Source organism: Odocoileus virginianus, chromosome 4 (assembly GCF_023699985.2).
Source record: "Odocoileus virginianus isolate 20LAN1187 ecotype Illinois chromosome 4, Ovbor_1.2, whole genome shotgun sequence".
Taxonomy (NCBI): domain Eukaryota; kingdom Metazoa; phylum Chordata; class Mammalia; order Artiodactyla; family Cervidae; genus Odocoileus; species Odocoileus virginianus.
In genome coordinates this window covers 4,995,905-5,067,993 of record NC_069677.1, presented here as the reverse complement: position 1 = coordinate 5,067,993, position 72,089 = coordinate 4,995,905, and positions in this window count along the sequence as shown.

Below are 72,089 nucleotides of genomic sequence, written 5' to 3'. Positions count from 1 at the left end.
GAGATGCAGCTTTGATCCCTGGGTTGGGAAGATGCCCTGGAGAAGGAAATGGCAACCCACTCCAGTATTTACGCTTGGAGAATCCCAAGGAGAGAGGAGCCTGGCTGACTACAGTCCATAGTTTCGCAGAGTCAGACACAACTGAGTGATGGAGCACAATGTGCAGGGGGAAGAAAATGGTTTGTTTGAACTTCTGGTATACAGTCATCACAGGGGTGTTTTCTGCTATAGTCAGAGTCTTTTCATTACTTATATAGCTATTACTGTACCTAGAGGTGCTATTGCTGGAGTTTTGGGACAGGCTCAGTTTAATCTGAGGCATTAATCTGGTACTGGGGCAATCGTCTTAGATTCATGTGTAGTATAAGAATGGCAGGAGTTTCAGAATTATCATTTTCCACTATACACTTGATTTTCTTCAAATTACTCCTATGCTACCATGTACCACTTTACATAATTACACCTCCTACTTTCATTTTCTCATTATCATCATTATCAACAGTATCAATAGCCTTTCTATATGCTTTAAACTTCTATTATCCCTAATTGTTCTTTATATTAGATCTCTTAAGATGTCTTGAAAATCTAAAATTAAATAATATATATGCTTTAAATGAAAGATTTAAATTTCTGATTTAATTGATTATGGGGATACTTTGGTGGTAAGAAAGTTAGGGATTGCTATTTAAAGAGATATTAATTCATGCATTTAGTATTTCTTGAGCATTTCCTGTGATCCAAGTAATATACTAGTTATTATAGATATGGAACCAAAGAGAGACTCTTTTCACAGAACTCACAGAGAATAAACTGAAGAGAGACCAGTAAACAGAAAATATATGTGACATGATAAATGCTATCACAGAGCAAAGCAGCAGAAAATTTTCTAGATACTAGGACCTGAATTCAAAATGGTGTCTTAGGTTAATTTTTTAATATTTTAACCATGTAGAGAAAAGCCAACTCATATTTGTCCTTTTGGTATGTTCTCATGATTTTCTTTCTACAAAGGACAGAGCACAGAGTGCTTATGAGCTACCTATAACCAAGTTTGGGCTTCCCTTGTGGCTCAGCTGATAAAGAATTCACCTACAATGCAGGAGTCCTGTGTTCAGTCCCTGTGTTGGGAAGATCCTCTGGAGAAGGGAAAAGCTACCCACTCCAGTATTCTGGCCTGGAGAATTCCATGGACTATATAGTCCATGGGGTTGCAAAGAGTCAGACAGGAATGAGTGACTTTCAGTTTCATAACCAAGTTTAAGGCCTGTCTGAGCAGAGGAACTTCTGTATTCCTCTCAGAACTCCAGAGGACTTAACAATACTTGTTTTCAGTTGTTGAAAAGCTGAATCCTGGGAGAGAGGAGTGCGATAGTATGGTTACTGCTAAGTCACTTCAGTTGTGTCCGACTCTGTGCGACCCCATAGACGGCAGCCCACCAGGCTTCCCTCTGTCCCTGGGATTCTCCAGGCAAGAACACTGGAGTGGGTTGCCATTTCCTTCTCCAATGCATGCATGCATGTTAAGTCGCTTCAGTCATGTTCAACTCTGTGCGACCCTATGGACTGCAGCCCACCAGGCTTCTCTGTAACAAAAGTATTAGCAGAGAAGAGTGCAGAGAGTGAGATCCCCACATGGTCTGGCAGTGCCACAGTTCATGCAAGGGCAAACGCTGTGTGGCATCAGTGTCTCCTTCCATGTTTTTTCCTTTTTCTGCAGAAAGGGGTGGATAGACCATTGACTTTAGCAATCTATGAGTTGAGAACCTTTCTCTTCCATAGGTGTGACACTAGGGCAGATATTCATTTGGTTTTTGCTAGATGATATTTGCTTCTTGCCTGTAAATTAATACTTGAAATCACCTTTGCCTGTGGAGTAGACCTATGTACCACATGGATCGAGAGCCTGGGACTATTAAGACGGCTGCCATGACTGCTGTCCTAAGCACTTTTCTATTGCTGACGGTATTATTTTTTCTTTCAAATTCTATCTCATCAGCAGGACTGGTCCTGGGATTGTTTATGACAGAGATAACTTGTGTAACATCATTTCTACTCCCATTTTGCCCCTTTTTGCTCAAAAACCAGCAAAGAGCACATTGTTGTAGCCATTATAATTCTATTTAATTTAATATATCTAAATATGCCTTTTTATACCCTGAATACCCCAAAGTTGTGTGTGTGTGTGTGTGTGTGTGTGTGTGTGTGTTTAATAATGCATTGTCTGCATTATCTGCTTTAAAAAAAAAGAAAAAAGAAAAAAAAAATCCTTTGGTACCTAGCTCATATCTTTTCCAGACTTTATGAGCACTTTATCCTTCTGTTTCTGTACCACTAATACAATAAAATACATGAGAAAAATGAGATCTCAACCTGGTCCTTGATGCCAAACATAATCAATTTCTAAAATGACCCAGATGTTCTAATGATGTTCTTCTGTCCATTTCTACTTGGATTATAAGCATCAATCAGATTTTATGCTTTGGACCTATATTTTGTTACTTTAACTTAAATTTCTTGACATTTCATTATATGAAGTATTCTTTTTTTGTCACCACAGTTCCATTTCACATTATTGAAATTCTAAACAGCTAGCAGAAAAGAGATATATAACCACAAAAGTAGGCCATAAATAGGTTTGTGTTCTTGGTGGACTATTATAAAAAGCAACTGTGTAGACATATGGCCAATATTGCTATAGTCATAGTATAGCCAGCCTCCTAATCTTCAATTTGAAATGATTTTTGTTCTTTTCCTAATTTCAAGTTTTGCTTGAAATCAGTCTCAAAGAGTATCTTCTTCCCTAATATTGAACATCGATTATCTTGAAATTTTAATTGAAGGCTGAGTCATTTCATAGCAGGTGATAGGTATGCAGCAAAAGATATTTGCATGCTATGTATCTGATGGATAGTACTGCTTTGGCCATGTAGTTGTTATAGAGATACAGTCATGCATAGGTTATCATTAGAGGATGCCCTGTGAATAACCGAAGGATAATAGAGTAAGAAACCACACAGTGACTCCAGAAATACATGTCACTTCAGAGCATGATATGAATATATTACAAAGTGATATGAATTTCCTTTTTTCATTTTTCAGTCACTACTGAATATTGATTTCTTCCCTCTGCAGCTCTTACCTATATCCTCTAATTTCCCCACCGCTTTTAACAACCTCCGATGTTTAAGGGGGAAGAAAAGTACATTTGTATTTATAGGGGTGGATGAATGTGCCTACATCCATTATATAGAAATATATATAGTTTTAATATGCATAGTTGTTCATACAGAAACATTTGCATATTTCTTGCAGCAGCTTCTGCTAAACACTCTAACTTACCTCTAAATCCAGCCGATGTGCTTCAGTGTTGCTTATGTGCCAGACTCTCAGCAGGTTGTTGGGAAATATTTGCTTAAAATGTTTTCCTTCTGCAGGGGCTGATGTACTATCCTTTGGACCATTCCCCGTGATGCCATTCTCTCAAATTATCCCAGTGGCACCCTTTGGGTCAGTGTTGGCACATAGAAGAGTGCTGGAAAATAATTGTAATTTCACCATCTTCTAACAGAGTACACCCTCAGGCCAAGTGGTAAAATACCACCTCCGCCAGCCCCGACATCCATCACTGTAATGAGCTACAAAATCAATCTGTAATTGACAAAAGCATTTTTAATCAAAGTATGAGGCATTTAGAGTCTCCAGATACTGCTTTTTTGTCTTACGTCAGTATTTACTTTATAGCAGGATGGAAGACGTTTGATTTTGTTTAAGAGCATAACTTATTTCTGCCAAGTAACAAAGATCTGCTTTTCAGAAACTCCGCTCACACCCACCACCTCCAAAAGTAAGATGACATAATTGCCTGAGATCTGTCCTACAGCATCAAGTCAGGAACCTCATGCTCTATTAGTTTAGAGGGAAGAAAGGATTTGTTTTTGTGAGTGATTGCTGATGCTTTCTACCAGAGTGCCTCTCTGTGTGAAATGGCTACTCTTTGTCTCAAACTACTACCATTTATGCAGAAACTAATCCCAGAGGTCATTATTTTGTACTCACCTCCCAGTTGCTTGGATCTGTTCTTTAAAATTTACAGATATCACTGAACATTCCTCTTATTAGTGCTGTTCTTTCTTAAACTCCCCCAAATTTAAGGGTATATGGACATTTCAGGTGAATACACATTAAACATTTTAGTATGTTTCCATGTAGTGGGAATTACAGCCAAAAGCAAAATATTTATAGGTACATGCAATGACTTTCTGGACCTGAGTTCTTACGTTTTTTATAAGTTGTGCTCCAGATTTTTGGTATCATCTCTTTCATTTGGAGGAATGATCATCTCTTTCATTTTCATCTATTGGAAAGTAAGGTTCTTATATTCTGAGCCTTGGCCAACACCTCTTGGGTACTTTGGCCTTGGTGTTTATGTGTTTGAGAGAAGCTACAGAACTATGTTGCATAGGGTATAGAGTATTTTCAAAGGAAGTTATTCAGAGGTTGCAAGAATAACTGAACACAGTCTACCTAGTCTGATGTTCTTATTTGTGGGTTTTAAGATCAATTTTTCTACACATGTATGTGTGTCTGTGTGTGTTTGATAAGTCTTAGTGGGCTTTGCATATATCAAATTAAAACCTTGCAACTCATCTAAATGACCTTAACATTTCTGGAACTTTATTAACTATTTTGTGTATTTCTCCGCTGCTCGTTTCTTTAGAATATGTGACCTCTGTGTAAATGCACGGTTATTTCTAATAATGTCATATTTGAGTGCTTACTTACGGCTAAGCTGTGCTAAGTATTTTGTGTGTTTTATCACATATAATTTTTTCGATAATTCTTTGAACTAGACCCTATGATCACACCTACTTTATAGGTGTAGAAAATGAGAATTGGAGAAGTGATGTAATTTTTCCAAGGTCACATAGCTTATAAATAGTGGAAATATGATTGAATACAAACCATCTGACTCCCAGACCCAAATTCTTAATCCTTTACATTAATGGAGCACTAGTACATGTATCAACTCATGTTATTCATCATGTTATATTTTATGACTGGTTTCAGGCAAGCTCATTCTCAATTATAAATTTTCTTGACTTTTGTCCAAAGAAGCACTACCCATTTTACTTAAACTTGTTTATTAAAATATCAATAAAGAAACCATTTTACCTCCTTGATTTTAGTGGGGTTTTACAATCTAGCTGAGTAGATATCAATTATTAAAACTGAAACTATGTTGCCAGTTCAAGTGTACTAATGACACTGCTTTGATTCTCTTGATGCTTTTGCCAAGAAGAGAAATCACATTAAGAAACACTGCATTAGACCAAGAATGCTAAACTTTCTTTGGAAAGAAGCAGCAAGGGTGGGTAGAAGAATAGAGTTCAAGTTAACACTTTGGCTTCCCTAGTGGCTCAGTGATGAAGAATCCACCTGTCATTGTAGGAGACATGGGTTTGACCCCAGGGTCAAGAAGATCTCCTGGAGGAGGAGATGGCAACACTCCAGTATTCTTGCCTGGAAAATCCCATCGACAGAGGAGCCTAGTGGTCTACCGTCTGTGCAGTCACAAAGAGTCAAATACAACTTAGCAACTGAGCACGCATGCACATAATACTTTGACTCTGATTGCTAGCCCTTAACTTGTTTCAGGGCAGTTTGGAAAGTTTTACATGAAAATCAACACTCCAGATTTCCTTTGGTGTACGAGATGAGCTCAGTGTCAAGGTGATCAGCTTTTTCTTAGAACTTATGTTATAAAACACTTTGTTCTCACTTATATGGGCATTGCTTCTTAGTTGGTACTTATTTTTCAAAATAGGCTATTTTAACTAATATATCTCATAGGTGCAGCATGGAAAGTCACACACAGTTATACACACTTAAAAACTCCTAACTCCTGGACATGGACCACAATACCAGATAAAACATTCTCACATTGGTGAAAATTTGTATATTGAGGCATTTTATTTAAGCACACAAAAGTGCCCCTATTGTATTGGTTGTGCATCTGGAATTGTATTGCAATTTGAATACATGTAACTTGCTAATTTGCTCTTTTAAAGACTGGGTTTTTAAAGAAAAAATTAAAATTTACATTGCTTATCTTTCTTATGAGCTTATAAATAAAAAATTTATGTTTGTAGTTGATGACATCAAACTGTAGATTCTTACCTTTTTGACATATTTTAAAGGTCAGCAGTCCATCTTTCTATAGAAAATATGCCTTGTGCTTCTCTTAAAAATATATAATTTAGAGGCATATTCTTGTTTTCCATTCCTAGTTATGTCATATTAAAATATATCTGAACTCTTTAATACTTTTTATTTTGTAAAGACTTCTTGTTTATATTAATTCCCTGGTGGCTCATCTGGTAAAGAATCTGCCTGCAATGGGGGAGACCTGTGTTCAATCCCTGGATTGGGATCCCTGGGAGAAGGGAACGGCTACCCACTCCAGTATTCTAGCCTGGAGAGTTCCATAGACTCTATAGTCCATGGAGTTGCAAAGAGTTGGACATGACTCAACGACTTTCACTTTCAAAGATAATCGAAACAAGCTTACCTTCTAACACTTAGTATTATCCAATTCCATAGCTGCCTAGTCAATTTTCAAACACAAAAATGCTTATCAGTGTGACCATATCTGGAAGTAAAAACAATCATTAGTAGCAGTGAATATGATTTCTATAACCACTGTGATAATCCAGATCTAAAATTTCCTCAGCCTTTCCTAACAGGCATGCATAGCTGTTGCACAAATGAATATGTAAGATGATGCAGAAAGATTAAAGAAAGGCTTTCAAATGCCTAGAAAATAAGAAGTGAAAATCCAGATTTTTATTCCAGGAGAGATAAGTGGTATAGTCCCTGTCTAAAACCGTTATTGGAATTGACAGGAGTTAGAATTCACAGATCCCCATTGACCTGAACTAGACTGTCTCTGATGGCATTCAGCTCAGAACAGCAGTAAGAGAAAAGGACACAGGCCTTCACTGCTAGTTTCAAAGGAGCCGGCACTAATGCAATAAACACCACCCTTCTCTCTTAACACTCATCAGAATTCATATGGCATGTTATGGTTCCCAACACCTTGGCTGCTAATGAATTGATCACAGCTCCTCTGGAAGTTAGTGATTTACAGGCAGTTCCCAATTATTCAAATTCATGGAGGGAAGATATCAAAGCAAAAAAACAACATGTAAGAAATCCTTACATAACTTTAACTTTCTCTCATGTCTCCCCTTTCTCTTCCTCCACCTGCTCCTGTCACTTCCAAAAACAACTTGCAGTCAAATTGGTGAAATTGATTTCCAAGAATTGATAATATAGATTGGGAAGGAATTTAGGAGCCCTGTGTCACAGTTGCAATGTCACCACTGGTTCAGCTTTTGGAAAAACACACATTTTCTTGGACATCAGCTTTAACATTTACAAAATGGGTAAAATCACTTTCCATGGGAGTTTCAGTGGTATGTTGTAACAGTAAATAGTACATTAGCAAAGATATTATAAGTGCATAAACCAAACTCTTCAGACATGTCAGGCACTTTGAAGACTGTTTGAGGGTAATAATAAATATATTATCTCATGTCTTTTATTATCATGCATTTTTGATGAGTGGAGTTCTCTACAAACTCAAAAGAATTAGCTGAGATCATCTTATCTTTTATAATCTATGGTCTCTGAACTCAGTCTTCCCTGTCTTCTACTCTGGAATCTTCTTGGACAGTCCACCTGGCAGGGTGCTATTCCAGAAAGAACAGTGATTCGGCATTTACAAAATCTGGGTTCTGATGCCACCTTAGTCATTAATTAATTCTCTGATCTTTGCAAGTGTCTCTATTCCTTTGACTTAGTTTCTCCATTTATATAACTTGGCAACTGGAATAAATGTAGCTCTGGTATGTTCAACACAATAAGTTATTATGTATTCACATATACTTTATTTGGAAATACTTGGTTTATCAAATTGCTGTAGATAATTTACTTTTCCTTATTTCTTCCATCAAGGATTTTAAAAATTGAGCATGTAACAGAGAAAAACAACAGGAAATACCACAAAATGTGTTATGCAATAAGATGATTGCTCTTCTGTGATTCTGTAGAACGTAAGTGCTTAATTTCCACTAGTTTTTCAAAGTAATAGTCAAATATAGATTCCTGATCCTCTTTATTGCCTTAGTATGCCTTTATTGCCATCTGAAGAGACAAGAGGCAGTGAAATCTATGAACCACTGTGCTGGCCTGCCTTTAAGGTCCCTTCTGCTTCAAATAACCCATGATTCCCTATATCAGACTTGAGCCACTGGCCATGTGTTTTTGGTGCTGTGTGTTTGGTTCTAGAAGACTCTCTCTTGCCCTTTGAGTGATCAAAGGTTGACTTTTGGATGTTTGGGCCAGGTTAAGGTCAACAACCTTCCCATTTGGTAGCTAACTGCTCCTGTGTATTCTAGAATCACAGACTGACTCATCCTGTTCATAATAATAAGAGATACTGAGGCAGATGGTGAAATTAGTTAAATGATCTGGGTACAAATAAATGCAAACCAAGCCCTAAGATACTATCTATAACCACTTTTCCCATCTTTATAAAATGTTCCTGAAAAATACAATTTTAAGAGTAAGTGTTAAAACTGGTGAAGTCTTCCTAATAAGACAGTAGAGGAAACCAAGAGTTCAGAGATTGCCACTCGCTATTATGTGAACTGCCTTAGCTTTGGCTGCCTAAGTTAGAGAGTGGAGGTCCTAGGTCCTCCTAGGACCTAGGTCAGTCATAGGTCTAAGAAATGCTATAATCTCACCCCAACAGACGTCACCTCTTATTTGCCTGTATTCCTCCTTACGCACTGCATTCTCAGGCCAAACTTAATAGCCTATTACTCTTCAAAAGTACTAAAGGCTTTCATGCCTTAATGCCTTTGCTTACATTATTCCCTACATCTAGATACAAAGGTGTGTCCAAATTCAATCCACTCTTTAAAGCCCTGCTCAAGAAATTAGTTCCCCCATGAAGCCTTACTTACCCCTTACAACATAATGTACTGTACTATACCATGTTCTGAATTCATAGTCCTTTCCTGAAATTCTCTCTCATTCTTCCCAGTTAATATTTCCTATATATTCTCTGTATATGTGTTACCTCTCTCTCTCTCTCTCTCTCTCTCTCTCTCTCTCTCTCTCTCTCTCTCCCCCCTTCCTGGCTCCTGTCTCCTCTAACATAAAAGCTACATCATATTCGTCTTCCTAGTTTATAATACCTTGTGCTTGTGAGTCACACAATTAATATTTGTTGAGTGACTAAATGAATGCCATTCAACTAGAAGGCTGGATTAACTGATTACGGTTAGAATGATTTAGAAAGGAATCACTCCAGAGCTGTGTATCTACTTACTCATCCTGATGATAGTTAAGGAAGACCCATCAATTCACCTTTCCTTTAATCCTATTCCCTACTTTGGTAGTTTTGTTAACAAGAATTTGCCAATGAAGCCATAGAGAAAATTTGTGAGATTAAGGAAAAAACACATCAGACTTAACACCAATCCAGAAAAAAGATGTTATCACTTATTCTCCTGTCAGTCACTTGTCCTCCTTGCCAATTTGATATAAGAAGAAGTCTCTTCTCTCCACCCTATACTAACTCACCACATTATTTTCTTTGTAAGTGAAAGTGGAAGGAAGGGAAAGAGATAGTTCATATTGAAGATAGTTTTAGAAATTGAGTGATATATTCATAGCTGTAATATTGTCCATAAAGATAAAGCTGAGCACACAGGCTGCAGAAAGTCTGTGCCGGGTGAGTAGTCTGTCCTGATGTTTTTTCCCTATCTGAACAATTTACACAATTTACAGTTTTTCTTTTTTATGATTAGAAAATGTGATTGAAAAACATACAAGCACAATTTTAAAATCATATTAATGAACTAATTGAAGGCAACCCAGATATAATATCTCATTTAAAAAGTAATAAAATTAATCCATCCATTTTTTGAGTCACTGAGGTGTGTGGAAAAAAGGGACAATAAAATTTTTATTACATTATCTGTCTGGGGATGGTTCCTGCATGACTTATTAGCAGATTATTATTTTTCTCACGGTGCTTTTCTGTCAGTCATTTGAAATTGGCCTTGTGCTCAAAGAAATATGCAACAGTGATCAGAAATCCAGAGAAAACAGTACTAACCCTTTGTGATGCTGTTTCTGCTGCTCAAATTGTGCCATCCCTTCCTTATAGCTCTCTTTATTTTGACTCAGCTTCACTTGCATGATCACCACTATAGCATCAGTTCAGTCAGTCAGTTCAGTCACTCAGTCGTGTCCGACTCCTTGCAACCCCATGAATTGCAGCATGCCAGGCCTCCCTGTCCATCACCAACTCCCAGAGTTGACTCAAACTCATGCCCATCGAGTCAGTGATGCCATCCAGCCATCTCATCCTCTGTCGTCCCCTTCTCCTCCTGCCCCCAATCCCTCCCAGCATCAGGGGCTTTTCCAATGAGTCAACTCTTCGCATGAGGTAGCCAAAGTACTGGAGTTTCAGCTTCAGCGTCAGTCCTTCCAATGAACACTCAGGACTGATCTCCTTTAGGATGGACTGGGTGGATCTCCTTGGTGTAGCATAGTAATAGCTAAAAATATGGACTCATAGGACTTCCCTGGTTGTCCAGTAGCTAAGACTCTGCTCTCCCAAAATGGGAGTCTGGATTCATTCCCTGGTAGGGAACTAGATCCCGCATGCCGCAACTGAGACCTGACACAGCCAAATAAATGAATAAAAGTATGGGCTCTGGAAAGGTCAGTTTTCATTCCAATCCCAAAGAAAGGCAATGCCAAAGAATGCTCAGACTACCGCACAATTACATTCCTCTCACGTGCTAATAAAGTAATGCTTAAAATTCTCTGAGCTGGGCTTCAGCAGTATGTGAACCGTGAACTTCCAGATGTTCAAGCTGGTTTTAGAAAAGGCAGAGGAACCAGAGATCAAATTGCCAACATCTGATGAATCATCTAAAAAGCAAGAGAGTTCTAGAAAAACATCTTTTTCTCTTTTACTGACTATGCTGAAGCCTTTGACTGTGTGGATCACAATAAACTGTGGAAAATTCTTCAAGAGATAGGAATACCAGACCACCTGGCCTGCCTCTTGAGAAACCTGTATGCAGGACAGGAAGCTACACTTAGAACTGGACATGGAACAACAGACTGGTTCCAAATAGGAAAAGGAGTATGTCAAGGCTGTATATTGTCACCCTGCTTATTTAACTTATATGCAGTGTACACCATGAGAAACGCTGGGCTGGAGGAAGCAAATGCTGGAATAAAGATTGCTGGGAGAAATATCAATAACTTCAGATATGCAGATGACACCACCCTTATGGCAGAAAATGAAGAAGAACTAAAGAGCCTCTTGGTGAAAGTGAAAGAGAAGAGTGAAAAAGTTGGTTTAAAGCTCAACATTCAGAAAACTAAAATCATGGCATCTGGTCCCATCACTTCATGGCAAATAGATGGGGAAACAGTGGAAACAGTGGCTGACTTTATTTTTTGGGGCTCCAAAATCACTGCAGATGGTGATTGCAGCCATAAAATTAAGACGCTTACTCCTTAGAAGGGAAGTTATGACCAACCTAGAGAGCATATTGAAAAGCGGAGATATTACTTTGTCAACAAAGGTCCATCTAGTCAAGGCTATGGTTTTTCCAGTGGTCATGTATGGATGTGAGAGTTGGACTATAAAGAAAACTGGGTGCCGAAGAATTGATGCTTTTGAACTGTGGTGTTGGAGAAGACTCTTGAGAGTCCCTTGGACTGCAAGGAGATCCAACCAGTCCATCCTAAAGGAGATCAGTCCTGAGTGTTTATTGGAAGGACTGATGTTGAAGCTGAAACTCCAATACTTTGGCCACCTGATGCGAATAGCTGACTCATTTGAAAAGACCCTGATGCTGGGAAAGACTGAAGGCAGGAGGAGAAGGAGATGACAGAAGATGAGATGGATAGATGGCATCACTGACTCAATGGACATGAGTTTGGGTAAACTGTGGGAGTTGGTAATGGATAGGGAGGCCTGGTGTGCTGCAGTCCATGGGGTCTCTAGAGTCAGATGTGACTGAGCGACTGAACTGACTTCCCTTCTATCCATTGCCACTTTCTTCCTCATGTGTACACAGCTTCACCCACTCTCACTCCCAGCAAGCAGTATACACCTGTCTGAATGCAAATTTTCTGAAGATGACTTCTGCCTTAATGCAGAGCCAGTTGATCAGACTGGCTCCAGCATTGAAGGTGGCAGCCAAATTAAGTGTTTCTCCAAACAAGGAGTGATAACAATTGACACTGATTTGGGTAGAAGTAAGGACTTAAAAAGGTAGTGAAGATGCAATATAGAAACTACTTGCTGAGTATGAGGACAATCTCCAATAAATGACAGAAAAGTATGATTAGAAAAATAATATTCCTCTAATAAATGATAGAGGATTCATCTCCAGACAGATAATATAATAAAATATTGATGAGAAGAGAGGCATCAGAAGAGGAGAAGTAGACTAGACAGAGGGTGAGCACATGAGAACCTGCCGTGCTTGTGGTAGCTGAAGATTCAGATCAGAAAGAAAGGCAGCTCAAGTCCTTATCACATTTGCCTGGGACACTAACAAGTATAGAATCAAGCAGTACAAAATGAGTGATAGGGAAGACTGGTCTCAGTAATTGCAGTTTACTTAGGTGATCACTTACCAACTACTGGGGAGACAACATCTCATTTGATCCTCAAAGCATCCAAACAAGGCAGATGTTCTTATTCTCCACCTTTTATAGGGGGTAACCCTAAGGTTTAAAGAGTTTAAATAACTTGTGAGCACTGTGTAATTGGTGGAAATGGGACTTGAACCCAGAATGTCTGCCTCCAGAGCCCATCAGTTCAGTTCAGTTAAGTCAGTCACTCAGTTGTGTCTGACTCTTTGCGACCCCATGAACCACAGTGCACCAAGCCTCCCTTTCCATCACCAACTCCCGGAGATCACACAAACCCATGTCCATTGAGTCAGTGATGCCATCCGCCCATCTCATCCTCTGTCATCCCCTTCTCCTTCCTGCCCTCAATCTTTTTCCACTCCTCTGGCCACTGCTGAATTTTCCAAATTTGCTGGCATATTGAGTGCAGCACTTTCACAGCATCATCTTTCAGGATTTGTAAAAGCTCAACTGGAATTCCATCACCTCCACTAGCTTTGTTCGTAGTGATGCTTCCTAAGGCCCACTTGACTTCACATTCCAAGATATCTGGCTCTAGGTGAGTGTGAGTGATTACAGCATCATGATTATCTGGGTCGTGAAGATCTTTTTTGTACGGTTCTTCTGTGTATTCTTGCCACCTGTTCTTAATATCTTCTGCTTCTGTTAGGTCCCTACCATTTCTGTCCTTTATTGAGCCCATCTTTGCATGAAATGTTCCCTTGGTATCTCTAATTTTCTTGAAGAGATCTCTAGTCTTTCCCATTCTATTGTTTTCCTCTATTTCTTGCATTGACCACTGAGGAAGGCTTTCTTATCTCTCCTTGCTATTCTTTGGAACTCTCCATTCAAATGGGAATATCTATCCTTTTCTCCTTTGCTTTTCACTTCTCTTCTTTTCACAGCTATTTGTAAGGCCTCCTCAGACAACCATTTTTCCTTTATGCATTTCCCTTTCTTGGGGATGGTCTTGATCCCTTTCTCCTGTATAGTGTCACGAACCCTCCATCCATAGTTCATCAGGCACTCTATCTATCAGATCTAGTCCCTTAAATCTATTTCTCACTTCCACTGTATAGTCATAAGGGATTTGATTTAGGTCATACCTGAATGGTCTAGTGGTTTTCCCCACTTTCTTCAATTTAAATCTGAATTTGGCAATAAGGAGTTCATGATCTGAGCCACAGTCAGCTCCCAGTCTTGTTTTTGCTGACTATATAGAGCTTCTCCATCTTTGGCTGCAAAGAATATAATCAATAGAGAGGAAGGGACAAGAAGTAAAACCTGAGTGAACAGAAGGAAGGGACTGAGAACATAGGAGACTGAACAGTAAGACAGGAGGAGGAAACTTGGAGAAGGTTCACCCTTAAGGCAGTTATATTGGGGGCTAAAGGAAGGGATTCTTTGTTGTAGTTGCTCAATTGTGTCCAACTTGTTGTGACCCCATGGAATGCAGCATGCTAGATTTCCCTGTGCTTCACTATCTCCCAGAGTTTTCTCTACCAAACTCATGTCCATTAAGTCAGTGATGCCATCCAACCATCTCATCCTGTGTTGTTCCCCTCTCCTCCTGCACTCGATCTTTCCCAGCAGCAGAGTCAGTGAGGTGGCTCTTCCAATCAGGTGGCCAAAGTATTAGAGTTTCAGTTTCAGTCTCAGTCCTTCCAATTTGTTGTTATTTTTCAGTTACCCAGGCATATCCAACTCTACGATCCCATGGACTGCAGCACACCAGGCCTCCCTGTCCCTTACCGTATCCCAAAGTTTGCCCAAGTTCATGTCCATTGCGTCAGTGATGCTGTCCATCTATCTTATCCTCTGACTCCTTTTTCTTTGGCCCTCAGTCTTTCCCAGCATCAGGGACTTATCCATTGTGTCAGCTGTTCACATCAGATGACCAAAAGACTGCAGCTTCAGCATCATTCCTTCCAGTGAGTATTCAGGGTTGATTTCCCTTAAATTTGACTGGTTTGATCTCCTTGCTGTCCAAGGGATTCTCAGGAGTCTTCTCTAGCACCACAGTTTGAAGGCATCGGTTCTTTGGCATTCTGCCTTCTTTTCAGTCCAGCTCTCACAACCGTATGTGACTGCTGGGAAGACCATAGCCTTGACTATATGGACCTTTGTAAACAGAGGAATGTCTGCTTTTCAGCATGCTGTCTAGGTTTGTCATCACTTTCCTGCCAGGAAGCAATCATCTTCTGATTTCATGGCTGCAGTCACCATCTGCAGTGATTTTAGAGCCCAATAAGAGGAAATTTGTCACTACTTCCACCTTTTCCCCTTCTATTTGCCATGCAGTAATGGGGCCGGATACCATGACCTTAGTTTTTTTTTTTTTTTTTTAGTCTTAAGCCGGCTTTTTTACTTTTCTTTACCCTCATCAAGAGGTTTTTTTGTTCCTCTTCACTTTCTGCCATTAGAGTGGTGTCATCCACATATCTGAGGTTGTTGATGTGTCTCCTGCCTATCTTGATTCCAGATTATAACTCATCCAGTCTGGCATTTCTCATGATGTGCTCAATGTATAGGTTAAACAAACAGGGTGACAGCAGACATCCCTGTCATACTCCTTTTTCAATCTTGAACCAATCAGTTGTTGCATACAAGGTTCTGTTTCTTCTTGGCCTGCATACTGTTTCTTTTGCTTCCTCAGGAGACAGGTAAGATGGTCTGGTATTCCCATCCCTTTAAGAGCTTTCCAGTTTATTATGATCCACACAGTCAAAGGCTTTAGTGTAGTTGATGAAACAGAGATAGATGTTTTTCTGGAATTCCTTAGCCTTCTCTATGATCCAGCAAATGTGGGCTATTTGATCTCTGATTCCTCTTCCTTTTCTAAAACCAGCTTGGACATCTGGAATTTCTTGGTTTATATAATGCTGAAGCCTTCCAGTTTACTTATTATTAATTATTTATGACCTCATTAATTTCAGTTATTGAAGTAAAGTGATGAAATAGCTCTCTAAAAATGTGAATCATTTATATTTTAAAATATAGTTTTATTGATTGACACCATGCCCAACGTTTTTAACACTGGCCTGTCCCAATTGCAGCTGAAACAAGAGAGGTAGATGTAACCCAGGTCGTGGATGAACATAGGCTCCCATGGCAGAGTGCTGTTCACATTCTGAACATAGCAAGGAACCAGAAGGAGAAGCCTATCTAGTAGGTAGTGATACTTGGGGATACTTTATAAGGGTCTATAACTGAGAAGCTGGATCTGAGCATTTCTCTCGGGCGCTTTTCACCATTCTGTGCCTGGTAAGCTCTATTCAAGGTTTTGAAAAATATCATTTGAGGGAAGTTTCAATTATTTGTTCTAGTTTATTTCTAGATAAAAAACTTTGAATGCCTACTTCTTTTTTACCCTCATAACCTTCCCTGCATAACCTAAATAGAAAGGAAATAAGTTTCTTTAATGGGCAACCAACTCCTAGTTCCTTTTCTGGGATTCTCCTGTGCCCTCCAACTCAAAAGAGTGAGAAGGGACTTCTAAGAAAAAGTACTCCTAGGAGGAGATAGCCCTAAAGTCTCAGAAAGTTAGAAAGTTTCTTCTGAAAATGTCCACCCCTGTCCCACAAAACATCACATACATATACAGAGCCATAGTCTCTTGAAGGTTTGAAACCTTTCACATTTCCTACAAAAATCCATCTCTTTTCCACTAAAAAGTCAAATTCTTGTAACAGATGAGAAATGTTATTACCCTTCTTAGACCTTTTATTTCTATATTATTGGTTTGTTTTTAGTTTTTATGGTGACTTCCACTTGATGTGATAAAACTCTACCTGACTGGCTTAGGTTGGAAAGAGTGTGAAATTTATAAATTTTGGTTCAATAATTCAGCTCCTTTGTGTGTTAATTTCCATTGCCAATATACCTCTGTTTCCTCTTGACCAGTTGCCTCAGAGTAAAATTTAATTGGCCACAGGGTACCAAGAAGAGTAATGAGTTTGAATTCATGAACTTGTAATATACAACACATCTAGACAAAAGTGATCCTTCTTTATCAGCATTTGGAGTGGTAACTCCTTGCCTCATTTTTCTCAGTTTGAACCCCAGAATTTTGACTTTAATAGAAAATAACTAATTGTTCTAGTTACTTTATGTTGAAAATGCTAAAACATTCATCTTGAGAGCACATGAGAATACATAAATCATTTGTTGAAAATGGTTATTGGAATAATTTTAAACACTATATACTATAAAATTGTATACACAGCATCAGAGAAAGACTAGCTTTGGACTCTGATCCTGTCTAGTTTTCTCAGTCAGAGACAAATAAAACTTGACAACCAGATCAGACATGAGAATTTCCTTTTGCTTGACCTATATCCTCACCTGTGTGTTCTTTGATAGCATCAAAGTGCAGAATTTCAGGTGCCCCATTGCTGGACTAAGATATTTGTGTCTTCCCTCAAGCTTCCATACAAAAGTGCAACCTTGTATTAATCACTTTTTCCAAATGAGTTCTTAATGGATAGTACAAGTTCATTCATACAGAAAAGTCATTTATAGCTTCTGCCCCATTCTCTAACCTGTGGAGCCCAAGGCTTGTCTTTCTATTCTTAGTGATTGCATTCAGTATTCAAAGTTTTTCTGAGGAAGGGGATTTCTCAAGCCTCTTTGGTGGACTCTTCCTACTTATATCTAAACTGAAAATGGATCTCCGATTTTTTAATGCTTTGACTCTTCTCAGGTAACATCATTATACGTTGTCCTGGTGATAATAGCTTAAGATGCTTCTATTCAATCATTTCATATTGAATGTAAAATAGATTAAACACATCTGTGACTGCTGCACTAAAGACAGCTTAAATCATTGGATCATCTTTCACCAGCAACATATTTTTGAGAAAAGGATAAAGTGTTATTGCCAGGGCAAAGCGGGCCAATTTAAACCATTTACAGCCCCACCACCTAACGATATCCACTATTAACAGTGTTTTGATGTAGCCTTCAATCTCTCTTGATGAATATATAAACATTTTTAATAAAAATGTAATATTTGCATATATACTTTATAGTCTGTCTTTTACAAGAAATATTATATCAAAAAAATTTCCAAATTATTTAAATATTCATGTGTAACATCTATTATTTTTTAACTTTCATCTGCTTTGATCTTAAATAAGTACCTTCAGAAAATAAGTAAACATTTAAGTGGGTGGTGGGGGAGCTGAAGTATCACATAAATGAAAACTTTGTACAGCAGTTAAGTGACCAGATTATGTTGCTTCACCTGGTCATAGGAGACTGTCCCAAATTGATTCCCCAACTAGGTCAACCAAGCTGAATAGAAAGGTCCACTTCTTTACCAAAGTGTATATGCTAGAGACAGAAGAGGAAGAGTCAAAAATAATGGATTTATACTTTTAATATAGGCTTTTAAAATTTTCAGCAGACGAATGGATGAGGAAGCTGTGGTACATATACACCATGGAATATTACTCAGCCATTAAAAAGAATTCATTTGAATCAGTTCTAATGAGATGGATGAAACTGGAGCCCATTATACAGAGCGAAGTAAGCCAGAAAGATAAAGACCATTACAGTATACTAACACATATATATGGACTTTAGAAAGATGGTAACGATAACCCTATATGCAAAACAGAAAAAGAGACTCAGATGTATAGAACAGACTTGTGGACTCTGGGAGAAGGCGAGGGTGGGATGTTTCAAAAGAACAGCATTGAAACATGTATATTATCTAGGGTGAAACAGATAACCAGCTCAGGTTGGGTACATGAGACAAGTGCTCGGGCCTGGTGCACTGGGAAGACCCAGAGGGATCGGGTGGAGAGGGAGGTGGGAGGGGGGACTGGGATGGGGAATACATGTAAATCCATGGCTAATTCATTTCAATGTATAACAAAAACTACTGTAATGATGTAAAGTATATTGGTCAAAAATCACTTGCAGAAAAGAGAATCCAAGCTACTTTTAAAAATAAAACTTTATCAAAATAATAATAATAAAGGCTTAAAAAATCCAAGGGTGGGTTGAAGGAATAGATTTCAGACCAGGTTTGCAGGAAGACTGTCCCTTCTCCCAAAGACACATCATTAAACCATCACACCAAGGGAAGTAATGCCTCCTCTGTGACTCCAGAAGCTGCTGTATTCAGGAAGTTTCCACTGCTACTGACTGCTCTATGGACAAGACTGTCCTAAATAGAGGATATTTCTTTCTGTTTCACAGCACCTGTGAATCTAGTGATTGGACCCTGCTGCCTAACAACCAAATGCTTCCACTCTCTCCTCCTTTTCTTTCCAAATCCAATTGAAATGTTCCAATTGGAAAAATTAAAATTATATCTAATAAAGTAGCTGCAAAAAAGCCTGGAAAATGTGGTTTTAGATTTCCCACCTTGACAGTACAGAAGGGTATGCTATAAAGAACATCAAGTGCAGTTTGAGCACTAATCCCTGATATCCACAAAAAAATATCTAATGCACTTTGGAAATATTTATTTATCTCTCTTAGCATGCTTTACACATTGCTTGATGTTAGGGCATTTATAGGCCAGCTTTGTAAAATACAGGTTTATTTTTTTAATCTAGATGAATTCAAATCCAACTCTCTGGTTAGGAGGTGTGGAATCAGATACTAATAAGCAAGTGATTTTGGAAAACAGTAACTTTTTAAGTGTCATTAAAATTCCCTCAAAAGTCTGTAGAGCTAGAAAAAACTAGATCTCAACCTTACTAGGCACTTGGAAAATGACAAAGTTTTATAAGTGAACCAGTTGATGATCTCTGGTGTTTCTAATATTTTAATCAGGGTAGCCGTGTATCTGGAAGTTTTTTGTTTTAATTTTTTGTACATTTCATAGAACAAGAATGGGGAGAAAGTAAATAGATGAGGGAACTCTCATCTCACTTTCACTTTAAGCACATGTGGGGGTTCTCTCTTTTCTATAAAGGAAAAAAAAAATCTCGTTTAAGCACTAACTGAATAAAGGCTCCGTGCCAAGTTGCTTCAGTCGTATTCAATTCTTTGCAACCCTATGGACTGTAGCTTGCCAGGTTCCTCTCTCCATGGGATTCTCTTGGCAAGGATACTGGAGTGGGTGGCCCTGCCGTCCCTAGGGGATCTTCCCAACCCAGGGATTGAACCTGCATCTCTTATGTCTCCTACATTGGCAGATAGGTTCTTTACCACTAGTGCCACCTGGGAAGCCCACATAAAGATTAAATACTCCAAAAAATAAGCACTGAAGTTTTAAGGAGTTGTTCAAGACTGCTAGGCTCTACAAATATCATACTTACTTAGTATGTCACTGTTACAAGGAGATGATTCAGTAATCTCATATTAATAATCCATGTATTATTTAAGTTGTTTCTCTGCTACTAAGTGTAGATTTCAGTAACCTAGCTAAACACTGTCATGCACTCTCCCTTGAGAATTTGCAAGAATCAGGTTAGGATTAGATATATACTCTTTGGCAATAAGTCAGAATTACCAACTCCTCAGGCAGCCTAATGAGCAAGCCCTTCAGATGCCAATCAGACACTCCAGGTAGAAGGGAGCCAGCCATGCCTTGCTTTGCCAGGGGTATAAATATTATGCTATGATCAGAATAAGTGAACACATCATAAAGCTTAAAAAAAAAAAAGTGAATGAGATATTTCTAAAATCTACGTTTAGGATTTCTTCAACCAGTTATAGGGCTTTCCTGGTAGCTCAGATGGTAAAGAATCCACCCGCAAAGCAGGATACCCCAGGCTGATTCCCGGGTCAGGAAGATCCCCTGGAGAAGGGATAGGCTATTCACTTCAGTATTCTTGCCTGGAGAATCCCCATGGACAGAGGAGCCTGGTGGGCTATAGTCCATGGGATCCAAAAAGTCAGACATGCCTGAGCGACTAAGCACAGCACAACCAGTAATAACTTTTCACCTTTTTCATCATCAGTAGAAAACGAAAATAGAGATTTTGGTTCTTAGAAATTGAGTCACTTGAAAATCACTATTGTGAGCATTTATTTGAGATTACCCTAGTGAAATCTCCTTGAAGAAATTAATATGGTTGATAACAACCATAGGGAATCATGAATTTTAAAGTTACAGCTAAAGTTCAAAATAAAGGAAGAAAGAGGAAATAAATTTTATTCTCCACTCATAGAATCATCTGATATCTCTGTATTTTCATATTATATTAGTTGAAACATCAGTCATGTAATATTATAGAATAAAGTAATATTTACTATATCTGTTTATCTGAAGCATTCTTTTAGAAATCAGGGGGAATTCATAAAAATAGTAAATAGTTAATCATTTAAGGAATGGTTGAAATGTCCTTACACTGTTAAAATCCAAATTTTAATTGAAATTTTACAGATGATTAGTTCATAATATAAGTTAATTATTGCTAGTAGTGAGATTTGTCATTGGCAGATTGAATGCTCAAACTTATAAGGTTAATTCACAATACTATCTATTAAAATGTAGGTTCACAATTGGAATAGTTTTGGTCTTTCTAGAGTTCCTTTGTTCTTTTCCTGAGAAACAGCTCTTCTGGGCTAACCTGGAAATGAATATTTCTAGTAATAGTCTAGAATCACATATGCACTTAAAATCAAAATGGGGTATTCTATTTAGTCCTCAGGGCTATAAGGAAAGGCAGATTATTTTTCATTGTTTTGCCTTCATAAGACAGAAGTTTCAGATACTATGAAATTTGCAATGCTACCAATCTATTTGCACACCATACCAGATGGAAAAACTTTTATTAAGAAAGTCAAAAGGAAATTATTTTGATTAAATTAAATACTGATGTAAAGGAGTATGCTATTTGGATCCTCTTCAGTGATATATTGTTGACCTTGAATATTTCTTCTGTAGCTCTCCTGTCATAGATTCATGATATTACATTATTGTTTCTTTTTTTTTTTTAAGAAATTGCCTTTCTAATTGCGAATCCTTATTCTCTTTTTTTTTTCCTCTCCCCCATATTCACTTCTGGAATATTTGGTACTCTTTTCATGTATCCTCTTCTTCTGATAACTTCTCTTTAATTATACCTTGTTAATAATATCAAAGAGGGCTTCATTCATTGTATTACGCATGGTCTTTTAGAATTCTCTCACATTCAGTGATCTTTTCCATTGCTTGCTCTCTTACTCAGTTGCTCATTAAAAAGAATACATTTGAATCAGTATCTGACTCTGTGAGTCCATGAACTGTAACCTGCCAGGCTCCTCTATCCATGAAATTTTCCAGGCAGGAATACTGCAGTGGGTTGCCATTTCCTACTCCAGGGGATCTTCCTGACCCAGGGATCAAACCCATGTCTCTTGTGTCTCCAGCATCAACAGATGGATTCTTTACCCACCACCAGGAAAGCCTGAACTTCTCCATGCCAGTATTCTAATGCTAAACTCTTAAGTAAAATCCAATCAGAGTATCTTTATTTATTAACCAAATATACACATAGCTTTGAGGAAAGAGATGAGAGTAAAGGATTTTAGGAAATCTTTGCTCTATATATTTGTCAGGATCATCTCTTCTTTCTTGCTCCATCAGTAAAAATTTCAGTACACAACTGCAAGACTAGTCAAGGTACTGAAAGTTTATTTGTGGATTGGTGTTTAGTTTGAATATGTTCTGAGTTCATACAGCCTTTTGGGATTGGTGGGCCACTAAGCCCTGTTTTATTAAGGTTATTTCTATGATGAAAGTACACTCTTGTATATGTATCTCTTGTACTTATGTTAATATATTGTATTTTATATGGTTGACATTTGAGAGTCATAAACTAAGACTCGACCTGTGTATAGAAGAAAGAGGCAGGTTAAATATCACTGAAGCGAATGTATATTCCCCAGGCCAGTCATCTACAGATGAAAATGGACCTTAAACCATCAGAGAAAGAGTTCCTTCCTGCATCTCTGAAAACTCTTTTTGTATCTAGGGTTTGGGATTTGAGGAGTATAAATATGCTGCAGCAGTTTCTCCGTGGCAGTGCAAAATTGCATATGTACATGGAGAGATTCATCAGATTCTCAAAACTACTCAAAAGAGGTTAAAAGCCACTGATCTAATTATATGTTATATGGTTTATGTTAATTTCCCTTTTGTTACCTGAGCCTTTAGCCTTTGGGGAATATAGTAGCCTGATCTCAACTCTGAATTGGGAAAATGAGAGAAGGGATGTGCATTTAGGCTTGGACCAGAATGTTAAAGCAAGGATGTGCTCCACTCCAGTCTGACACGGTGGGGATATATCACTTAAGATAAATTGCCAAGGAGGAGACGATTCCCCGGGACAGGGGTCCAGGCTGAAGAGTAACCATCTCCCACCTCTCAACATGCTGTAGAGATCAACCTCATTGCTTACCTTGAAGAATTCAGGTTTTATCTGATCAGGAAACCAGCAGTTTTCTTTATATTCTTGCCAGATATTTCTCTACCTGAATCCCTCACCACAAACTCAACATACTTAAAAGCAGCTTAATAATCAGTCCACCATATTCCCAAATCATAGAGCTCTGCCTCCCTCAGAGTTTTCCATTTCTCTGAATTTTCCAAATCATTTAGGCTCATAACCATTTCTGCTTTTTCTGCTTCGCTGCAGTATTTCCCACATCAAGGCCATTATTCACAGGGTTAATTTCCTGTCTTCTTGCTCATCTTTAACACTGTCCCAGTAGGGGACCCCTCATTCAGACCACAGTCAGTCCTGTCCAGTACACAGAAATGCCTCCAAGAGCCTCTTCTCCTTTCACTCCTGAAAGTGAATTGTTGTTTAATGTGGAAGACTGACATTTGTTTGCCAACATCATTTTTCCAAACAAGCATATTTGGAAACAAATAAAACAAGATTATCCTTGGTCATCACCATTGTTTTTTTTTAAACATTAAAACTGATATTCCTTTATAACTGCTGCTGCTGCTGAGTCACTTCGTTTGTTTCTGACTCTGTGCGACCCCACAGACGGCAGTCCACCAGACTCCTCTGTCCCTGGGATTCTCCAAGCAAGAAAACTGGAGTGGGTTGCCGTTTTATAACTAAACAGGCTTAATTTAGCATTTTGGAATGTTTTCTTTTTGTTTACTTTTCTCATTTCCTTGAAGATGGCTGAGATTTTAAAAATGAACACCTCTCCTAGCATTGGAACTGAAAACCAAAACCATTGGCCTATGGCACTTAATATGCAGGAAAGTTAAGAGTTTATGCCCTGGAGCCAGATCCATGGGAGTGTCATACACTAATTCTGAGATCTCAGTCAAGTTGCTTTCCTCTCATCTGTTTTGATCTGAAACAGTATAAATTGGGGATGTGAATACTATTTGCCTTATAGAAATAAGGTAGAGATAAATGAATTAATAAAGGCAAGTTGCTCAGCATAGGAGTTGGCACACAGTAAGGTACCAATAAATGGAAGATATAATAATTACTGTTACTATTTTGAACTCTTACTATGCTTCCTGTGTTTAACTTTTCACTAATAGCAGTCTTTTTCTTAAATATGTGTTGATTTAGCTAGTTCCTTAAACTAAGTTAGTCCCTTGGATAATTGTTTTACCTTATGGGGGATCAGTAATTCATTCATTCTTAGGATTAAGACACTGCTGCTATTTTTCATATATTTAATGTGAGAGACATTTTTCTAGAAAATTTTTCATTTCATTGAATGTTATTATTCTTACTCTGAGAAATTTAACTGTGTGACTTATTTTCCAAAAATGGACTTCAATTTGGCCTTTGCTGTGATCAAAAAGGAATGAAGATTTTACTGTCTGATCTAAGTTTAACAAACTAACCTAAAAGAATCCCCTTTGGGCAAGACTGCAGATGAATTTTCTGCACCACTGAATTTCACATTTCCTCATAATTAAAAGGGTGGGTAAAACCCTCCTTACTACATCTTAAACACAAGAATGTTTACCTGAGCACATCCAAAAGATTACTGACCTTTCTCTAACAGAGAGAAATAGTCATTTATCAATCATATTCCTTAGAGTGATAAAAGATTATAAAAACAAAGATCCATTACAGCTGAAAACCCTTGTCTTTCTGAGCCAATGTTGAAACATGGTTGGTGAATTGTAATGTTTAACTCTCTTGGTGAAGCTAACACAGCTGAATGAAGGGCTATGCAAATAGTGAAACCAAATGTATATGGAATAGTGAATTTATTCTTTGGAACTTGTTGAATATATTATAAAAAACCTTAGGTGATTAAAGGAGAATTACTCTTGCTTCATGCAAGCATAAATCTTTATTTGATGGGGAGTGTGAAGGGACTAATTAGGCTCCCTGTAGCATAACTGATGTTCTCATGAAGAGAAAAAGAAAACACTGATGAGATGCTGATGTATATCTTAACTCATATCACAGATCTAGACACAGAGGAACTAAAACATGAATGAGTTGACAAGCATCATGGGATGATGAACTGAGACTGGGGTGTTGGGGTCCCTGTCTGATTCTAGATCTTACTAGCTATGCAGCCTTGAACACAATCAGCTCACACATTTGAGGTTCCATTTCTTTTTCTGTAAAAACCAATGAAGATTGATATCTTTAAGAGATCTGGCATAAGGTGTTTAATCCACACAGGAGCTATAATTACTGTAAGGTATTGGAAGTATAGCGAAGTAAATTTTATAAGTTGAGTCTTAATGTCATACATGTGTGCACTCATGTTCACACAGGCAGATAAATTACTAATCTATTAGTTACTATTTTTATTTATTTTTAGCTGACTGTGTCTTCTTTGCTTTCTCTAGTTGAGGCGAGCAGGGACTGGCTACTCTCTAGTTGCTGTGCACAGAGTTCTTGTTGGTGTGGATTCTCTTGTGGCAGAGCACAGGCTCTAGGCGCATCGGCTCAGCTGTGCCGCAGCTTGTGGAGCCTTCCTGGACCAGGGGTCGAACCCATGTCCACCTCATTGGCAGGTAGACTCCTAACCACTGAGCCACTGGGGAAGTCCTAGCAGTTACTATTGGGCATCCACTCTGGAGCAGGCTGCATCAGTGTAAGCAGTATGGTTTGGGATACTGAAATCTCAGGGTTTTCAAGCTGCTGGTTAAAACCAGATCATTGGATGTGGTTTTCTTAATATGCTTTATGAAGTTAATGTGTATATGAATCTGCATGGATTTTTTTCAGTGCTGTTGTTAATGACTTAACTTGAATGTCTGTAAAAGAACATTTTTCTCCTTTTCCCGAAGCTCAAGTCAGCAATGCAATATTGACACAGATCTAAGACAAAGCATGACTCCAGTGGGACCACACATAAAGTTTACTGAATAAATTAGTAAACTAAATTAGCTCAACTTCCTTTTTTTTTTTTTTTGCATTTACAATATTCAAAAACATATATAAGATCTCCTTATTTTCATTTGCACCTAGGTATAAGGTAATGTTTAAACCAAGCCATTAATTGATTATCTTTTTGCAGAAATTTATTTTCACCTGGAGTGTTAACAAGGCTTAAAGTCATATATTCTATCACCATCCACCATGGGCTCCACCTAAAGGAGCTGCTGCTATTCTGCCTTAGATTGGTGTGGTTGGTGTTTAGGACAAGAAAATAATCAGTGGCATCATAATCATAATATGCCAAATCATAGACACTATGAATGATAATATTAATATCTAACATATATTAAGCATATATCATGTGGTAAGCACTGTGATAAGTGCTCTGGGCAAAGTAACTCATTCATTTCTCTGTATAACCCTATAAGGCAGGTCATATATAGATAAGAAAACTGAGGCTTAAAGGGATTTGGTGACTTTTTCCAATCCTGCAGCTCATGACTGATTATAGGAAATTATGATCCCAGGCTATGTACCTTCAGAGTCTGCCTTCTTAACCACAACTCTTAAACGGCTGCCCTTGAAACTGAGGTCTCCATTGGAAATCAAGGTATCTTTCATACCAGGTGTTCTTTGAACTTCGCAGTATTTATTTCTACTTTTCTTATAACCTCTGTAATCATCCACTTATTGAGTTGCAGCTCACAGTATGTGTGTGGGAGGGTGCAGATAACACACCAGCAGTTTGTGCTCTTACTAATGCTTGCCAGCTGTTCTGGCACAGTATTTATTTGCCCTGTAAATCCTAGACTGTTCATTTCTATAAAAAAAAAAATCTGTCAATTGACAGTTCATTTTATTCTTCTACTGGAAACACTAGAGCATTGGGTATCCTTGACTTTGGCTTCACAGTGTCCAAATAAATGGAATTCTGGGCAGAAAGCCTGAGAGCATGAAAGTATGACACAGCAGCATTTTCTCTACTCATAAAACTTCCACCGAGTCTCAAATCAAGGCCTATCCTTCCTCCTGCCCCAATTTTGTAAATTACTCTCTGTACCTTCATCAACACAGGTAGGGGCTAATGAAGGTTAAATCTTTCTAATTTAGTTGTAAATATGGTAATTCAGTGTTTGAGCTGTGTGACAGGTGTCAGGCATACGTGCTTCCTCCAAAAGGCCCACACAATGGCCTCCCAGTCCCTGGCATGATCTTTATGTCACCTAATGCCATATGGCAGAAAAGCCATTCACCTGATGGGAGAGGCCATACATTCTTTCTTATCTTCCTTTTCTGGTTGCATCTTTTCTACTCAGGAAAACAATGTGATAAAATCATGCTGAGGTTCTTGGTCATAAGGCAGTCAGCAGCCATTATATCTTTTCCCCCAAAGTTTAGTCTTTAAAACATCCTGCTTTGAGTTTCTATGGAAAACATTTTGATACATTCATTCCCCCTGGAAACCGTTCCATCTTTCCCTTGATTCGTGGAGTAATTATGACTCCCTTGTTAGTTCATTAACTTTTCTTTTCCATTAAGCGGTCTGTCTTTTTCAACATTACCTTCTGTCAGCTAAAATGCTAAATGCAAAATAATTTGGGACTAAGGGGAGTCCATTTGGTGCTGAACAGCAACAACAAAAGTAGACCTCTCTCTTTACAATGGAGTTTGAAAGGTGTTAATATGTTGTTATTACATTTGTGATGGAGTTTCTCAAATATTTCAGGGCTAATAATTTTCGTAAGAGATTGTTCCTAGAATAGAGTGAGGAAAACAGGTGCTGTGGGAGCATGAGACACTGGGTACCCTTTTCCCAGGAACGGAAATAACTACTGTTTGTTGTTTACTGTGCCTTGAAGCTAACTCTCAAATTCCCTTTCATGTACCAAACATTTTTATAGCCCTGCCTTAGCCTCCAGATATTTTTGATATGTTTATATAATAGGAAAACTATTGGAAGTCAATAGGATAGACTACAGTGTACCTGTATCATGCTTCCATGTCAGCTGGAGCTCACATTAAACATTTTTAAAAGGCATGGTGTTTAGGGGGAAAAGATTTTAATTATGTTCTGTTTTTAGCATCTATTGGGCAAGCATGAAAGTCCTTTGAAGTCAGATATTGCCTTACAATTTATATATCAGCACAGAGAAACCAAGAAATACACAGTTTTATTCTATTTTTGAAACTCTATTCATGTACCAGTGCCCAGGGGCTTCATCATTTCTGACCATTTCCTCCTAGGCTGCATTATGTAGTATATTTGAGTTTAATGGGTATTTACAATAATCCTCACCTTTAGTGCGCTATGGAAATTTGTTCACTCCTGGAGACACCTTTATAATACTCAGCAATTTGGTTTTACGATTTCTAAATATTTGGGAAAATGCTATATATGTATCTATGTATGTATGTATGTACATGCATACAATTACATGTGTGTCAGTTCAGTTCAGTCCATGATGGACAGGGAGGCCTGGTGTGCTGCAATTCGTGGGGTCACAAAGAGTCGGACATGACTGAGTATCTGAACTAAACTGAACTGACACACATGTAATTGTATGCATGTACAAACTCATGCCCATCAAGTTGGTGATGCCATCCAGCCATCTCATCCTCTGTTGTCCCCTTCTCCTCCTGCCCCCAATCCCTCCCAGTGTCAGGGTCTTTTCCAATGAATCAACTCTTTGCATGAGGTGGCCAAAGTACTGGAGTTTCAGCTTCAACATCAGTCCTTCCAATGAATATTCAGGATTGATTTCCTTTAGGATGGACTGGTTGGATCTCCTTGCAGCCCAAGGGACTCTCAAGAGTCTTCTCCAACACCACAGTTCAAGAGCATCAATTTTTCGGTGCTCAGCTTTCTTCACAGTCCAACTCTCACATCCATGCATGACCACTGGAAAAACCATATCCTTGACCAGATAGACCTTTGTTGGCAAAGTAATGTCTCTGCTTTTTAATATGCTATCCAGGTTGGTCATAACTTTCCTTTCAAGAAGTAAGCATCTTTTAATTTCATGGCTGCAGTCACCATCTGCAGTGATTTTGGAGCCCAGAAAAATAAAGTCTGACACTGTTTCCACTGTCTCCCCATCTATTTCCCATGAGGTGATGGGACTAAATGCCATGATCTTAGTTTTCTGAATGTTAAGCTTTAAGCCAACTTTTTCACTCTCCTCTTTCACTTTCATCAAGAAAAGTTCTTTAGTTCTCCTTCACTTTCTGCCGTAAGGGTCGTGTCATCTGCATATCTGAGGTTATTGATATTTCTCCCGGCAATCTTGATTCCAGCTTGTGCTTCTTCCAGCCCACCGTTTCTCATGATGTACTCTGCGTATAAGTTTAATAAGCAGGGTGACAATATACAGCCTTGACGTACTCCTTTTCCTACTTGGAACCATTCTGTTGTTCCATGTCCAGTTCTAACTGTTGCTTCCTGGCCTGCATATGTGTACATAAATGAAATTACATGTTTTTACATTATGTACACGTGTGTGTGTGTGTGTGTGTGTGTGTGTGTGTGTGTGTCGAAGAGGGAGGCTTCCCCTGTGGTTGAGATGGGGAAGAATCTGCCTGCAATACAAGAGACCCATGTTCAATCCTTGGGTTGAGAAGATCTTCTGGAGAAGGGAATGGCTACCACTCTAGTATTCTTTCCTGGAGAATTCCATGTACAGAGGAAGCTGGTGGGCCACAATCCATGGGTTGCAAAGAGTCAGACAGGACTGAGTGACTAACACACAGACACACAAAAGAAGAGAGTGAAAAAGCTGGTTTGCAACTTAACATTCAAAAAACTAAGGTCATGGCATCTGATACCATCATTTCATGGCAAATAGAAGGGGAAAAGTGGAAGCAGTGACAGATTTTCTTTACGTGGGCTCCAAAATCAGCACAGATGGTAACTGTAGCCATGAAATTAAAAGACACTTGCTCCTTGGAAGGAAAGCTATGACAAACTGAGACAGAGTATTGAAAAGCAGAGATGTCACATTGCTGACAAAGGTCCATATAGTCAAAGGTATGGTTTTTCCAATAACCATGTACAGATGTGAGAGTACCATAAATAAGGCTGAGCACTGAAGAACTAATCCTTTTGAATTGTGGTGCTGGAGAAGACTCTTGAGAATTCCCTGGACAGGAAGGAGATCAACCAATGGATCCTAAAGGAAACTAACCCTGAATATTCATTGGAAGGACTGATGTTGAAGCTGAAACTCCAATACTTTGGCCACCTGATGCAAAGAGCTGACATACTGGAAAGGACCCCGATGCTTGGAAAGATTGAAGGCAAAAGGAGAAGGGGGTGACAGAGGATGAGTTGGCTAGATAGCATCACTGACACAATGGACATGAATTTGAGCAAACTCCGAGAGATAGTGAAAGGCAGGAGACCCTGGTATGCTGCAGTCTATGTAGCTGAAGAGTTGAACATGACTTAGCAATTGAACAACAACAGCAATATGCATGTATATGTGTGTTTGTAAATATTTAGAATTGAAAACCAAAATCTTAAGTATTATTATGGTATCTCCAGGAGAGAACCAATTTCTATAGCATGCTAAAGGTGAGGATTGCTGCAAAAATCCATTAGACTCAAATACACCACTCAATTGAGTCTGCAGTATATGCTCTCTATATATATCTCTCTCCCCACACATAAAATTATATGAACACATTTGAATAAAGCTTTCAAACCTAGAGATAGATAGGCAGATAGATATATAAATCTCACACATCACAGTATACATCAATAAAATAAAATACTGAGATTTCTTAACATTTAAAATAATGTCTTTAAACATATTTAGCTGATTAGAAAGTGCATCATCCTCAATTTCCTTATGTCATGTTTGGAGGTTGTCTCCTCAAGACCCTTAGTACAAGTCCATTCCATACTAGGACTTAAAGGTCTGTTTATATCATCCTTTCTTAATGGAGAGGATCCTAAAATATGGTATTGAAACCAGAGAATTAAAAATCCTAAAGCACTGCACACTGCTGGATAACATGGGAATTAGCAACTTTAGCCACATCTCATTTTAATAGAAACAGTGAGTCAGTGGAAGAGTTTAAAGGAAAACATTCTGTGGAGTTAGCAATGGCATGTGGGGACTATTTGAAAGTATTGGGACAGGTTTGACTTAAAAGAGGAAATTTAAGAACTTAGCATGAAGGCCTGATGGCTGCCTTCATCTAATTGAAGAGCTGCCCAGTGAGACATTTGATTTGGTTCTGAACCGAGACTGTCAAACTGGGACAGTGGGTGGTAGTTATGAGGAGGATCATCCTGCCTCAGTACAGAGAACTTTCTAACAAAATGATCTGCTATTAAATGTGATCAGTTCTTTGTGTTACAGAGATGTCCTTTCTTGGCTGTATTCTGGCCCAAGTTTAAGGGATTCTGTAGAGGAGAGTCTTACATAGAGTTTTACTAGATAACATCTACATTAGTTTCCTAGGGTTGCCATAACAAAATATTGCCAATTGACAGGCTTAGGGACTTGAAATGTATTTTCTGACACAGCTCAGGAGACTAGGGGTCCAAGATCAAGGTGTCGGCAGGTTTGGCTTCTTCCAAGGACTTTCTCTCTCTCCTTGCAGATGACGACTTAACCCTGGGTCCTCACATGGCTTTTCCTCCGTGTGCGTGTCCACCCCTGGTGTCTCTTTGTGCATCCAAATTTCTTCTTATGATGTCACCAGTTGGTTTCGATGACAGCTTATTCCAGAAGCTCCTTTTAGCTTAATCACCTCTTCAAAGGGCCTCTCTCCAAAGCCAGTCATATTCTGAGGTGCTTGGGATTAGGGTTTCAACCTATGAATTCTGGTTGAAATTAGACATAATAATGTCTACATTCCCTTCTGATTCCCAAGAAATTGGGGGAGAGAAGGGACAGTTCAAACCATATCAAAGCCTACTCCCTGGAAGAGGAAAAATCCTCAACCAAAATGAAGAATTGAGTAACGCTATAAGCACTCTTCTCTGAATTAATTCTTAGCACCAGGGGGTCTTTTGTCTTCTCTCTGCAAATTCAGGTTTTGCCATAAACTGTGCTCTTTGGCTTCTGGTTGCATATGGAGAGGATTAAATTCATTATACTATTAAATAGATCAGGTGGAATTAGCTCTCAGCAGAGAGCAGCTGCTGGCTCCAACAAAGTTGTGACAGGCTCTGCCAACTATGTGATGCAAATATAATCATCTAACATACACTATTTCCAGGTCTTGTCAAGCCCTACAGACTTGTTGGGCAGTTTCTTCTAATCTGGCCCCACACTTTTTGGCTTGACAGTGGCTCCATTAAAGCCCAAAGTGCAGTGTCCCTGACGGGCATTCAAGACTAAAATCTGAGTAGTAGTTTGGACCTAGGTTTAGAGTGACTGAGGGAGAAAAAAGAATCCAGGCGCACATGTTCATTTTGTGCTTATTAATACAGTTGATATTGATTTAGCTACTGGCGATGCTGTCTGCTTTCTGCTTAGAACAGCAAAATGAAGTGGGGACGCGTATACCTTGGCATCCATTCTATTAAGGAGGTTTAATTTTGCTGAGTTTGTACATGTATGATTTCATAGCGATAGATTAGTTTGAAAGACTATGATGCATTTTTATATGGTAGAAAGTACTAGAATAATGGATCTTTGATTTGTTGGATTAGATAGGTCTAGGTGGAGCTGAAATGATTTAATTAGGTAGAATGAAGTCTGACCAAGTCCAGTGTATCAGTGTGGATTCACACAGTTTTAGGACAAATTTAGGTACTATCCATATAGATGGTAATGAGCCTATGAGAAGTGTTCCTTAATTTGGAGGAGAAAGTATAGGTGCTCAGTCTGCTTGTAAATTTGACCATTTAGAGAGACTAGTGTCAAGGAGGAAGAAATCTGCCTCAAAAAAGCAAATGTTCGGTAATATAAGAGAGCAAAGCTTTGCTCTCCAAGTGTCTCTTTGGCATGCAGATTATTTTTGAGATGCCCAAGATCAATGCCCAAGACTCAGGAAGAACTTTAGCCTTCCCTGTAAACTCCTAAAAATTTTTAGATAGAGTGCCTATTCCCAAATAGAGCTGTCATCAAAGCACTCTGCAAAAAACACAGTCTAGGTGTGGTGAGAGAAACTCCACAGGACCTTGAGATGAGAATCCACTCTGTGTACCATTGTCTCTGCAAGAACCAACATTTTTTTTTTTTTTAACCAAGTATTTGCTTTCCATCTTCCTGTGAATTACCTCCTTCCCCCCGTGTTCCCAACTTCCTCTTTTGCTTTTAGCTGAAGATAGTACTTAAGGTGAGAGTTTTAGCCATTTTGATCAGCTACCCAGTTTTTTTCTGGGTCTCTCCCTTGTATACATGTTATTAAATTTTTGTTTGATTTTTCTTCTGTTAATCTATGTTATGTCCATTTTAATTCTCAAATCAGCTAAAATTTAAAAGGGTAGAGGATATTTTCTTCCACCCTGACAGTAAACAAGTATTTTCTGGACCATGCAGGCAATGGGATGCAGAGAGGAATTTTTGAAACATATTTATTAATTTTTCCCTATTAATCACATCTGATTCATACTTTCGTTATACATGGTGACAGTTCCCTTCCTGGAACAGGCTCTTTTAGCAGTCACGGAGAAAGTTAAAGGTCCTCCCTGAGTCTTTCAGGCCTTAAAAATGATCAGTCTAAATTAATCCTCATGCCAAAGAGACACAATTTGGGGTGGCAGATTTTGCTCCTCTACACAAGGAATAAGGCAAGAAGATAATTGTGTTTACTGGAATTACCTGTAAATGCAAGTAAAGGAATATCTTTCCCAGATTCCTTTGCCAGTAGAAATCTAGGATGTGTATTGTGTACTCTCATAATGAGAGACTTCAGTATAAACTGATCGTAAAAGCAGGCCAAAGTAATGCCCTATAGAACCCCTCTTCTTATGTGAAATGAGTTTGGTTGTATTTTTTTCTGTGCCTGTATATGCTTTTCCTGGGGTAAGATTGCTTCCAGGAAGGTTATCTTCTACTATCATGTCGATGTCTCAGAATACAATTCACATAATAAAAACAAAGACAGATGGTCTGTGAAAAGGAGAGTGTAACCTCCTTTCACAACTACTTCTCTGACTCAAAGTGAGTTTGTTAGCGTCCAAAGTAGAATGCAGCATTTTCTGCACACCCCCTCAATGTTGGAGAGACTCTTCTACACTCTAACTACCTGACACATAATGTGTTCTAATGAAGACAAAGATGCAGACAAAGTTGCTAACGTATTAATGAGAGAAGTGTTTTGGTTCAATATTTATATTATCCCAGGTAAAACATGTACAGTCTGTAAACTTTTTTTGATGATGGTTCTCCCCCGCTTCCAATCCACTATACACACACCACACATGTTCACAAAATGATTGTCTTAAACATGGCTCATTGGTAACTGACAATTCCAGAAGTGAAGAGTGTGCATGAGCTAATTATCTGGGTTCAGGATCCTAAGGGCTAGCTACCTCATAGAGGTAAATATTTATTTCTAGTTATAAGCTCTCTATGCTGATGGGTGTTTGATCATGAGCAGTGTGGTTTGCATTCTGCAACTTCTTTTGTGAAAACCTGTTGTTTGAATGTGAAATAAATTTCCATATGAAGACTGGATTTTCCATCAGCAAGAGCTTTACTTACTGTAACAAACCAAACTAAACATTTTTCCCTGCCTTCATTCCGGGTCAGTCTTTTAGCTCCAGTGTCTTCCTTGCCACACTGTCTCCAAGAATCAGACTTCTATCACAAGTTTACAGTAATTCTTATAAAGGATTTATCATTTGTTCTTTCATTTGTGCTAGAATATATTTACTGAGCATCTCATATATCTGTTACTTAAGGATGGAAGAGAGATACAGAGAAGAATGTGACTTGATTCGGGATTGAGGGGAAATCCATGCAAACCAAAGTCTATGGCAGAAATGTGACATGTACTTTGGTTTAGGTGTTTGTAGGTTCTGGAGACTCAGAAGAAGGCACATATCCTGGAATGTGCACCTTTCTGTACTCTGTCCATCCATTGCTTAGAATCAGGTCACATTTTTAAGTGTATTCTCTTTTCTTGTAAGAATTTCTTTTTTTTTTTTTTTCTAATTTTTAGTTTACTCCTCCAGCTCAGTCTTGTAAGAATTTCAACTCTTCCCCCACCATTTTTTTTTCCTGCTTTCTTTGCTTCTGTGGTCTTCACTACCTGCCCCATCACTCCTTCCACCATATCTAGTTACTACACCTGACTTCAGAGTGGGAAAAGCAATCCTTAGCACTTTTCCTTACTGGCACTTTGAAGAATTTATTGCTAGTCTCTGTAGTCTGGAAGATCCCCTGGAGGAGGAAATGGCAACCCACTCCAGTTTTCTTGCCTGGGAAATTCCATGGACAGAGGAGCCTGGTGGGCTACAACCCATGGAGTCGCAAAGAGTTGGACCCGATTTAGCAACTAAGCAACAATCAGGAAATAGATGTAATCCTGGAAGTGATAAATGAAGAGAGTCTCACAAAACTAGTAAACATTGTCAAAGGTGTGGAGATAGAGGAGTCCCAGGAAGGGGAATGTCCTAAGTGGAGGGAAGACACCAAGCATGTAGCTGTGTGCAGATGAGAGAGGGGATGGTGTTTTCTCTGAACTGTATGACTGTAGGGAGCATAGATTGCATTCTTTCAATGGGAGGATTGCTCTTCTGTGATTTCCAGTTTACTGACACACTCTCAAATGTATGTTCTTTTTATTTGAAGATGTTATATTAATCTGGAAGTGAATTTAGAACTTTTTGCTTTCTCCTCTCAGTTATTGATAAAAGTAAAGCAAGAAAACAAACCAAAAAACACTTCTGACATATTCACTCCTATATAAGACCCTCCCCTAACTTTTCTCTCAATCTCAATCTTAAACTCTTCTCCTCTCTCAGAACTTTCAGCAGAAGATAGTTGAGAACAGAAATGAGTGGCATATTTTCACTAGTATGGGCTGAAGATAAAGTTGACCTACATTTTAATGAAAGACCTAAGCGGAAGAATTTGGGGGGACTCTGTTGAGGAAACTGGGAGAAGGGACAAGGATTGAACAGAGAGAAGGATATTGTATAATAAGAAACAGAAAGATGACCGAGAAGCTGGAGGGACTTTGTTCGCCAAGTGTTGGGGTGCAGCTTGGTGTTTGCCGCCTTGTCATTTGCTCATCTTTTATGCCAGTCTTGTCTGCATGCTGCCCATAAAGCAAGAACAACATAATAGTGATGGCTCAGGTGTCTTATTTGATCACTGAACTAACATTTGTTTAGCACCTACACTGGGGATGCAGTCGTTAAAATATATACATAATTCTCTGTCTAAATGACTTTATTATATTTTCATCTTTAATGAAATAAAAGTCATTTCAAATTAAGCTTCCAAAGCAATAATATATTCAAAAAACTGAAAAAGTAGAGTCACTGGAGCAAGTCAGAGCTATAGTTAAACCCCATCTATGTGTTTGACAGGTTATTTCACATCTCTGAGACTCAGGCCTTGACAATTAAATGGTGAAGGTAATGCTTACTTCATAAGATCATTGTAAAGATTAGCTACTGCCTGATAAAAATAGGCTTTCAAAAATGATAGTTATATTTTGTGACAGTACTATGATTGTCACAGTACTGTTATATAATAGGGCAAAAATCTCTTGAGGTATGATGTCATGACGTGTTGGCATGAATTTCAATTTCCTTCTGTAATCCCCACTTTCTGAGTATACTATTTTGCAATCCATATACCATCTTCACTCTTACTTGACAGATCTACTAAAACCACTCAGATTTGGTGGTGGGTTCTATGATACTCATCATATGTACTCATCATGTGTGTATATATATGTCACCATCTCAAACTTAAGATGCTTTGTCCTGTTATGACTGATAGAAAATGCCGTAGACTTTGTTACACCAAAAATTCAAGGTTTTGTGACTATTTCACTGAAGCCTTCCCCTTTCAAGAGAGTTTATCACAAAAGAACTCTTAGATACTGCATGGTATATCAGATTTGCATACATTTTATTATTTTTTAATGGTGAAAACCTTCTGAATATAATATAAAATGAAACAAACATATACAGTTGCAGCTTATGAAAATCATAAGAAAAAATACTGAGGCGGAGGAAAGAAACACAAGATAGAGCTATAAATTGCCAGGGAGAATATGACAGTGAAAACCAGAGCTGCAATTTTATTGTTTTTTTTTTCCCTTTTCCTTGACCCCTAGAGAATACACAAATAAAATCAATTAATGGGCCTTGAAGAAGAATCACTTTAAACTGTTCAATTAAACCCCGCAATGCAGAGAACAGAAGGGAGAGAAAAAAAAAAAACAATAAATACGTCTTAAAAAATGGACTTGTCAGAGGCGCCAGGGTCCCGACATGCACCATTACTGACGGATCGAATCGTACTTCCATTAACACCATAATCTTATAGACTCCACAGGCTGTAAAAAGGGGATTTACTCTAATCAGGTTTGGTTAGGACTGAATTTGAAAAGCGCTACAAGTGAAATAAAACATGACCTCCACCTCTTTGATTTTTCTCCAGCACTGGTTCCCCAGTATGCAATTCGCTGTCCACCGATGGGTCATTTTTAATGACTGTGATGTACTGGTACCTGTCTCTCTCTTTCAGTGGTGGAAATCGTTAATACAAACCTGCAATAACCATTTTTAACTCTTCTTAACTATTTTTCTTCATCTAATCATTTGGCTTAAAAATTATCCTTAAGTCTAAGATTCCAAAATAGTTCTCGCAGATGAGATCTTCTTTTAGGCAATTCTCTAGTCTAGGCTTTCCAAAGTTTTGAAAGAATTATAATCAGTTTTCCTTAAAATAAGAATGCCATGGACTTTGGGTAAATAAACACTGAGCGAAAGAGAGCTTCACACCTTTTTTTCTGGCCGCACCTCTTGGTGCCTACTCTGCTAAGCGACCTTGCAGAGGGGTCAGTGTGTGCAGTGGTGACCACTCCTAGGGTCTCTGGGATGTTTCTAGAGTTTCTCCAGAGAACTTATGTTCCAGAGAAAGCACTATGAGAAACACTGACTTAGACAGCTTTAATTTATCTCACTCAGTAAATTCCTTGCAATAATTTGATTGCTGCCTTGTTGGTAATAAGCACTCACCCATAGGTGACGAGAGCAACTCCGACAGACCAGAGGAGATGAATGGCCATGAAGGAGTCTGGGAAGTCTACAAATCCAAGAGGTGTCAGAATAATCTTTTCTCAGTGCGTTTTGCTTCATACTTAGGAGGCTTTTCCAATTTATCAAAAGATACCAGTTCAATATTGAGTTGGATTTCTTCTTCCTTTCTTTATGGAGCATGGGACCTAAGAAGACATGTCATTCTAGTGTCAAGCAGCTGTTGTCTCTTGAGTGTGTGTGTTTTTCAACATTAAAATGAATTGTGTTTTGTTCAGTATAGTTTTTAATTTGTAAGGCTAGCAAAGGACACAGAGCCATACTGTTTCACTGAGTCAAGCAATGCTATATAGACTCGATTCTTTGTAATGAATTCTGGTTATACAAGGGGGAAGCTGTGATTCTGTATCACTTATAGTGTGTGTGTGTGTGAATATTGTTGTATCACCTCTTCTTAATGTAAACCCTAACCCTTCAGATAACCCTGTGTTTTCTATATGTATATCTACTTTTTATTCTTTTCCATGCTCAAATTCAGTCATGTCTGACTCTTTGCAACCCTTTGAACCTTAGCTCACTAGGGTCCGCTGTCCATGGGATTTTCCAGGCAAGAACACTGGAGTGGGTTGCCATTTCCTCCTGCACGGGATTTTCCTGACTGAGAGGTTGAACCTGCGTTTCTTGCATTGCAGGCAGTTTCTTTACCCACTGAACCATCTGGGAAGCCCTTTATTCCTTCAGGGGCTTGATGAAAGTTCTTTTCCAGACTAAAATACGTCAAATTTCTTTATTATCCTTGTGTTGTCTCATCAATTAGAAAAGGTCAGAGATACAAGAGAGGGAAAGCTTATGAGATGAATGGTGTTCAGCTGTACCTTGGAAAATTCTGCTGTAGGAGGAAAGTGGCTTCATCCCACCAGTTGGAAAATTCTGGTTCATTTGCATTGTTGCTAATTGTGATTATCTATATCTAAGTTACAAAAGACCAAAGGATAACTCAGAGGAGAGGTAGCTTAAAGTAGGTTTTATGAAGGAAAACGGAAAAGGAATAAGGAAAGAAAGACCAAGCAAGAAATACCGTCAAAGAGATGGAGAGAAAGAGTAAGAAATATATAGAATATGTAAAGCATTGAGAAAACATGTTGATTGAAGTACAAAGGATAGCAGTTCAGAGAAGATGAGCAAATATGACAATACTAGTATAACAAAAACTCCAAATTAGAGGGTATAATGGAAGATTTGGTCATAGAATTGCAAGATTAATTCTAGAAGCACTTTTAAAAGCCCCAAAAGCATAAAACTCACTTTAAAAGAACTCCAATTTTAAAAGCTCCCTAGAGGCACTGTAATAGAAAAGGGCTTTTAAATGCTATTTCTGTTTTTTCCCTGTTTTCCTGAGGGGCTGTCTCAGAGGGATGATTTATTGTCTATTATATTTAAAGTGACAGGGCCAATTTTGAAGGCCCACTGCAGTGGTGCTAGCATCAAAGTACACAGGATTGCACAATGTACCCCATACAGCCAGTCAGTACCTGACTTCTGTTTGGTTTGGGGCAGCTTGATTGACAGAAATGAAATGAGAGGCATATGGAACTCTCTTCTTATGAATATAAGTATAGTCCTATTGTTCACATCTAAGTGAGGCTAATTATTAGAAAAAATCCTTAATCAAGGCAAGTTTTGACTGGATATTTTTCCTCTTGAAAGTAAATGAACACAGATTCTTTGTAAAGGAGATACAGGCTGATATTTCCTTCAAGCCAATATAAAACTCTTTCTTTTACTTACTTAACAAATACTTATGTGCTCAGTGTTCAAGGCATTGGTCTAACAGCTTTGCATAGTTGTAAATAACATTGCCTTGTGGTTAAAAATACAGAGAAAGAAGGAGAGATAGTAAAGGACATGAAAAAAAAAAAAAAGAATCTCCTGACCCATGATTTTCCTAAAGAATTTAAGGAATTGAATTAGAATGAGTTAGTCTAAATCCCACTTATGAGAGCTATGAGTGAATTTGAGTCATTCAACTTCTTGAATAAGAAAAGCATTAATACAAAATCTGCTGACCATGGAGAGTACTACTAGAATAAGTTCAAGTAGCCAACACATTGGGCCAACACATCGAAAAACTCCATTATGAATAAGTTTAACTGTGGTTGTCAAGTTTTCTCCTAACTATTTTTTCCCATAATTTTTAGTGCTTTGTGGAGCTGAGGGTGTTTTGACTAATGTGGTTATCTTAGAACTCAATGTCATCCTAAATACACTAACCTCAAGGTGTAGTAAGTGGGATAACATATTCCTATGCCTTTAATAAAATTCTCTTAATTAGAATAATACCAAAGTTGTTCACGTTTTCCCCCTTTCACATTGGACTTTTTCCAGAAAATATGTATGTTTACTTTTTCTGAATAATGCGATATTCATTGTGTAAAATTTGAAAACATGGTGGGGGGTTGAAAGTATTGCCAATGGGGGCAATACTATTACCATGATTTAAGTGATGTTAATATTTTGACCTATTTCTTTTAAAATATTGCATATGTATCTGAGTATGATTTTTCAATATGGCTTTAAGCAGAATTTACTTTTTTGCTTCCTTCCTTTTCACTTAACATTATTCTTTTAAGTAAAATAATAGCAATTGGAATTACATGCATTTCATTAGTTCATGACTTCCTTTGGTTGGAAATTTTTCCATAATATATTTTTACATTTTTAATGCTGCAGTGAATATATTTGTACATAAGCTTTTTTTCTTCTTTATGATTAATTTTTTAGAAATAATATGTTTCTAGAAACAAAATTTCTTCCTGGGTTAGTTTTACATTTTTAAGACCGTTTATAAAGATTTGCGTTTCCTTAATGATTTTTTTTTTTTAACCAGCACCAGGCTGTATGCCTTTCTTTCCAAGATTCTATTCTTTCCACACCTATGCTAGCAGTAAACATTATCCTTTGTTTATTGTTTTTGAAGTTGTATTAGCTATATATAATTTGAGTATATATTTATGTAAAATATAAAACCTACTTCATTATTTTGTGATATACAATAAATTTTAGCCACATTGTACTTTTAAAAGTACAGTCTTCTCTGAATCATATTATAAATTGAATCAGCTTATTAACATAACATTTACATAATATTCATAATAGGAAAAATGTTTTGGGAAAAAGTATAATGCAGATATGAATGTAAAATATGCTCTGAGCTTCCTGAAAGCCAAAAAAAAAAAAAAAAGAAGTCTATTTTCTTCATTAACTGATAGAATTCAGAAATCTATTTAAGAGTGACAAACATATTTTTTGTGGTAATTTGTGCTAAAATGAAGTTATTTTATGAAATCTTAAAGAGAGAAAGTATTTAGTATCATAATTGGAGAATGCCTTTAACCATGTTATAGCAAAATCCAAAACTATGCTTTATTGTGAATTTATTTCTACCCTCAGTAAACAATAACAGTACTGTTACTGTAGTGTCACTAAGTCATGTCCAACTCTTTTTTGCAACTGCATGGACTGTAGCCCACCAGGCTCCTCTGTCCATAGGATCTCCCAGGAAGAATACTAGAGTGCGTTGCCATTTCCTTCTCTAGGGAATCTTCCCAGCCCAGGAATTGAACCTGTAGGAACCTATTGAACCTATAGGAATAGGGCTTCCCTGATGGCTAAGATGATAAAGAATCCACCTGCAACTGATAAGACCTGGGTTCGATCTCTGGGTCCCTGGTTGGGAATATCCCCTAGGGAAGGGAATGTCTAGACCATGAATTTAATTCTGTGGAAGATATCACTATGATTTATAAATTTACAATGACTGACCTATTTTGATATAAAGACAATTTAGAATACCTGTATAATTATACTAAGCACTCAATATGTACCATATTCTTCACAAAACTTGATGAGATGTATACTATGTATCTATTCTGCAGGTGAGAATAATGACTTTGAAAAGATAAGAAACCTTCCCAAAGTCATACAGCTAGATTACATTGGAATTAAAGCATTAATCAGAGGTCTAAGCTCTAATGACTAAGCAATCAGTTCAGTTCAGTTCAGTCGCTCAGTCATGTCCGACTCTTTGCGATCCCATGAATCGCAGCACACCAGGCCTCCCTGTCAATCACCAACTCCCAGAGTTTACTCAAATTCATGCCCATCGAGTTGGTGATGCCATCCAGCCATCTCATCCTCTGTCACCCCCTTCTCCTCCTACCCCCAATCCCTCCCAGCATCAGGGTCTTTTCCAATGAGTCAACTCTTCGCATGAGGTGGCCAAAGTACTGAAGTATCAGCTTCGGCATCAGTCCTTCCAATGAACATCCAGGACTGATATCCTTTAGGATGGACTGGTTGGATCTCCTTGCAGCCCAAGGCACTCTCAAGAATCTTCTCCAGCACCACAGTTCAAAAGCATCAATTTTTCGGCGCTCAGCTTTCTTCACAGTCCAATGACTAAGCAATACTACTTCCTAATTTCTAGAGTTGTTTAGTAGAATGGAACCATTAGCATTTGGAGAAATCAAAGAATGGCTTGCTTTTTTTTTTTTTATAAATCACACCTACGACAGAATAGGTATTTTTGAAGGTCAAAGTATAAATAAAAGGTTTAGGTCTATTGTCTAAAGAAAACTGCAGAATTTTTCCATAGAATTTATTTACACATGTCATCTTTTCTCACATCCTCTATTTGGCATTAATTGTACTTCAGTCTGGATAGGCCAGGTAAACATATAAAATGGACATCTTGGTTCTGATTCAAGAAAATAATTCTGTTAGAATCCTCACATTGTGGACAATGTGAAGATACTCTGCCATTTTCTGCCATATTAACTAGGAAATTAATGAAGTGATGCTACATGTTTTATAATGTTTGTTGTTGATATTGTTTGTTTAAACATTTTTTCTTTTACAGCTTATTTTTATCTGGTTAGATCACCCAATTTTAATGTTGTTATTTAAAAAATGCACTTCTTCATGCTTGCTGCTGCTGCTGCTGCTACATCGCTCCAGTCGTGTCCGACTCTGTGCGACCCCATAGACGGCAGCCCACCAGGCTCTGCCATCCCTGGGATTCTCCAGGCGAGAGCACTGGAGTGGGTTGCCATTGCCTTCTCCAATGCATGAAAGTGAAAAGTGAAAGTGAAGTCGCTCAGTCGTGTCCAACTCTTTGCGACCCATGGACTGCAGCCCACCAGGCTCCTCCGTCCATGGGATTTTCCAGGCAAGAGTACTGGAGTGGGGTGCCACTGCCTTCTCTGTCTTCACGCTTAGATAGCCTGTAATTTAAATATATAATCAGTGCTCATTTGTGCAGGCATTAGTTATACAATTTAATAATTAGATGACTGCCTCATGACTTTGTCTTTTGGCCATTCACTGACACCACTATGTTAGCGGCATTGGTGACAATCCCTAGGTTATACATGTGGCAAGTGGCAGTACCAGGATTTCAGTGAGAATACATGAGCATTTGGAGCTTGTACTCTTAAATATTCCTTTCCACAACTGTCACATACAATATTTTCATAGTAATTTGGATTTATTCTTTCTTTTAGAGGCAATTTATTCTTTAAGAAAAGTCTATAGCAGTCTATCCTTAGATTTTATTCATTCCACCAAACACTTATAAAACATATTTATATTTAATTCTATTAATGTTATACTATATTTCCCATCACTATAGTTAACTAGGAGATTTATACATCTCAAAACTTAGCATGTTTCGTCAAGATTTGTAATAACAGTTATAGAATTCTCTTATTGTAATAAAATCAAGGCATTGTGGAATTGAAAGTAATTTCAGAAGTCATTTAGTCCAGATGCTTAATTGAAATCTCTTTTACTGTATGAGTTTTTGAGTAGTTTCTTTTAAGCTCCATCTACTCATTATTTATTAGGAAAATCATTCTGCTTGTTAAAAGATCCCTTCATTTGAACCAAAGTCTATTTCTTTGATGTTTTTACCTATTGTTTTTACTTGTAGATTCACTCAGAATATGTCTAAATCTTTTCATCATAAAAAATATTTTTTAAAAAGTCTTTAAAATAGTTGATTATCTTGTTGTTTCTTTTAAACATATGCTTCTTTCGTTTACTTCCTTCAATTTTTCGTCAGTGAACAGTGTTCCAGATCTTCCAGTCTTCCAGATCTTACTACCATCTTCATTTGACCTAGATGTTGTCAACATCTTTATATATGATGGTCAGAGTTAAAATAACACATACACACACACACATAGACACATATTTTATGACATTCATGCAGTGGAATAGATCTATGACCATCTTTGCTCAAACCACTGTACTTATATGAAACCTTAGAATACATGGGCACTATTGACACCATCAGCACATTGTTGAATTATAATGAGGCATGTAGTCAAGTACAGTTTCTAAGGATAAAAAGCTGTAAAGTTGCACACTCCAGTTGATACTTATGAAGAAGTGGTGAGCCAAGGCGAAGCAGTTTATATTTGTCTATGTTAGATTTTCTTTTGTTAACCTGTTTAAAATGACCTAGAGTTCATTTTGTACCCTGTTTCCATTAGGCCTTAGCTTCGTGTCTTAAATTTTGGGAAATGCATTGATAATCCTGATATATATTATATTCCAAGTCATCGTAAAATGTCAAAGAGGATAGTGCCTGCAATGCAGCCTTTGCTAGACTATCAGTCTTTCCTTCAGAGTGATATAAATCCCTGTAATAATACTCTAGAATTAAGAGCATACCTATCAATTAAGGGCATACATAGCTACTTTGAATCCAGCCTGTGTTTTTCCATTTATTTTTAACAACTGAAACATTTGCTGTGTTACTTCCTAAATCATAAGCCTTTGTTGTTCAAGTATCAGTCACCTTTCTTTCAGAGTTTAGGTAAATTACTGGGAATTAATGCTAAATCAGATCTTTTCTAAATGGGAAAGAGAAGTACTAATGTTCTATGGCATTATAAGTCTGTAACTCATCCTGGAAATCATAGCTGCTGCTTGACTTAATGTTACTTTGAAATGAGCTTGCTGCCTGCTATGGTAATTATTATGCATTTATATAGAACATTCTTTCTAAAATGGTGTACAATCATTTTTATTAGCTATTCTTTTCCATAGTCACATGAGCTACTTTAATATTAAATTCATACAAAATTGGAGTCTGCCATCACTGCAGTCAAAACATCCTCTTGAGCTGTTAGGTCAAGTTTGATTTTGTATTTGTGAAACTACAAAGTGCCCCACCGCCTCCATCAGCCTCCTTGAAAATGAGGAAGTGACAATGATGAAAAGAACCTTTTTCCTGCCAGGTAACCAAGAAGTTGTTAGCAGAAGTTAGATTGGACTCACATTTCCAAAGTGTGCTCATTGCTGTGGAGTAATATGAGTGCTGAATTGTGTCTGTGTTGTTTTCCTCTTGCTTGTGTCATGTATTTTAGACAGTCTCTTCAAATGTATGAATTGTACTCTCCAAGTTAAATACCGCTTTATTTCTTGTTTTAAATTTTGTGATGTTTCATCAATTTATCCAATTTATTAATTGGAAAATCTGGAGAATAAGATGCAAAGTGGGTGAAAGAGGACTTAATTTTGCACCAACCTTGGATCCCCTACATAATTCTCCAGAACTTGTCTATTGCTCCTGGGAGGCTAACTCTGACGTCTCACTGGCCCTATTAGTGCTCTGAAAGCTGAGGCCCAGTGGCTCTCCCTGACCGTCCTGTCAGTGTCAGCCACCACCGTGGCTCCGCTTGGGTCCCTGTAAGTGGACTGCTTTGCATGTTCTAAATGCTGTGTGATGCTTCCTCCTGTAATCAGGCTGAGCATCACTGCTTCCCCCAATCATCCTCTGTGCTTAATTGACCAATAGAGCTTGACATATGGAGGATCGAATCACAAACCCAAATCAGCAGTTGTCAGAAGAGATTAATTCAAACAGGAGGCAGCGAGACACTTGTTTTTATTTTTTTTCCCTCTCTCTCACTTTGTGTTCATTTTCTGTGGTCTGATGAGGGAAATGATTATTAATATCTCCAGCTGTGCCCTCAGGCAGATGCCAGGAACTTCAGTGAACTGTTTTCCACTTCCCTAGCTCCCTTAAGTCTTTCTTCTGGAGATACTTTCTGGTGATGCGCTTAAACAGGTGGCCCTGGGGTGAGTCTGGCGAGTTTATGTCTGTGCATCAAGTTCAATCTGTACAGTCCTGTTGGGAGAGTCTTCCCTGTAATCCATATGGAAAGCACTTTCCTTCTTGGGGTTCCCCACAGAGTTCGAAATGGAAAAGATGACTGGATACATTCTTACTGTCCAGTTTCTCCTGGATATAGTTCTCAACCTGATGGTTAATCTGTCCATGTGTGTTCAATTTTTTTTTAAAATATTTTCAGCCCTTTTCTAGGCACTGTGAAAAATAGAGAAACAAGCATATAATCATTGCTCTTGAAATTTATATAAGGAAAAATGAAAATTACCTTTTATTTTATATCTATATGTACAAGATATTGTATTAAGTATTATAAGCTTAGAACTTTAAGTCAATTGCTTAGTTGGTTAATCGTTAAGGACTTACTTGAAGGAAATGGCAACCCACTCCAGTACTCTTGCCTGGAGAATTCCATGAACAGAAGCCAGGCAGGCTACACTCTATGGAATCAGAAAGAGTTGGACATGACGGAGTGACTAACTTTCTTTCATTTGTTTCAAGTGACAGAAAATACAAGTCAACCTCACTTAAAGAAAATCCATTGGCTTGTCTATCACAGAAAGGAGTAAATTCCCATCAGGCAAGCTGAATCCAGGGGATTGTCAGAGCCCAGGCCATCTTCATCTCTGGATCACTAAGACAGTACCAAGATGGTTGTAAGCTTTCACAGTTATATCTTGTCTTTAGTGCTCAGTCATGGGGAAATGAGAAAGCTGTTTTTTTTTTCCCCCCAGTAAATTCTAAGGGTCCTGGGCCTAACTTTCACCAGCCTAATAGTGTGGCTTTGGGGTCTAGAAGATACAGATGAATTGTCTTAAGTCCTAATCTTCCCTAGTAGTTAGAAGTGGATTGCCTAAGTCCAAATACTAGCTGATACCTTCAGTTTGTAACCTTGGGCAAGTTACTTGATTTCTCTATGTCTTTGTTTTATCATCTGTAAATATAGGACAGATTCCAGTAATACTTATCATGAGGATTAAATGAGTTAAATCATGAAAATTCTAGGAGTAGTGTCCAGAACTTAATTGATTATTCTTGTTTACATTCAAGATGTTTACCATCCAGTTAGGATTCTTTTTTAATGTGAAAAATTGGACTAAATAGCTTCAGTATAGTATCCAACTCAATAATTTTATGATTTCTTTACAAATATTGGAGTAAAAAAAATTAGACTTAGGAATAACCTAAATAGTAAACTGAAGCTGAAAATATGCTACCGAATGTTTCCGTAAGGCTCTTCTCTGTACCAGGAGTTCCTTTCTCGTCCCTCAGAACTGTATTTAGTGTACTTCCTATCTTACTCTGAGGGCAGGCTACACTCAGTGGGAAAGGTGCTTGCCCAGCTGGCTTGTTCAGCAAATGAAGATGGAACCTGATTGCAAAAATCCCCAGCCAAGGCCACAGCTTTGTCATTCAGGAGATTTGTGGCTTTGAAAGGCGGTCTTGAAAAGGATGCCTGATGGGCTTGGACAGTCCTTATCCAGTCAGCACAACTCTATCAGTGCTGCATCTCCTGTGAGCTGGATGGGGAAAGACAGCAGAAGACACAACAGCATAATAGTGCAACGAACTGTGAGGAGACACAAGCTGAGACAAAGACACTATGTTGGTGGGAAAGAAATACAAGGGCCTGTGTAGTAGGAGAATCTCAAAGAATGGGGTGACATCAGTGGAGGATGGGTTGGGTTGTTGAATGAATTATGTCCCCCTTAGAGTGTGTCTTCTGTATTGCCCCTCCCCCCGTAGCAGCCGAGAAAGAGCCTTGTTATTCTAGCCATGGTGGGGAGGGGCTCTATAAATCTGAGGTAGCTCATAGTTAATGATTGTGATTCCATTACCTGGTATCTGAAAAGTAATTACTATATGGTTAATGACTAAGGTCTGTTAGGGGAGAAGTGAGGTGCAGGGGCTATCTGGAATATTCCTCTTCTTCAAAATGTGAGGTATACCATCTATACATATTATCACCAGTCAATTTGCAGAATGTAAAAGAAGTAACAAGGTTAGCTAAGAGGGATTTTATTAGTTACCACTGATAGTGACAATGTTGACATCACTGTTATTCACTATAGCCTTATGTTCATATTTTACAGTTAACTGGTGAGAGATCCTCTTGGTGCAGAGTTTTATCGCCTCCTCCCCACCCCAGGCTAGAACACAGGGGAGAAGGAGAGACTTACCTTTGCTATTCAGCAGTGGAAAGATCCTGAAAGGAGGTCTTTGGGAATCTTCTACCATCATGCTTCTCCCCTTCCTTTTCTGCCTTCATATTAGCCTATTTGTTGTCTGTAGCATCCCCCAGTCATACCTGTGTTTCTTAGCATCTTGTTTCAGCTTAGCATACATTAGTCTATAGTAGTGTTTCTTAAAGTAAGGCCCAGTGACTAAGCGCATCAGAAATGTCCACTCTTACTGAAAATACAAGTTTTTTGGCCATTGGAGTCAGACTCACTGAGAGACCAGGCATGTGAATTTTTTTCAAGCTGGTTGGCTGATATTTATAAACAGTATAAATATATATATGAATAAAAACTCCTAAGAATCGTTGGTTGGGAGCAGCAGTAGTCAAAAAAAAAAGTAAGATTTACACATAATTTTTAATATTCTAGTTGACAAATTAAAGCAAGGAAAAAATTAATTCCAATAATATACTTTAATTCAATATATCTAAAGTATTATTACTTCAACTTGTGATCAATATAAAATTATTAATAAGATATTTTGCATTCTTTTTTTGCATGCTAAGTCTTTAAAAATCCACAGCACATTTCAGCTTTTGGGCAGCTACTCTTCAGATTTTCGGTAGACACATGTGGCTAGTGGTTACCATATTGGACAGTATATGGAGGACAATTTTTTTTTAACACAAACTACTGATACAGTCACAGTTTTATTGTACCACGTGGCTTTTATTTATCATAGAACATATGATTCTTTAGGCTAATTACTTTACAATATAGTAGTGGTTTTTGCCATACATTACTGCAAGAAGATCCAACCAGTCCATCCTAAAGGAGCTCAGTCCTGGGTGTTCTTTGGAAGGACTGATGTTGAAGCTGGAACTCCAATACTTTGGCCACCTCATGTGAAGAGTTAACTCATTGGAAAGGACCCTAATGCTGGGAAGGATTGGGGGCAGGAGGAGAAGGGGACAACAGAGAATGAGATGGTTGGATGGCATCACCGACTTGATGGACATGGGTTTGGGTAGACTCTGGGAGTTGGTGATAGACAGGGAGCTACGATTCATGGGGTCACAAAGAGTCAGAAACGACGGAACGACTGAACTGCACTGAACTGACATGAATCAGCCATGGGTGTACATGTGTCCCCCATCCTGAACCCCTCTCTCACCTACCTCCCCACCCCATCCCTTTGGGTTGTCCCAGAGCACCAGTTTGAGTGCCCTGCTTCGTGCATCAACCTGGCACTGGTCATCTATTTTACATATGGTAATATACATGTTTCACTGCTATTTATCATAGAACATGTGATTCTCACCTCTGGTTTTGAACTGACTAAAATGAATCATCACAAAAATCCCACATTCTTTTAGTTATATATCTCTAAACTTCCAGCTTGTAGTTTTTGATTATATAATAAATGAGATACTTATTTTAAGTTTTTCTTTTTTTTTCTTCATTTAGGGTATATTTCACTTCCCTTCTGTCATTCAAGAGGCTTAATTATTCTGAGAAAATATGTAACAAGAGCAAGTGCTCTTTCAATGCCTATAGTAAAGCCTTGAGAAATGGGCTTTCTGTGGTAATAATGATAATACTAGAGTTTATCAAGCACTTGGTTTGGCCAGGTACTCTGTGCTAGTCTTTATTTAGTATGTATAATTTATTTTTTGATGACCTCACCAAATCCATATAATTATCCTCATTTAGAAAATTAGGAAATGGAAATTTGGAGAAGTTAAATAACTTACCAAAGTTCACACAGAAGAAACCCAGGCTCTTTTATGCAACATACTACAATTTTACACTTTTAATGTAATCAGAATTCCCAGAATTTAAAATTTGTTTTATTAAGGAGTACTAGGTCTTTGGTTTTGTTTTGTTATTTAGCCCTTTCACAGAGCAGCTTTCTCAATCAGAAAATGCTTTAATCAGAGAGATTTCATATATAAGTAAACTGTAAAGTGTCTCAGTGGCTTTGTGAATTACCATATTCATGTCTGAGAGCTGTCAGCAGGGAAAGGGAAGCAGCTCCTCTCATTTTCTCCTTTCTTTTTCCCTTATCTCTTAGTCCATGGTTTCTTCTAGTTGACTTTCTCAGTTTCCAACCTTGCCCTTTTGCATAGCAAATGGTGAAGTTTGAGCAGTCTGAAAGACATGCTTTTGGTCTCCACTGCCTGGAAGTGCCATGTACACTGAGACGAATGCAATCCTAGGAAATGTACAGAACTAATAGGGGAATCCGGCCATATCCTATGGGGAAGATGTAGCACTGAGCACACGCGAAGGGAGAGGACCGAGGAAGGAGGCAGGAGAGGGAAACAGCTGCCTGGTAAAGCCGCGCAGGTGTGGAGGGCACTCATTAGGTTCCCACAGGCTCTGTCATTAAGGCTGCGGCAGATGTTCTCAAATGTGACTGGCACAGTCACGGGGGAGGCAGTAAACGCAGCTTAATGTTCAGAGCACTGGTGTGGCACTGCTGGGCAGGAGGTGGGCGAGTTTCACCTTTTTGCCAGAGTGGCAGCTGCTCTTTTCTCCTCAGCTGTGAAGTTTCAGTCAGAATCCTCTTTGGCAGTCTCACCTTACCTCACGGGCTCAATTCTGCTCCCTTATAACTGGACTTGAGTTATTAAGAAAAGAAAATCCTATATAAACAGAGGCAACTAAATAGAACCCTTGATAACTGAGGGGATCCAGTATAGTCTTGGCTCAGAATCCCATGAGAACTTGCGTAATATCAACCCAGCTCCAGGAGATTCAGCTGAGGATAGTTGGATGGCCTGGTAGTGTAAAATCCAGAGCAATTTTAAAAATTGCATTTGAGGCCCTGGAATTTTACCAGCTATACCACACAGGGAAGGATATATCAGAAGTTAATTTGTTTTTCCTAAAAGTGACAAAATGCTATTTAACCCTAAATCTGCTGTAGAAATACATAATTTTTTTTCCTCCCTTCAAAAAAATTTTTATATCACAGATTTCCAGGGCCAGAGTATAGGAATAGAGATTGTTGCATTCTTTGTTCATAGAGAGAGATAAGGGGAACTGTTAGTTACTGGAAATGTAGCACGGTGGCTTTAAAGTGAATTACTGAGGCCTGACAGTGCATACTCATGGATTTATTTGAAGCAGGAACTTGTTATAATTGGACTAAAAATCACTGACCTCTTTGTGTGCTCTTTTGTATACATTCAGGTCTTAATCTCTAGGCATTGCCAAATCCTCAAACATTAGAGAAGACATGGCAAACCCTAGTGACTGATAGAGCTTGTTGAAAAGCAACCTTTCTGTAAGTCTAACCACCTCTAAGATATTCTGCTCCTTTTTTTATTTATTTTTTTTCCTCAGAAAAACACTAGGCCTCTGGGAGAAAATCTTGGTTGTCAATTACTGGCATTTGAAAGAAGATAGATGAGGTTTTTCAGGAGATGGCTTTTTAGCTGTTTGCCAAAAGACGGTACACTTAGCATACTTTGAGTGAATTTATCAAGGTTCTGGGTCTGGCTTTCAGCCTCAGTGGTTCAAATGTCAATCTTGTCAGTGGCCAGAATTGATTAGATTTAGAAGGTTGACTGATAATACTAAAACTCACCAAAGTCTGAACCATGCGCCAAAATGTCAAGTTATAAATTTAAAGTGACAGAAGGATCAGAATAGGAAAATCAGCCTGCCAGTGTGTCTCTCATTCTAGGCCAATTCCCGTGGGTCAGTGAGTCACTTAGTACCCGTGAACTTCAAATAAGGATAATTCATTTTGTAAGTCACATATATGTTGATATAAATCATATATATTTATCTCTGATGATGCTTATAAACATTTATTGAGGGCTCACTATGGACCAGGGGCTCCCGAGCAAGTACTAGTGGTAAAGAATTCACCTGCCACTGCAGGAGACTCAGGTTTGACCCTTGGTTTGGAAAGATCCCCTGGAGAAGGAAATAGCAACCTACTCCAGTTTTCTTGTCTGGGAGCCTGGTGGGCTACAAGTCCATAGGGATCATAGAGTTGGACACAATTTAGAGACTATCCAACAACAACACTATGGGCCAGGCACTGTCTCAAATGCTTGACATATATTAACTCATTTATATGTTCAGTGCCCTTAGTGGTAGATCCTACTATTATTATTATTACAGAGGATAAAACTGAGTCACAGAGATGAAAATAATTTGCATAAAGTTAAGAAAATAATTGGAGAAGGAAATGGCAACCCACTCCAATATTCTTGCCTGGAAAATTCCATGGACAGAGGAATCTGGCAGGCTAAGTCCATGGGGTCTCAAAAAGTCAGCCATGACTGAGCACATCAGCAAGAAAAAAATATGAATGAAAGCTCAGGTAATCTAGTGGCAGACTCTAATTTTTAAACATGCTGCTGAAATGTGTATATCTGTTGCAGAAACAGAGCCCGTTTCTGGCGCAGGGACTCTGACTTTGGCAGTTTAAGATACTCTAGCAGCTTCTGGCCCTTGGTTTCGCTTTTTCTATAGTGCAGGCTAATCTTTCTCACTTTGCTCATCTTTTCTCTGGACAAGATGCCCAATAATTGCTTGGAATCCAGCTTATTAAATTTCAATCAGACTGCTGCATTGCTTTCCCTAGTTCACCTTGATGGACATTATATAGAATTCTCAAACCTCTTTGTTCACATGTTTATAAATATCGTGACCTGTTTTTTTTTTTTTTTTCCCCTAGAGATAGCCAGTGTGCACACATTATCTCTATATCCAGTGTGCACACATTATCTATATATCCAACTCCTTTCCTTCTCAGAGGCCAACCTCATTTCCTGGTCCTCAGTGGATTCTGCACAACTTACCCCTACGTACCTCCCATGTCTATAAAACCAAACTTTTTGGAAGCCCGTCTAACTCTTCAATTCAGTTCAGTCACACAGCCATGTCTGACTCTTTGTGGCCCCATGGACTGCAGCATGCCAGGCTTCCCTATCCATCACCAACTCCCAGAGCCTACTCAAAACTCATGTCAATTGCGTCGGTGATGCCATTCAACCATCTCATCCTCTGTCGCCCACTTCTCCTCCCGCCTTCAATCTTTCCCAGCATCAGGGACTTTTCCAGTGAGTCAGTTCTTCGCATCAGGTGACCAAAGCATTGGAGTTTCAGCTTCAGCATCAGTCCTTCCAATGAATATTCAAGACTGATTTCCTTTAGGATTGACTAGTTGGATCTCCTTGCAATCTCTAACTCTATTCCTGTACAAATTGGTAAATAATAACCTCTCTCATTCCTGCTCAAACCCCAGGACTGACTCTTAATTAGGCAAAATTTTTCATTTCCCAGAGAACTTACTGAAAAACATCCCTTGCTGGCATTCTCTAGCCTGGGGCTGAAGAATGCAAAGGCACATTTCCTTGTGACTTGTTTGCATATAAAATGAAAGTGAAAGTTGCTCAGTCCTGTCCAACTCTTTGTGACCCCATGGATGAGTCCATGGAATTCTCCAGGCCAGAATACTGGAGTAGATAGCCTGTCCCTTCTCCAGGGGATCTTCCCAACCCAGGGATCGAACCCAGGTCTCCCACATTGCAGGTGGATTCTTTACCACCTAAGAGGTGCTAAAATCTTCTAGTTGGTATCTTCTATGGTATACTGCGGCTAGCTGGGAATATCAAGGAAAGAGTGATTTCTTAGTTCAATTTGATTGGCTGTACTTCAGCACAGCTGTCCTTTTAAATGTCCTAGATTGAATTTCTGAAGCAGATCATTTATCCTTGTCCATTCACCTCTATTTTGGGCATAAATTGCTTATTGTATCTGGAGTGAGTTCTCCTTTTAAGTCAATAGATATGTCCTATAATCAAGATCTTCTTAGAATACAGAAGGAATCAGATGCAAATGAATTCTTATTCAAAAGGAGTTATCCCCTTTACAAAAACATCCCTTGTCTTAATTTCTCGTATCAGTCCAAATGCAAAAAGCAGATCCATTTTCAAGGGACTAGCAAAATTTCCTTTTCAATGTCTTAAGTTTGACCTGTAAGCATCTGCTGAAATTTGGGGCATGACTTCTTGAAAAGCACCAATAAGAGTTAAGTGAGTTAGTGAGTTCAGCAGTCTCTGTGGGAAAATCAGAAAAATCCTGTTTGTCATCAGGGAGGTGTAAAAACCAAAACCCAAAGCTGACATAGGTTTGTCCATGGTCTTAGAACTGTTCTATTTTTAATATACCAAAACTTTATTTGCCACTTTTCATGAGTTCTAGATTATTTTTTAGTATTTTAGAATGCTTCATGAATTCACATGATACATTAATGACTGTCATATTTACTTTATCAGATCAGCACATTGGTTTCTCTAGGTCTGTACAGTCTAGTACGTCCACCACAAATCATCTGTGGCTGTGAAATTAATGTTTATATTCAAAGCAAATGGGGAAAAAAGTGGCAATCCACCCTAGTATTCTTGCCTGGGAAATCCCATGGACAGAGGGGCCTGATGGGCTACAGTCCATGGGGTCCTAAGAGTCGGACACGACTTAGAAAATAACCACCACCAGCACCATTCAAATCAAAACCTAAAAATTCACTTCCTCAGTCACACTTTCCACCCTTGCTACAATGTTCAGTAGTCACAGGTGCCTAAAATAGCTACAGAACTGGCATTAGCAGTTTACATTTCATCTACTCTATTATCCAGTGTTGGAAACTTTTCCATAAGAGCTTTGATATATCTTTTTCCAAAGATGAATTGTAATAGACAATTCTTGAGTACTTTCAAATGAGAAACACATAAATTCTAATAATCCGTAAGAAAGCACATTCCTCAGTTGGGTGCCTTCAGATTAAAACAAACAAACAAACAGAATCCTCCTTTAAATTAAAGAGACATTTACCTCTTTTTAAGTTTCACCCAGTAGTCCCAACTAAACAGAAAATAGTGATATAACTCACTAAATCCTGTTATTGGAGCTGTTACTGAAATACCATATTAACATTCCTTTGTCCACGTAAACATGTTTTACAGTGACTGCAGAAGTAAGGAAGCACCTTATCACTCTTTTTGACCCTGCATACAACCATTAAAGCAAAACACAACAGAAATTCTCTTTAGTAAAGTTCAGTTTGTCCTCATTTTGTAATCTGCAAGTGAACATTTTACTGCTGACATCACATTCATTCCTTACAGGACTCACTTCTTGGGCACCTAGGTCTGATTTTCTCACCTCTCCAAATAAGGATGTGAACTGTGAAACAGTTACATACTTAGACAGTTCTGGGTATTTTAGCACAGTGTTTTCCAAATAATGTCGATTAGTCATGTCCGCCTCTTTGCAACCCCACGGACTATACAGTCCATGGAATTCTCCAGGCCAGAATCCTGGAGTTGGTAGTCTTTCCCTTCTCCAGGGGATCTTCCCAACCCAGGGCTCAAACCCAGGTCTCCTGCATTGCAGGCAGATTATTTATCAATTGAGCCACAATGGGTCACAACCCAACAACAGGTTGTGAGAAGCATTATTTTTGTTAAATAAAGTAGCACATAATAGATAAATAGGATAAACAAAAATATAAAAATGTACTGCACATAGTAAAATAAAACATTTTTGTTTTATCTGCGAGTCATGATGTAATATAATATCTATTTTGCTGAGGGTTGCAGTCAAGAAAGTCTGAAAGCTGCTATAGGAGCATGCCCCTTTGGGATATTGTTCTTAAGATAGGACTTATCCTAGGCACATTTTGGTAAAGATTTTCCTGAAAGAAATCTTTCAAATATAATCTGAATTTGTATGTTTGCTTCCCAGAATCCATCAGATCATTTTATTTACTATATAACAGATGGTTCTATCTTATTACATTGTAATTTGGTCGGTATTTGGAAAGATGCTCAAGCGAGTATAGTAATGGAGTCTCGTCTCCTCCTATCCATATTTATTTAGCACTTTCAGGATACCTTGCAGTGTGTCAGGCTACATTGTAAGGACTGTGATGTTCTGGAGAGGGAATGGGAAATTAGCTGATGGCACTTTCAGTTGATCTTAAAATGTGGTCAGTGTTTTAAGAGACTCCAACTCCATGTAAAGATGGGAGGGAAAACAGGACTGTATCTTCTGTTTCTTTTATTTAAAAACACATTTATGTGTTATGTATATTTGTATGAGTTATGAAAACACTTAAAATTATTTTCTCTATATCTTAACCCCATGACTAGTGTTGATATTTTTAGTCTTTATTACAGAAGAAAAAAATTGAAGCTCTCAGATGTTACGTGATTTGCTGGGGATCACATATTTAATAAGTAGATCAAGAACATAGATCATTTATTTCCAGATCCATTCCATGCCCACACCCCAAAGTGTACCCTGGTGTCATGAGTGATACAGTCCTTTTCCAAGCATTCATGGGCAGAGGAATTAGATATTAAATCAGTTGACATTTCTTTTTAGAGGAAGAAGAACAAACTGGTTAATAAATAATTCTTCAATATGATTTGCTCAAAATGAACTATATTGTATATCTACTACAATTTTTACCAGCTCCTCTGATATCACTAATTTAGCCAAACTTCGCTAAGAATTATAACACTTCATTCTTGTTACACTCACCATATTTTTTTCCCCTTATTGCCAAGAAACATTCCTACAAAGAGAGACATGGCTTACTGAATTTCTTTTAGACCTGCCATCTGATATGTTTTGGGCCTTGGGCATATGAGCTCATAGTAATTTGCATGGTAATTAAACTCATTTAGACAATACACTGCTTAATAGGGGATGGGACAGCTTCTTACCTAGCACTTCATTAAGCTACCTGTGCTGAAGCCTTCCTAGATGACAGGGTCAAGTCCCCATCACAGTATTATATATGTTGTACATTTGTTTTTGTTTTTGTTTTTTTTAAGCTGACTAAATAAACACTTATGTTGGCTCCAGATGTAAATGTTCTCTCCCAAGTCTAACTTGTTCTTCTTCCGTACATTTAATTGTGCTTCACTTATTTTTTCCTTTGCACTTCAGTCTCCATTTTTCAAATCAACACACATGAAATAAAAAAACAGTTGTGTTCACTTACTTCCAGTAATAAAATTACAAAGATGACTATGACAGCTGTTCCCTTCATGATCTCACATCTTAGAGTCCATGGCAGTAAAAAAAAAAAAAAAAAAAAAGCTACAAATAGTTGAAAACACAATGGTGTTAGTGGATAAAAGGTGGGATTAATTCACTAAGGAATGTCAAAGAAGCAATAATTAACTCTAATAAGTTTACCAGAAAAGGCTTTCTAGAAGTCTATTTATTTTTGTTTCATTTCAATTGTGTTAAATTTTATTGAATTCTAATTAGTATCAAATAGTATTCAAACCCTAATTCTTACAGCACTCCTATGAGGCCACATTTCTCATATTTTCATTTTACGTCATAAAGACACTGAAACTCGGATAGTTAACAGTCTTGTTCAAGGTTACTCAATTTAAATGATGGAGCTTAGATTTGAACCAAGGCTGGCTTGTACTCTACATTCTTTTTTTTTTTTTTTTTAGCAGACCTAAAGAAAGCTTTATTCTCAAAATATTTGTTTTTTTTCATTTGTTTTTATTAATTGGAGGCTAATTACTTTACAATATCGTAGTGGTTTTGGTCATATATTGACATGAATCAGCCATGGATTTACATGTATTCCCCATCCTGATCCCCCCTCCCACCTCCCTCTCTACCGGATCCCTCTGGGTCTTCCCAGTGCACCAGGCCCATGAGACAAGTACTCTACATTCTTAATCACTGTGTAATATAGCTCTGTTGACCTCAAAAAATCAAAATGGTTTTGACAGGTGATGTGTGAGGACCAGGGAGACTGATGATGTAGTCATGAGTGTTGATACAGAGATATATGCATTTATGTTGCTGTGAGCTGCCCTGTTCGTCATCATTTGTATGTAGGGTTTATGAGAGAATGTGGAGGGAACAAAGCTGCTATAAGAGACTTTAGGAAAGATGAAGCTTCCTGGGTAAGGATGCAAATGAAAGGGGCAAAGGACAAAGCCCAAGAGATCACTGACATTTACCAGGAAGATAACAGGTGGTGAAGATGATAGATTTCAAAATGCCTCCTCTATATCTTTCATATAAAAATCATGGAAAATAATTATAATAATGATAATGACACAAATGCTAATTGTGAAGGATCATGTCCATCACATATTTATTGAAGAGTTTCCCTTGACCTAGTGCTTTGCTATCAGTCTACAGACCTCATTTGCAACAGATGGGTATAGGAGGAAGGTTAAAAATGATATGGAGAAATATTCCAGTAGCACATACTCTGTCTATCCCCATTTAACTTGCACTTCCAGGATTTTAACACATAATCTGCTCCTCAACATCCACAATGAAACACCACCACAAGAATCTGCAAAAAATGGCAAGAGATTAAGTAAATGAACAAGTAAATAGTATTCCTAGGGCTTCCCAGGTGGCTCAGTGGTAAAGAATCTGCCTACCAGTGCAAAAGATAAAGGAAACACAAGTTTGACCCATGGATCGAGAAGATCCCCTGGAGAAGGAAATATGGCAACCCACTCCAGTATTCTTGCCTGGGAAATCCCATGGACAGAGGAACCTGGTGGGCTACAGATCATGGGATCATAAAGAGTCTGACACAACTTAGTGACGAAGACCACATGCACAAATAGTATTTGTAAGAAGCACAACTAGTATGCATTACTCCAAAAAGTAAAAAATGATGCAAAATCAACAAAATTGATTGGTTGGTTCTTTGGTTTGATGCATATCCTGCATGCAGTGGCTTCAGGGTCCTTGCTGATGGAGCACCTTGCAGGATCACTGTGGAATACACTAGAAAATACCTCTCTACCAACTTGTTTATTAAGGTTTGTGTCCTGTGCTTTGGGCCTGTATTTGTCTTACAAGAGCAAAAGAGACAGGCACCTATAGTGAAAGTCTACCCTTGAAAATAACATTTCCTGTATTGTTTTTCAGTTCAAATGTCACATTCCTTTTTTCTTCTAAATTTCTGCAGCATTTTGTACCCATAATACATCTTTGATCTAACATTTTCTCCTGTTTTACTAAAAACTCCTTGACCACCAAGATTGCCTCTTCAGCTTGTGAGCAAAACTGTTTGCTAAATACATAAATGAATGGGAGTTAAAGAATGTTTGAGATGTATTATGTGCTGAAATAGTGTTATGGATAAAGAAACAAAACTATTCTGTAAATCCTGCTTTCTTACTAATTGTTTGTAAATGTATAAAAGGAGAGGGATTTAAATCATAAGGGTCAAAGAAAGGAAGTCCAGCATTCTTGTCTATAAATTCATTTCATCCATCTCTACCACATAATAAGATAGGAGTCAGAGGTCCATGATATTTGTCTGGGCATGATAGCCTGCATCAAGTGACCTGGGACACCCACACTGAAGGGAATGGGGGCAGAGTGCAATGCAGAAAGACTAAACTTTGGTTTACTAATAAAAGCCAAGAGACTAGAGATTGATTTGATGATGAAGGAAACCTGGTGTTTTATTCTCTGATAAGATACTAGCCTAGCAGGAGCAATTGATTTGGTAATGGTCATCAGCAGTGGCAGGTGGCAAATATAAGCCCAGCTCCCATACAAGAATGAACAGCTTCTAGGGGTAAGGCAAATAGCAATTTATTTTTAAAAGAGATGGTGGCAGTCCATCAGAGGCAATCACATTAAGACGTGAATTTATTTTATTTTTGCTTTAGATTGGTATCCTACTTTTAGAAGCACTATAAGATATGTGCTTATTTATATGCATTTTTAATTTTGTTGAGTTTATATTATTTAGGATGGAAATGCATACTGTGTGATTGTTTTCTGGAATGACAAAGGGGAAGCTTAGCTATTATGTTGTGATATTTAATTAGTCAACAAAGGCATGTAGAATACTGACCCTAGGACCTTGTTGTCTTAATCAGGCTCTCGGGATTAGTTTGGTAGATACAGTTATATAAAGTGACACAGACCTCACACTAGAACTGTGTTGTTTTGTTTTGGTTTTGCCTTCTTAAATACTTGAGATAAAAATGGACCAAGGGAGTCATCAAAGAGAATGAACTAGAATGAAAAGCTAGAATGTCTCTAAACTGCTTATAGTGGGCTTCCCTGGTGGCTCAAGTAGTAGAGAATCTGCCTGCAATGTCGGACACCTGGGTTCAATTCCTGGGTCAGGAAGATCCCCTGGAAAAGGGAATGGCTACCCACTCCAGTATCCTGGCCTGCAGAATTCCATGGACAGAGGAGCCTGGCAGGCTACAAACTATGGGGTCACAAAGGGTCAGACATGACTGAGCAACTAACAGACACACACAAGCTGCTTACAGTACTACCAGAGATGTGGGCGACTATGAGTAAAATCCTTCTGGTCACTGAACATCAGCCGATGTGAATCAGCTTACCCAGACAGCTCCAGTTTGTCACTTCCCATTCAGACTTCTATTAAACCCCCTCAGGTTACCAAGGATGTAGTTGCCACCTTACTTCAGTGTATAAACTGTCTTTGAAAGCCTTTCAGCCTGAACTGAGGAGTATTTCAGTGGGTTCCAATCATAGAAAGTCCCCCATGCAGGATAATCACTGAAGACTGTGTTAAATGTCTCCCCTTTCTCTATTTTTTTCTGATTTTCTCCAGTTATCAAGACCATTCTTTTTCATTTTCTCTATGAATCTTGTATTTTGATATTCCAATTCTCATTTTTATCCCTCTTTTCTGCCCACAGCCATTAAGCAAGACTTAATTTTCCTCTTCTGGGTCACTATATTCCCCATTTAGAAGGTAATAAACTTAGTTGATTTTTCTTAATAAAAGCACCAGAAAATATAATTAATAAAGCTTTAATTTTATTTTGAAACTTCATGAATCCAGTGTCAACCAGATGATGAGAACCCTAACTTGTTGAGAAGATATCACGCACAGCCGTGAGGTGGAGTAAGAACATGGCAGGCAATGTGTTAGATTTCTAGTAGTGACATTTCTGACCTGTTGCTGCCTCCTGGATTGGTGACTTGCTAATGGTAATGTGTGCAGTGTAACTCTAACTTTCCATTTTATTTAATTAGGGAAGACTCTGGGAAATGAGAAGTATGAGACAAGTGGTTATAGTAGGGGATGTTGCCTGGCAGAGTTTGGGAAGATTCAGGTGGCCTCCAAGTAGAGAATAATCTGGCAAACTGTCCTTTATCCAAATTAAATTTCTTCCATTTGGAGGAAGAGTACAAAAGAGGAGGAAAAAGGAAAGGGAAGAGTAAAGAGAAGAGGAAGAGGAAAGAGGATGAGGAAGAGAAGGAGAAGAAGAGACGAGTGGAAAGAAGAGGAAAAACAGAAGCAGCAGCAGCGGAAATGGAGGAGCAGGAAGGGAGAAAGAGGATAGAGAAGAAAGAAGAGAGGAAAACAAGCTATTCTGCTCTGGTGAAATCAGAGAGAGTGAGAGAGAGAAAGAGAAGGAAGATGGGAGTGTAACTAAGATAGTATTTTTGAGACTTTCCTGAGCGCTGAAGATCTATATTCATTTTCAAGAACAGTTTGTCTACGTTCTTGATTCCAAGTTCCAGTCAGCATCCTTACTGGTGTCTCCCGTCACTGTGTAGAAAAACCAGGACAATTTATGTGTCCCAACATTCAGGGACATTTCTGAAGAATAGGAGGAAAAAATCTAAAGGTAAATTTAGAGAAACCTGGCAGAGTTGATTCAGGTTGAGTGTGAGAAGGAAGAGGCCAGGTTGTTGCCCAGGGCCCTACAAATGCTCCTCTGAATCCTCTGAGGATGGTCCCTCCATTCTTGAAGAAACCATTCACTTCTCACCCAGGAAGTCATGCTCTGCTCTGCCCTTGATACCCAGCACCAAGACCTCAGGAAGGAAAGGAAGGAAGACAACACTGTGTGAGCACCTATCATACACCAGATGCTTCCTAATACATTATCATTCATTCTCACTGCATTGTGCCATAAGTAGTATCTTCATATTACCTTTATAGAAAAGACTCAGAGAATTGCTGTTAGTTTTACAAATTTTACAAATCAGAGACCGGTCTCAGGTCATTATGGCTACAAAGTACATGCTCCTTACAAGATGTCAAATGTGCAGTCTCATTATACTTCAAATTGGGGGTTTTCTTCATTCTAATTAGAACTACTAAATGAAGACAGACTTTAGCTTTGGGATTTGTTTCTTCTCCAGATATAGATACAACTTTGTGCTTCTATAGAGTCAGATATTTTAGCAGAGGAAGGAAAAATTTACATTTGTGGATTCTCTTTCCAGACTAATTTCTAGAAAATTTTACTTTTAACTTTTTTTTTATCATAAGTAATATATACTTATTACAGAAGCATCAGAAAATGCATAAGAGCAGAAAGAGGAGCCATGAAAATTGAGTCTGATGCTACTATCCATAGAAAACTAATGTGAAAATTACGGTGTGAATTCTTTCATGTTTAGTGTATATTCAGAAACTATGGTAAATTGGGGCCTCCCAGGTGGCGATAGTGATAAATAACACACCTGCCAATGCAGGAGACATAAGAGATGTGGGTTTGATCCCTGTGTTGGGAAGATCTCCTGGAAGAGGGCATGGCAACCCATTCCAGTATTCTTGCCTGGAGAATCTCATGGACAGAAGAGCCTGGCTGGCTACAGTCTATAGGGTTGCAAAGAATCAGATACAACTGAAGCAACTTACCACACATGGTCAATTAGCCTGTACATCATTTTGCAAAGGAATTTTTCCATTTAATATTATGTTATCACCATAACCTAATTGTATATGCCTAGTTAAACTTCCACAGCACTATTTTTAAAAGCCGCCAAGCATTCTGTTGAAGGATTTCTAGAAAATGTAATCAACCCCCTATTGTTTGACATTTAGGTTAACTGCCCACTCCCCCCCACCCCACAATTATAAACAAACTTGAGTGAACATTTCCACAACTAATTCTTTGTGGGCTTTTTCATTGTTTCTTTATTATAAATTCTTAGAAATAACCGTTATTCTATCAAATCATTTCACCTGTCTTTAAAACTTTTGATAAGTACCGCCACATCTGCCTCAGAGTCTGTATCAATTTACAACTCTGGCAACACCCTTATTAATGTTAGGAAAACCATTTGCTTTTATCTTTGTTACTTTAATGGACAAAATGATCATCTTTTAATTTATATTTCTTGATAAATAATTTGCTTTGGGTATTTTTTAAAAGTTGGTCTGTGCACCTGTGTGTTGTTTTTTTTTTTTTTTTCCAGTTTCTTATTTGCATTTTACTTTTATAAGAGATAATATATTTATGTATTTCAATCTATTACTCTTTTCCATCTTTCCTCCATGTTTCTGACCTTGGTGTTATTCTGAAGAACTTCTGTCTCCCACCCAAGTACTAACCAGGCCCAACCCTGCTTAGCTTCTGAGATCAGATGAGATTGGACATGTTCAATGGTTTATCTGCAGATTCACTCATCTCAGAGTTCTGTGTATATATAACTCTCTACTCTTATTAGTATATCTCTGTAAGTGCATACTGGCCCAGCCAAGTTATAAACCCTGGGCTCTGGATTTCAGTCTTTGTGATTTCCTTAAATAGGCTGATACTTAAGGAGACTATGAGGAGACCATCCACTCATTTAAAATTCACAGAGCATGAAGGGGGAGATATAAATTTGTCTTCCTCTGGTGATTTGAGCTTAACAGCTTCAAGAGAATAACAGAAAAGAGGAGGAGCTGTCATCTTTCAGCTAACAGGCTAGCTGGAAAGATGAAATTACCTTCTAGCCCCTGGGGCTCTGAGCCCTGGGCTTGCTCTCTTATAGGGCCTGGGGGGCAACTTGGACAGAAGAAAGCCTCTCAAGGTCCTGCAAAGGCTTGGTTTGGGGCACCATAGGATCTGGTGGCTGCAATCAGCCTTGAGAAGCTTGTCTGCTAACAGATTGGCAATGCCAGGAAGGCCTCAAGGTCTTCGTAGATGGATGTCAGACTTGTCCCAGGGAGAGGGGAAGCTTGCATCCATCCCTGGTTCCACATGAGGATGAATCGCTCTATCGCAGGCTAAAAGAAAGTTTCTTTAAAAAAATCCCACTATTCCATTTTCACATTTTATGAGGTCTGCTCAGATTGTTTATTCTCCTTCCTTAAGAATAGCTTTTGTCGCTGTGGGTTTACTGCATGCATCAGCAAATATTGAATCTCTAATGTTGGCATGATGTTCTGTCATGGTAGAAAAAAAAATATTCAATCACCTATAATAATATAATTAGTTACCAAGTTAAAGGTAGTTCATGAGGGGGTAACAGTCACTACCTCATCATCCCAGAGACTATGCAAGTAAGGTCTTGGAAAGGCTTGGATTTCCTGGGCATCTACGAAATATGTTAAATGCCTACCTTATTCCTTAGGATACCAGAGAGTGGTTTCCAAATCATCAAATGGTTAAAAAATCTTATCTTTAAGAATCAGATGAAGATGAATCCCAAATAATTAGTTTTCAAGATAAACCATAGCTTTCCCGTTTATAGAAAATGGTAATAATATCATTTATACAAGATGGTCATTGTAAGAATTGCATGATAGAACATACATGTAAGCATTTAGCATCACAGAGCTTCACCTATACTAGGAGGTATACAGTGAATTTAGTAAATTATTAGTTTTTGTTTATTCCTTGGAATTATGCTTGGAAGGCATTCCTTTCAGGAACATGGTATCCCAGTCAGAGACCACATTTTTCCCCAAGGCAGCTCTACTGTACTCTTTTTACCCTTGTTATAGAACCCTCAGTATTAAAGCCATTCTCTTCCACCCCTAACCCTCTTTCCGAATTTCTAAAGCCCCCTAAGAAAAAGAGAAAAGCTTCCCAACTTCTTCCAGTCCTGCCATTTCTCAAGCAGTTTTCCTTGCTAGTGGCTCCATAAAAGCAGAGCTTTTGACAATGGGAGTGAGGTGGGGTTGCAATATCTTTAAAAGATATTAAGAACTATAAGATCATTTTTGTCTTAATGAATTTGTTAAAATGATCCCTGCCATTTAAATATTGATGGGGTTAGAACATCCTCACTTGTGATTTTGTTCCCCCTGAACTCCTATTCTTGGATTAGACCTTGGAAACCATTTTAAGAATTCACTGAAGTTTCTATGACATGTGAGCTCTCTGAAAACAAAGAAATTGTCTTGTCATCTTTTATCCCTAGTGACTAGCACAAGGCTAGGCATGTTGGTCCTAGTAAGTATTATGCGTGTGAAATATAAATGTGGGTCCCTCCACATTATTTAAATAGAATAAGCTCTTTGTATGTGAACCAGAACATAGAAGGATGATAGCTTTTTGTAACAATAGCAAAAAAAATCCAAGCTACGCTATTCTTATAAAGCACATGTGTACTAAATCCTAAACTTTTTCTCCAAATACTGTATTATACTGTAGAAAGAATGAATGTTAGACTCATGCCAAATATTAATGTAATAGGCAGTGACATGTGTCAACCAATGATGAAGGAGTCCAATGTGTAGACAAATATACTGAAGAATTTAGAATTTTTCCCTAGACCTTAACACCAGTCACCGGTGTAAACAGAGTAAGCCAACTTGAGTCAAGACCAAAAAAATATGCGATTCATTACAACCAGAGTGACTCTCATTGATCTAAGAGCTTTATCAGGCAGATTTTAAAAATTAAAAAGAAGTGGGAGACCTCTTTACTCTTAAAAGGCATAAGTGATTTTTTTTTTTCAATTTATAAAAGCTATCTGATGTTTTAGTCAGAGATACCATGCCTCTGGCCTGATGGAACAGCGGATTCCCCTCATTTACCATTTATTTTCCTATGTTTATCAATTGGATAAATTCTTAGATAAGATCAGGAGAAATGTATATAGACAAATCTGATCCAGTACATTAACAAGACTGCCCCACTGAGAAAGTGAATCCTCAGACCTTCAGGTTATAATGTATTGCATCTTAACTTGCCCTTTATTACAGAAATTGTATGACTAATTAAGAACCATGGAACTTAGGATTTTCTGATATCAATTACAATAGTTATCACCATGCATTTCTCATTAGAATATCAACAGCTTATTTCCATTCAATTTATATTACAGTCATCCATTGGTATCCATGGACTATTGGTTCCAAGACCCCCTTCAAATAACAAACTCTGCTGATGTTCAAGTTCATAAATATCCTAACTTAGAATAGTTGACCCTCTGTATCCTTGGGTTATCCATGTTAGTTAAATCCACAAATGCAGAACTCTTTGATATGGAGGACCAGCTATATATGCTTTGTGATTCATCAGCCCTTCCCCTCATGGCTTTCCTGACAAGAAGCAATCGTCTTCTGATTTCATGGCTGCAGTCACCATCCACGGTGATTTTGGAGCCCATGAAAAAGAAATCTGTCACTACTTCCACCTTTTCCCCTTCTATTCGCCATGCAGTAATTGGGGTAGATGCCATGATCTTATTTGTTTTTGTTTTTGTTTTTAGTATTTAGTCTTAAACCAGCTCTCTCACTCTCTTCCTTCACCCTCATCAAGAGGCTCTTTAGTTCCTCTTTACCTTCTGCCATTAGAGTGTTATCATCTGCATTTCTGAGGTTGTTGATGTTTCTCCCACCTTTCTGGATTCTGCTTGTAACTCATCCAGCCCGGCATTTCTCATGATGTGCTCAGCATATAGGTTAAACAAAAAGGTTGACAGCAGGGAACTGTCTCAATACTCCTTTCTCAATCTTGAACCAATCAGTTATTCCATAAAAGATTCTAACTGTTTCTTCTTGATCCACATACAGGTGTCTCAGGAGACAGGTAAGATGGTCTGGTATTCCCATATCTCCAACAGCTTTCCACAGTTTGTCGTGATCCACACAGTCAAAGGCCTTAGCGAAGTCTACGAAACAGAGATAGATTTTTTTTTCCCTGAAATTCTCTTGCTTTCTCTATAATCCAGCGAATGTTGGCAATTTGATCTCTGGTTCTTTTTCATTTTCTAAACCCAGCTTGGACATCTGGAAGTTCTTGGTTCACATAATGCTGAAGCCTAGCATGAAAGATTTTAAGCATGACCTTACTATCATGGGAGATCAGCGCAATTGCCCAAATGGTTAACACATTCTTTGGTACTACCCTTCTTGGGAATTGGGATGAGGATTGACCATTTCCAGTTCTGTGGCCATTGCTGGGTCTTCCAGATTTTCTGACGTAATGAATGCAAAACCTTGATGGCATCCTCCTTTAGGGATTTGAATACTTCTGCTGGAATTTCATTGCATCCATTAGCTTTTTTTTACAACAGTGCTTCTTAAGGCCCACTTGACTTCACACTCCAGAATGTCTGGCTCTGGGTGACTAACCACACCATCATAGTAGTCCAGTTCATTAAGATCTTCTTTACAAAGTTCTTCCATGTATTCTTTCCATCTCTTCTTGATCTCTTTAGCATCTACTAGGTCGCTACCATTTTTGTCCTTTATTGTGCCCGTCTTTGGGCAGAATGCTAGCTTGATGTTTCCGATTTTCCTGAAGAGATCTCTAGTCTTTTCCTTTTTGTTGTTTTCTTCTATTATTAAGCACTGTTCATTGCAGAAGGTGCTCTTATATCTTTTAGTTCTTTTTTGGAACTCCGTATTTAATTCGATGTACCTTTCCCTCACTCCCTTACTTTTTGCTTCTCTTCTTTCTTCTGCTATTTGTAAGGCCTCCCCAGATAAACTTTGCCTTCTTGATTTTCTTTTCCTTTGGAATGGCTTTGTTTGTTCTTCAGGCACACTGTTAATTAGATCTAGTCCCTTGAATCTATTTGTTACCTCTACTGCAAATTCATACGGGATTTGATTTAAGTCATGTCTGGCTGGCCTATTGTTTTTCCCAGTTTTCTTTCATTTGAGCCTGAACTTTGCTACGAGAAGCTGATGATCTGAGCCACAATCAGCTCTTGGTCTTGTTTTTGTTGACTGTATAAAGCTTCTCCATCTTCGGCTACAAAGAATGTAATCAGTTTGATTTCAGTATTGACCATTTGGTGATGTGCATGTGTAAAGTCATCTCTTGTGCTGTTGAAAACTAATGCTATGATTAGTGCATTCTCTTGGCAGAATTAAGCTAACCTTTTCCCTGCTTCATTTGTTCTCCAAGGTCAAACTTGCCTGTTACTCCCTATATTGACATACTACTTTTGCATTCCAATCCCTGATGATGAATATAACATCTTTTTTAGGTGTTAGTTCTAGGAGGTCTTCTAGGTCTTCACAGAACTGATTAACTTCAGGTTCTTCAGCATCGGTGGTAGGGGCATAGACTTGGATTACTGTGATGTTGAATGGCTTGCTTGGAAACGAACCAAGATTATTCTGTCATTTTTGAGGTTGCACCCAAGTACTATATTTCAGACTCTTTTGTTGATTATGAGGGCTACTCCATTTCTTCTATGAGATTTTATCCACAGTAGTAGATGGAATGGTCATGTCAATTAAATTTACCTATTCCCATATATTTTAGTTCACTGATTCCTGGAATGTTGATGTTTATTCTTACCATCTCCTGCTTAACCACATCCAATTTTCCTTGATTCATGGACCTAACATTCCTAGTTCATATACAATACTGTTCTTTGCAACATCAGATTTTACTTTCATCACCAGACACAACCACAACTGAGCATCATACATTTGGCCCAGCCATTTCATTCATTCTGGGACTATTGGTAATTCTTTTCCACTCTTTCCCACAAGCATATTGGATACCTTCAGACCTGAGGGACTCATATTTTGGTGTCACATATTTTTGGCCTTTTATACAGTTCATGAGGTTCTTATGGCAAGTATACTGGGGTGGTTTGCCATTCCCTCCTCCAGCAGATCATGTTTTGTCAGAACTGTCTGCTATGACCCATCCATCTTGGGTGGCCCTGCATGGCATGGCTCATAGCTTCACTGAGTTACACAAGTCCCTTTGCCATGACAAGGCAGTGATCCATGAAGGGGATGTATATATATATACATGTGTGTGTGTGTGTGTATACTCTGGATTTGGGTAATTGAAAAATTTATAATCTATGTTCTCAAGGACCTGAAAATGAGAGAGGAAGATAATAGAAAGAAATTCAGTGTGCTAATTGAGGTTACATGTTTATAGATGCATATACATATGGCTGTATAGAAATGAACAGATAAATTCAGATCTCCTTAATGCCTTTGCAAAGCTTACACTTCAGTGGGGGAAAAAGGAGAGATACAAAGCAAAATATGAAATAATACAAATATCAGGATTAAAAAAAAAAAAACCTTGACTTGAACTTGATGGGCAAATACATGTTTGTATGGATGTGCACATGTGTGCATATGTGTGTGTGCCCTATGGTATGTTATGAGTCTCTCAATATTAATTTCTGTGTGTGGAAAAGTGGGAGTAGTATGAAATAAACTGTTACTTATACCAAAAGGTAGTGAGATACTTTAGCAGATTTAATAAGATAAAGCCATTCTGTCCCTTTGGATAATGGGAAGAAGTTGTGCTGTTTCCCATTTTACTCTTCTTCTCTGACTAAAACGTGATCATGACAGCTTAATAACTGTGCTCTAAAGTGATGTTACAGCAAACCATTGGTGTCTAGGCTGCTCCTTCAGTACCGAAGGGCTAGTAAGCTATTTGTAGGGGAAAAAGAGGTATTATGGAAACACTGTTCTCTAATGTACTCAACAGGTCATAGGGTTAGCTTCAGTTCACTTCAGTTCAGTCACTCAGGTGTGTCCAACTCTTTGTGACCCCATGGACTGCAGCACACCAGGCTTCCCTGTCCATCACCAACTCCCAGAGTTTACTCAAACTCATGTTCATTGAGTCAGTGATGCCATCCCACCGTCTCACTCTCTGTCATCCCCTTCTCTTCGTGCCTTCAATCTTTCCCAGCATCAAAGTTAGCTTAGAAATTAATAAAAATATATATTTTGAATACCTTTTAAATACCTTTCTGTGTAAGAAACATTACTGTATAAAATAATTAGGGATTAACAAACTGCTTCTCACTGCAACTGTTGAGCTATTGGATTATCACCCAAAATGAACAGATAAGAAAGCTGAGATTCATGTAAGTATTCATCTCTTTCCTTGGGTTACATAAAAAATTAATACAGAATGCTTATCTTTGCTCTAATTCTATGCCATATTCCCATCTTTCTTGGGACTCCAAAATCCCTTTCCCTTACATGAATACTTAATATTCTTTTCACAGATCCTCCCTGTATAATCCTGTTGACAATACTTGGCCATTTTCCTGTTCAGATCAATAGACGGTTTTGTTAGTAAAAATTTTTAGGGAAAGTTTATGATGTATACTAAATAGGTACCATACTTTTTAATAAATGGACTAAAGATAACTGTACTGAAAAGTTTTCTTTATAGTATCAAGTTTATTCATAAAGCATATTCAGTGATACTGTACATTAAATTAGCACTCCCAGAATTTGAGGAGCACACAGGTGTGATTCTTCTTGGATGTCATTCACAGGTTTTCTTTGGGGTAGGGCCAGTGCATTTTTGGATGAGGAGAATTCATCAGTATGCGAGTAGCATTTTTACCTCCTTGTTGGGAGATTTTTGAGATGTGACCTAGAGATGTGAATATCTGAAACCCCTGCTCTTTACCATAAGAAATAAACTCTTGTGCCCAGGATCTCATTGTCCATCAGATACAGATATTTTGTAATTCATCATATCTTTGTAACCGATATTGGTTCCAGCTCTGAAATGCAAATCTCATTCCCCATGCCCCTGTTGCTTCTTCAGAGGTGACTTAAAAGAACATACTGACACTACCTCTGATAATCTCTGCTTTCAAGAGATCTGAAAGGTGAGGGTTTTTGTAACGTATGCTTTCAATTCTGTTACATAGACCACTGTGACTTTCACAAGACACGTATAGGCCAGAGTACATTAAATTTGATTAAAACTGTGGATTTTGTTTACACATAGAAGAGAATTTTGAGCTCACTTAACAGATGCCTCCACAACCTTGATACCAATCAGTGAAAAGTGCAGGGTATGCTGTAAAAAATCAATATACCATTCGCTTTGGACATTTCGAAGGAAAGATAGAGATTCTGAAGTTAGAAATATGTTTGCCCTCAAATAATTCATTTTAGCTCTACTTTCAGAGCTCTCTTTTTCTTTTCTCCCCCTGCTGCAATGTTGATTAAAGAAAGCATTAGTGAAATGAAATCCCCAGGTAGAGCACTAAGTGTGGACCAGAGTTGGTGCTTCAAAATGTTAAATGAATGAGTATACAGTATTCATCTTCAATCACATAGGTCATAAAACCTAGAAACAAAGGACCAGCGTTTTTCAACAGATACTCCATTGTTTCTTACTAGAAAAGATTTTTTTGTTCATTAGCTGTGTCTTCTGATTCATATGCATACAAATATTTCAATTGTTCTGATTACTGAAGTGTAGAGAGAGATCCAATTCAGTATTGAAATACAAATAAACAAACAAAAAATGTTAGGTAAAAAAGCAGTAAGTTCAAAA